Here is a 72,089-nt window from a genome sequence, read left to right on the forward strand (position 1 = left end):
CTTACCCTAGGTAGTCAAATTGTCTCTCAAATGTTTTCCCCCAGATATTGTTCCTCAACCTTATCTCAGTGATAATAACTGTGTCCAAATTCTGCACTCAAATCACTTAACATTTCCAGAGTCTTCTTAAATGAAATGATTAAAACTATGCTGCATACTTCAGCTGAAAGTAGCTATTTTAATTCTGGTTAATTCCACAAATATCACCCCAATACTTTAATACATTTATATATACCAAATGATGATTGTATAGCAGCTCTAATTATTCCTTTATACTCTGTACAATATATTTGTTTATTTAGTTTTCTGCAATGAATTAAATTCTCAAGTCCTAAACAGAGCCTGATTTGAAATTACATTAAGAGCAAAATGATATTCTTAAGTTGGGCGGTGGTGACACATGCCCCTAATCCCAAAACTCGGGAGGAAGACTCAGGTGTATCTCTGTGAGTTCGAGGCAAGGTTGGTCTATGTAGTGAATTTCAGAAGTCAGGTCTGTTACACAGAGAAACCCTGGCTTGGAAAACCAAAAACCAAAAAAAAAAAAAAAAAAAAAAAAACAAAATTCAAACCAAACAAAGCAGAAACAGAAACAAAAACAAAAAAAGTAAAATGATACTCTATTAATATGTGGACAACATATGCACAATTGTATTTTTAATAAAATCAATCATAGAAGCACTATGTGTAGCAGGCATCACTGTTGTCTTTGTCTTTAGAAAAATGCTTCAAGCACCATGCCTTCCCCCCTTGATTTCAAATTTAATTTCTTTTATGCTAACATGTCTTTTGTTTACAAAGATGAAGAAGAAATGCTTTGGTAAAGCCTATTGTTAATACAATGCAGTTGATAATTTGTGAACATATCCTACTAAAGCCAACAATAATTTCCATGTTCTTATTGATATGTTAAAATCTCCGCTATCAATATGTAAAATCTCAGAAATTTTCCTCAAAATATAGAAACATAAAAATTAAGTGGAATTGTGGTAGGGCCAATACTGTGTGCTTCCTCTTTAGGAACTTCAAGACTTCATCCTTAGGTCCCTTGTAATACTACCCTTTACACCTCCATGCAATGACAGGGTCTCAGGATGGTGCTGTCTGAAATAACTGATGTATTACCTGGTGTTTCTTCCATCTAGTGCACACATGCAGTCTTCACTCGGTCACCATGGTCACAGCTTCAAGTTAATGATCAATGGTTGCTGTAGAAGCAGCTTCTTTACCACACAGACTCAGTGATTGATGAACTCAAGTGGAATCATCACAGTCACATTGACCATGTGACATTGTGATAAGTCTTTGGCTGCCATTTCCCAGACTTCATGCCCGAGGGTGTAAATCTATATTTATCTGTGCCCTTTGCTGAAACATTTTTCTTTCCTTCGTGATTTTTGTCAGTGCTAATTTCCCAAAGAAAATAAAAAGCCTATCCTATCATTTATTATCATTCAATCTCCTCAATAACTCTTAATTGTCAAATTTATCTTTAATCCCTACACATTTTATGGTCCATTCACTATCTCCCAAAGAAGTCGCATGAATTACCCTTGCTATTATGATTTTCTACCTTCAACAAATATCCCAAGAAGTCAAACAAGCAATAAATGTACATTAGTAATTATTCTGATATGAATTAATTTATTCATAATAAAAGTTTATTGAATCAGATAATTTTCCAATATTTCATGGATTAAAGTTTCTTTTTCTTGTGAAAATTGCTGCTATGGAGGAAATATTTACTGCACTGAAGTCAAAAGGCATTTTGAAAAAGGTCACGTTATAAATGTGGCCTCTAAATAACTATAAGTTATTTAGTCACAAAATAAATATTAAAGTTATCTGTTTTTGGTGTGGACACGGCTGAGAAATGGTAGAGCTGAGATCATTAAGACAAATCCTATAAAGCAGTAATTCCGTTCTTTATCCTTGTAGATTATTGATATATATAATTAAAAGCACAGAATAATGATTTAAAAATCATGTAATCGATGTTCAGAAATAAATTGGGCCAAAACATGTCTATCTTTTAAATGTAGACATTTTACATTGTAACAACCTTTAGTAATAGAACTTTCATGAAATGATTGACCCCTAATGGATACACTTTTACTTGTAGTCATGGTGACATTCTGCAAACAAACAATTGACTTCCTTCCTTTCTCTCCCTATGCTTGCACTGTATGACACCTCTACCATAAAATGGTGCAGAAAAAGGCCTCTTAAGATATAATCGTGATAACCTTGATATTTAGACTTTCCCATATGTAGAACTGTGAGTCTCAACCAAGATCTCTCTTAATTTTAAGTAGCAAAGTCTAGAAATTTGTTATATTTGGCACATGAGATATAAAACATAATATGGCTGCATAGTAATAAAGCATAAAGCAATATAGTTTGAAAAGGTAAATGAGATGGAACATGGAACATAAAACTAATTAGTGATATATTTCTGGGATTATGTCATATTCAGAGTGAATGGACTGTTTACGTTTACATTTATCCGGTAGCACCAAATTTTCATAAAATACAAATTTAGAAAATAAATGTAAGATTATATATATATATATACATATACATTATATAATTAATCTGTATGTATTGATTGTTGTTATACACATGTATGTATAATTATGTATGTAAAACTCAAAGTATCAGGGACTTTTCTCTGAGACTGCATCTACTAGAAACGTCAGGTGCTACACCAATAAAGAAAATCTCACCAATATGTCTGCCTAAAAATGTGCTGAACAGGACAACAACAATAGAAAAAGAAGAGTGAGGTTGGAAGGTGTGACATAGCCCAAGAGACAGACTTCAACCTTACAAAAGTAACTATAAGTATACACTTTTAATGCTGAACCATCATTGTAGATCCTGTCTCTAAATGTAAGAAACTGTCTGGAGAAGTGATATGCAATGAAGTAAAAAAAAGCATTATGGAATTAAGAGATATGACAGGGGGAACAAAAGAAAAAAGAGGAAGAAGCGATGAGAAAGAAGAAAGAAGAATGTTATGAAAAACAAAGATATATGATCATGTATGCAAATTGTTTTGAACTGGAAGGGGCAAAGTAATTTTTTGATGGCAGTGAGTTAGTTTTTAAAGAAAAGATAGGGTGTTTAAATAGACTTGTCTAATAATACCGCTTTATTGAATCACATGATGCTAGATGTATAGAGGGTTTATTATGCCAGCTGATTTTGGGGCCTTGGTGAATCAAAAATATCTATAGGGATGGGTGTAATACAGAATAGTAAAAAACCTGATGTGTAAGTTGGAAGTCAAGAAAGTTCTATGTTCTTCCCAGATAAGAGATGATAAGCTGTTTCAATATTCTTTCTCTTTGAAATAAATCTCTTCCTAAGAATGAAACATACAAGGATTTCTCTTCATGGTCTGTTATATAGAAACCCATGTGTTAGGTGTGTAAACATACTGGCAGAAAAAGGGAATTATTTTATCCCACTTGATGAAAATGTTGGATTTTGCTGCTCAGTTGGAAAAATCTCCTTGGATTTGCTTCTATAAAAATTCCCACTAGAGAGCCACTGGTACCAGAAACATCTTACGATCTTCAAATATCATTTCGTACAGCGAGGCGAGGACTTCTGCCCTATGTAGTAATAGGAGTGGCGGGGCTGCGTCCCCAGCACCCCGGCCGCCTGGCTAGCTTATGCCCCGAAATAATTACAGGGACACTGCATTCTTTTAAACACTGCTTGGCCCATTTCTATTTAGCCTCTTCTAGGCTAATTCTCACATATTAATTTAGCCCATTTCTAATCATCTGTGTAGCACTGCTAGGTGCGCTTAGCGGGAAGATTCTAGCCTACGTCCATTCTGGGTCTGAGCTTCATCGCATGTGCCTCAGAGAGCAGAGCTATCACGTCTGTCCGGGAGAGGGGAGCATGGCATCTCTGCTCCAGAGAGCAGAGCTATCACGTCTGTCCGGGAGAGGGAAGCATGGCGTCTCTGCTCCAGAGAGCAGAGCTGTCGAGTTGGAGCTCACTTCCTCTTCCTCCCAACATTCTGTTCTGTTTACTCCTCCCACCTATGTTTTAACCTATCAGGGCCAAACAGTTTCTTTATTGCTTAACCAATGAAATCAACAGATTGATATATGACACTACCACATCACACTAGAAGACATACACGTAGTTGATAGTTGTTGAGAGAGGAAGAACCAGTTGTCTCCAGGAGATCGAGCCAACTGATAGATTACTTAGTCATCAGAGGTCAGCTTTAAACATGTATGAAAAAAAAACTAATGATCTCAGCATATATATATATATATATATATATATATATATATATATATCAAGTAAAAATAACAAGAGACCATGGGAAGGGATGGGATAGACATGGGAGGGATTCAGAGAGAGGAGAGTGAGGAGGGGAAATGATATAAATAACTACTTATAGAAACAACATTGAATTTTAATAATAGTATTATGTACACAATATGAAGCCTTTAAATCAACAAGTATAGAATATTTATTTAGATCTTACTTAATTTATATCAACGACATTTTATAGTTTTAGTTTGCAGACTTTCAATGTAATTATTTATTCAAATATAATTTTTTTTTCCCTGGAGACAGTGCAGAGTTGAAATATTTGCTTTTTTCCTTGAAAATCCTATCGGACAATTTCTCCCCTAATTAGATTAATTCATTGATTTTGTGGTTATTATTCAATTATTGAGATTCATATTTCTACTATTTTAATGTTTGTCTTTTCTATTTCTCCAATCATTTCCCCATTTTCTTGTATCTGTCATGAAACTTTGTACTCATTGAGAAGAAACTGTCAACCTTCATTTCACACAAATGCAGCACCTGGGAACTAACATTTCATTTTTCCATTCCTATTAATTTGGGTATTTTGCATACTTCATATAAAATTTCTAAATAGCAGAGATTTTTCTAAACTTTGGGCAGGTGCTTACCAACAATGTATTGTAAACTTAAACACATGCTAAGAAAGCTATCTCTCAAGTTCAATATTCTGACAGTAACTGGGTTTATGAAGAAGACTAGGACCTGAGCTCCGATGGAAAGGCCTTTCCCACCATGCTCAAGGCCCAAGAAACAATTTAAAACCCTCAAATACGAAAATAACAAACACATTTTTGGAATTCCTCTTGCATTATTATGGATAATAATGAAAGACAGAGTAGTCATATCACAGCCATTTCATAAGTAGTGATTCTAATATAAAATATTTTCATTGAGGGGGCTGGAGAGATGGCTCAGCGGTTAAGAGCATTGCCTGCTCTTCCAAAGGTCCTGAGTTCAATTCCCGGCAACCACATGGTGGTTCACAACCATCTGTAATGAGGTCTGGTGCCCTCTTCTGGCCTGCAGGCATACACAGAGACAGAACATTGTATACATAATAAATAAATAAATAAATATTAAAAAAATATTTTCATTGATTACACTCATAAATTATGGAAAAGAACAGAAGGAAACGTAAGTTAGGTTCAACTAGACTTATATGTTCACATACATGTTATAAACTTTTGTGTAGATCTTTTGTAAATAGTATATAGTAATTCACACAATATATAAATAATTTATAAATAGCATAGAGGACCTACTTATATCAGCCATCATCGTAGGTGTTATGAATGAGTTCGATAAGTCTTTTTATTTCACAGAGCACACATTCCATTTTTGGCACAGGCCATAAATAATAAACTTTTTGATGGAGGGTCTGGTCTGGACCCTGTAGACCATCCTGGTCACAAATAAAGATATTTCTGTCTCTGTCTCTGTCTCAATGATTGGATTAAATGTGTGAACTACCACAGTCAGCATAAATGTCAATTTTATGGAAAAATAAAATGTCTTATAAATGGTAAGAGCAGAAATTTACAAAATTTGTAAAATGGCATTCATCCCACATAAAAGGGAAGCATAATGCCTTACAAAATAAAATAAAAACTTTATTTTAAAATATACATACATAAACATACAAATACAGACATATTCACAAGTATTTTCAATTTATATTACAAAGTGCAATATTATAAAAATGTAACTCATTTTAAAATGTAGAGAAGATGGTGCTTGATATTATTTAAAAAGTAACTTATTTTGACCTTTTATTTAGAAATAATTTTTTGCCTTGCTTTAAAAATACCAACATTAATTTGTAGTCTTTGATCTATTTGCCTTCTAGCTCTTTTTTTTCTTACGGGTCTTCTAGGAAGAATGAACTGTTAAGCAGAGGTGGGGTGATTGGTGCAATCCTTTATGGAAGCCATTGAAAAGAAGAGCTATAAGCTTTGAACTTATTACTTAATTATAAGAGAAACATGCTTGAACTCATTCTCTAGTCTAGAAAGAGCCATATTTTATTCATTATTCCAGCTAGAACAGATAGAGTTCATTTTTAAGGATCACAGGCTAGCACCAAAGGGGATGGTCCTCATAAATTTTTTACTCTCCATAAGGAATATTGACTTCAGGTGTGTTATTGTACATTGATTTATTAAAGAAACATATGAATCAGAAAACCTAATCTTTCTGTGTATGAATGTAGATGTATATACACATGTTTATGCTTGTATAAATAGTATTCATGTGCATATAAAATGGATTCTGGGAGAAAAACTGGAGTCAATAAGTGGTTCATAAAAGAGTTATATTACTAAAATTGTTTCTTGTGTAGAAAGCACTTGTCTGATTCCAAACTGACTATAACATCAGCAATCATTTTAGTTACATAATTTGAAAACCAACATCCACATGTGAATTAGCTTACTTTAAAAATTTCTGAAATAATAATTTTTTCTTTCTAATGCTTAGCACTCACTCCCTACCCCAAAACTGGGAAGGAAAATGAAAATTTGAGTAAAAATATGCATTATTTATTGTCTTTCCAAGCAAATGATATGTAATAATTTTGTAAATGTGCACTTTGAGATGACATTTAGAATAGGTTTCCTTTCTGATTTCTCACTAAAGGTGAAACCATTTGTGGGAATATGTGCACTTTAGTTAGCATACTACTTTATAAAATCTTCTTTTCAAATCTTGTCTTCTGTTTCTGTCTGTTGTAAAGTGCTAGATAGAAAAAAATACATGTAAACACAGAACTAAAAAATATAAGTAGGCATCTACTTCATTAACAGAGAGAACATATGAATTTATTATATTTCTGATTTAAAGTGTAAATCTGCATGTTGACTGATATGTTTTATAATGATACTTAATGAAAATGTTTGTGATTGACAAATTTTAACACACAAGTTATTCTTTAAAAATACCTAATTAAAACATAATTCTGTAAAGGACTGCTTATATATCTTTGCAATGTTGTACCTTGAAATTACCATGAAGACTTCTGATTCCTATAAGATTCCTTCAAAACATATTTTATAAGACTATCCTGAGATCTAAGAAGCAATACAATGGCATTAACTAGTACAATATAGATCCTATTATCAAGCTGAAAGATCAGTATTTCAATTCAGAAAGATATAATCAAAGAGTTTGCCCTGTAGTTTTTCCTGACCCTTAGGTGCATATTCTTATTCAGATAGATAGGTGTTCTTCTTCATGTGGTCAGAGATACCATTCCGATGCCAGAAAGGGTGAAAGAGAAAAATCCACACAAGTAGTCTGTGTGTGATGCTGCCCATATTCTGAGTATTCCTTGATGCCAAAATGGGAAGCCTAAATTATTTGTGGTATTGAATCATGAACTGAGAACATTTTTGAGCATAAGATATAATTTCTAGTGAAATTTTTAGCAAAAATTCATTTGATATCCACAGCCCAATTATTATAATACTCATATTATAGATATAAAAGTCAATAAATGTCACATGAGGACCCTCTATTATCATCAAACTTGAAAAAATATGTTATCAAGATAAAAACTGAAGGGAAATAAAAAATATAATATGTCCTTTGCAGATGGAATCTGAGCACTGTCATTTTAACTGATTAGAGCAAGATAAAGAGACAAATTTAAATATATTTTAATAACTGTGCTCATATATATGAAAGACCCAAAATTTGAAATATAACTTATTATACTATAAAATATTTTATATTTGTGAGAGCCACAATCTTAATTGGAATTCTCAAAGAAAAGAGTTGGCTCACTTATTTGCCTCATTTAAGCCATGAAAGACTAGTTTACAATGTAATGCTAAGAGATAGAGATGCGATATCTTTATTCTTGTACTTCCCTTAGGACAAGTCCTTTCCATGACTATTTTAGAGGCTGTCTTTGATTTTAATCTAAGACTGCATATCCACTCTCCTCTTCTGTATCAGTAATAAACGGCTTAAGTCTCCTGATTGGGGCATAGGTCATTTGATGTGTTTTGACTACGCGAGTGGTAAGAGAAGCAAATTAAAAGTGTGGTTTTTTTGGTCTGGCAGGCCCCTCGCTCTCTATATAAGCATGTGCAGGAAGACTACTGTCCTTCCCAACATGACTCCTGGAGGCACATGAAAGACATGTGTTTATTTCTGATTTGCTATCAACTAACAGGTAAAGCACATAAGTAGTAAATGTAATCGTTCAAAAGCAGTCATTGATGAAGATGGACGCCACAGAAAGAACGTGCAGGTGGGCACTACTTTCAATGTTTGTCTCAAAGATATCGCCTGTATCATGCCAGAATAACTACACCTGAAAATATATTCCCTAAAATTGTCTAATATCATATATAATTCATCTGATATACAGCAATATGCCATGTATCATATACTACAATATACTTGAATAATGCATATAATATATGATATAATATACATGATGAGTGTGATAAATAAAATATATACATATGTAATATATATACATAGACATATATTTTATTTTTAGTTTTGGCAACCACAAAAAGATTAAACTTTATGACACTTTCATCCTTATCCAAAAAAGACACATACATGCCAAAAGTCACTACCATTCCTTCCAATTGTGAACTCTGGGCTCTCAGTGGTCTGTTTCCTCTTGAAAGCGTTATCTATTAGGGATGTATTGAACATTGTGTCAAATAACTATTTGTGACAGGACATTTTCACATAGTAAAATGTGTTCAAGGTTCATTCATAAAATGGAATGATGAATGATGGTCTTTATGGAAAACTCATTTTGCTCACTGAACCAAGAATGTGGTTTGCTTTTACATTTGACTGCTGTGATTATTGACAGCATACAAATTTCTGTACAAGTTGTGTTTGTCTATAACATGCTATTTCTTTTAACAATTAGTCTAAGCATACCTCATTTTGCTTCACATGCTTAAATTTAATAATCTAAGTATTTGGGTCACTTTTTTGGTTGGTCTACTGATTTTCCAATCTCAATTTCTTTATCATCTTCCAGTTACTATAGTAACTTCTGACTGCTATAATAATTTTTATTCTGCAAAGAAATTCAAGTTGAAGATTATTTTGTGGTATTTTTTGAACTAGCATAAGCATGTAAATTTTTAACCCCAAGTGAGGGGTGCAGAGTGGACTCAGTGACCTTTATTAGAAAGATATAGAGATTTTCTACAGTTTGGTGATTTTGAGATTGAATAATTTTCTTAGAGCAATTCTTTGCTGTGGTTTGGAGACACTCCAGATATTGAAGGCAAACTCCATTGCTCTGTTGGTATGAGTGAGATCACAGAGGACTAATGCCACCAATTAATTCATCAAGGAAGAATGGCCATCTGAATCAGTTCTTTTTTTTTGTTGTTGTTGTTTTTGTTTTTCGAGACAGGGTTTCTCTGTGGCTTTGGAGCCTGTCCTGGAACTAGCTCTGTAGACCAGGCTGGTCTCGAACTCATAGAGATCCGCCTGCCTCTGCCTCCCGAGTGCTGGGATTAAAGGCGTGCGCCACCATCGCCCATCTGAATCAGTTCTTTGAATGCAAAGGCTAGTTGGAGGAAGTAGCTCATTGGGGGCATATGGTTGAAGGATATAGCTTGCCCTTGCCCCTCCCTGTATCTCTTACTGCTTCCTGGTGTCCTAGAAGTAAAGAGGTGAGCGTATGTATTATAGCATAACATTTGAGGTGATGCTTTGTCAATGCCCATCGTTACTTCATTGAGTTGTTTTCCTTGTGATAAAAGTGCAACTCATAATCACTACTAATACAAACTTTGAAAATGCAAAATTGTAAACACATTAGAACACTTGATGCTCAACATATAAGGTAAAATACAAGAGTTTTGGGGGCTTCAGATGTTGCTATTTTTTTGCTGGACATCTAGGATAATAAATAATTCATTTTACCAGGGTAAACTTGCACCTAAAATGACATTGGTCCTATCATAACCTCAAGGAGAGCTTACGGTCTACCCATTCCTGCCAAAAGGTAGCTGCATGAGAACAGCCAAGAAGTTTTATGTGACTTCCAGAATCCCTTCTTTCCTCATTAAATGTATTTGAACCAGGGATGTTAGGTAGAATAATTGTCTCTAAATAACCATTTATTAATGCTGTCCTCTATTAATACTTACATTACATGGGAGATTACATGGGAGAAGATGAATTAAAATTTCACAGATAATAGTTTTCAATCAGTTTATGTGTATTTGAATCCTGGTCAAAGACTTACAACCATTTTTTTTTCAGACTCAGTTACTGGTAATTGTAAAGACTTTGTCTAGATTCCTTAAAGATGGATGTCTCTCTTTGTACTTGAGACAGTGCAACAGACACAGCGTTGCATATTGTAAAAGTCAGTTCTTATGTCTCTTCCCATCACTGCTTCTTATATATAGCTGTGTTCCTTATCCATGTGACTTCCTGTTTATGTTCTATTGCAGGGATGTGATTCAGAGTCCCTAACAAAGTCAATTTATTCTCGAGGGATCAGGAGCCATTTCATCTTGTTGTAATTCACTACTAAGAGCATTTATATGACTAGTGCTTCTTCTACTTCTTAAAATTCGCCCAAATTTCTAAGCTGCTAGAATATTTTCCAAATACAGGACAAGGAAGTATTCTTTCAGGAGTCTGACAGGCACACTTACACTAGAAACCAATTAGTACTTAAGAGAAAAAATAAGTCACCCAGTTAATAATTTGGATAATGATCTGAAGAGTTAGCTTTCAAAGGAAGAAATAAAGATGGCCAATGAATATGTGAAGAAATGTTCAACATCTTTAGTCATCATAAAAACGCAAATTAAATTGGCATGCACAGACCATCTCACCCTAATAAGAATGATGACCATCTAGAGAACAATTTATATCAAATGCTGAAAAGATTGGAGAGAGAGAGAGAGGAACCCTTACACAATACTGCTAGGAATGTAAATTTATAAAAGCAGTATAGCAATCAGTTTAGAAATTCCTCAAAATATACAGTCATCCAAAAAATAAACACAGCAGAATTATACCATGTTGCAGCTGTTGTCAATTTACACATTTGAATGTGAGAAGGAGTTCATGAGCTGGGAAGTTCAAGCTTAGTTTGTGGAAGGTAGACTAGTAATGAGCTGTTCTCTCCCACAGTCTTAGGAAAGGACTGTGGCCTCGGTGGTGCATTTATTTTAGCCCAGTGACACTTACAAGAGATTTTGGAATGATAGAAAGACAAGATAAACTCACTGAATTGTTTAAGATAATAAAGTAGTGGTAATTTATTAGGAAGCTAAAGGAAAATTTTCTCGGTGTCTTTAAGTCAAGCACTTAGTTCATTTAATTCCAGATGTGCAAAAGCCATCTCTTGATGGCACATCTCTACTTTTCATTGACAGTGCATATGGCTTCTGTGCTCAAGGACTCTGCGGATACAAATGTGTTTCTCTATTAAGAATTGCAGGGATGCAGGAATTCAATGAGGCCTTGAACCTCCCACACACATCTTGGTGTGTGTGTGTATAATATATAATAGTTGGGATATATAGTTATTATATTCATAATTTTCAAAGTAATATGAGGCATTATATTTGAAATTAAAATTTGAATACCTTAAACTAAAATGTGATTTCCAATTGCATTTATATATAGTTCTAAGGACAAATTGTACATGAGAAAGCCTGTAATAGGAATTTTAAGGTGATAAGTCAAAACAGTTTTATGAAAATGTTTGCATCATGACAGCACTCCCTTCTGAAATGGTGTACCTAAAAAATGGGCATGTAAACAAAAACAGATCAACCAACAAAAATAAGACATACAAAGAACTTTCTAGAAGTAAGGACACTCAAGCTTGTGCTGGACCACATAATGTGTTTTGTTAGCCCGCACACACTATTTTTTCTCCAGTCTGAAAGGTGGGGCTTTTGGTTGCAGCTGAGTTCCTTGGGCTAACATGTCTTCGTGTCAGCTCTGTTTGGAAAGTGATGTGATCAGGGATCTGCCTCAAGTCTTAAAGATTTATCCAGAGTATTGGTTTATATTTTTTTAAAAAAAATACATTAATTTAATCTTTAGGCTATATATTTAAACAGAACTTTATCATTGAATTATCCTTTGAAATAACTTGAATTTTATTCCAAATAGAAAATAAAAGAAATTTCTGGTGCAAAGTAATCTTGATTGAGCCTAATAATAAGGTAGGAAAAGATTTTTTTTTAGTATTTTTTATCTGTACCAATAGGCTACACCAAATTAATATTATTTTCTAGTAATAAATGAGAAGGAAAGCACAGTACTAAGCTTTGATTTAATTAAATGGAAGGCTAGAAAGGCTTGATAAGAAATGAAAATTCTCTCCTACTCAGAGAATCTCAGAAACATCAAATACCACTCATTTACTATAATTTCCTCAGAAGAGGTACTATTTGTCATTCAGTAAGCTTGTCAGTTTCTTTTAAAAAAAAATGCACATCTGAAGTGAAGAAGTAAGGATACATAGTTCATGAGCCATCTCTGAGAATTAAGTAGTAAACATGTTACATATTCTGAGAACCATAAAAATGTCATTATCATTAAATATATTTTAATTAAGATGATAAGATGTTTTTCTGAAGAGTCTGTGCCTTGGGAAACAAATGATGCATTATTTTCTAATAAAACACATAGAGTGCTTTATTTGTCCAAGAATAATCAAAATGCAGAAAAAGATAGAAAGGCTACATTCCAAAGAGTGTCCAATTTACTACCGAAGTGGTACTGTGCTGGTATATTACAGCAACCTTTCAAAGGTCTCCCTGTGAAAAATAGCACCTTTACACAGCTATTGCCTTGGCTAGCCATCTTACTCGAACACCAGAGATTCATTCATTGACATACAGTTTCAACTGCAGAGACATTGCCCTTACTCTACTAGTAGGAAAGGTAACTTTTGAGTCATGTTTACTTCCTATAGCAAGTAAAGAAATCCATCAAACTTATTTTGTGATGAGGGTAAGGTGTTCTGCCAGGAACATCCCACTGATAATACATGTGCATATTCTTTCGAAAAGTCTCTGCCTTGTGATGTTCTGAAACAAAATTGGGAACCACACCATATCTTATGTGCTGATTACCATCTGCTTTTATTTCATCTCCTAACACTGGCCAAATCTCGTAAAACCAAATCTTAACTGACACAATGCATTGTGACAGTGGCAAACGCCAGCTTTAAATATTGCGTTTTTTGAAGCACGTCTTGAAAGTATGGCATTTTCCATTGTTGCCTTGAGGCTAAAAAAGCAGACATACTATAAATTAACTGAGCTCTTGTTTCCTTTTGGGGTGATATCATTCCCCATAATCTACATCCTTTCTAAGTTATATTGAGAGAAAATTGATTTTTCATTCACAAAAGCGATTGAGCCCCAGAACAAAACTACAACACTAGCAAATATGATTGTTATAGACAGAAGCTTTGTTATGAGACAGGTCATCCGGTAATGGCAATTGTTTTGCCACAAATCTGAAGGCCTAATTCCAAACTCTGGAACCCACAATAGAAGGAGTAAACCAACTGCCCTCCTTTGACCTCTCTGTGTGTTTAGTGGAACATATACTTAAACACACAGTACTAAGGGTATTTTTCAGTAAAACTTGTCAAAGAAGCCTGTATACAGCAATATTGCATATTAGTACTGGGATGAACATGCGGTACTAATAGGAGGCACAGTGAAATTTTTCATTGGCTTGGATTTCTTGTGTTATCTCAGAATGTTTCAATGTTTAAATTTTGGTTCAAAAGATATTGAAACAACGCTTACACGCTGCATGTGTGGCGACTGTGTGCTGCAATTTGCAGTAGTTTGGTCAATTAGACTTGAACGTGGAGATGACCTGCTTTACCCAAACATCCTTGGAATTTTGAGATGTATGGCCACAAATACCTGCCTTTAAAAGACCTCTTTTCATTGGCTAGATTTCTATTACTATCTCACTAAGCAAGGAACTTGTAAAGGCAGATATGCTATTTTGGTCTACATCCCATGATATTCAGCACATAATTCATGTACCTGTTTCATTTAGGTCTGTGACATGGCAGTATTTTATGAAAGAATCTCATATTAGGCTACTTAAAGAAAATAAATCAAATTAAATGAAATGAATAAAGCCTACAGAACAGGAAGAGAAAGCGAGAGAGATCTTAGCATCCCCTTCCAGTGATCCTCACCAAATGGCAGGTCACTTACAATCAAGCCTAGCAAGCTCCATATGAATTGTAAGCCTGGGTCTGTATTCTAAACACGATGGACCCAATGTGGACTCATCATAAATACAAATTCGCAGAATTCAACTTTCTGTTTCCAGAAATGGTTGCTGTAATATGACCTTACCAATATTTCCACTCCCGAATGTGATCCTTTCTAAGGAAAATCATTGTGCTTATTTCAGGAGGAAAACTGAGGAATACAGAATGAGAACCATTGGTTACCTCAGCTAGTTACCACAGGACTTCAGATCTTAGGGTTGTGCCCTGCAGAGTATAGATAAGGCACCATTACTTGGCTAAAAAGCTGAGTCTCTTTAAATTCCGTTTTCAAAGAAAAATACTATTTTCATAAAGGAATAATTTTATACAATACATGCAACATTGAAAATATTTATCCCTATACTCTCCTGTTTCAATTTGTTTTCTGTAGTTAACTTGTGAGTATACAGTTTCTAGGGTAGAATTTAAGATTATATTATTTCAATTAACATATAGTTATATCATTTCTCCCATTTCCTTTATTTCCTCTAAACCTTCTCATGCCCTACCTACTCCCTCCCAAATTCAAGTTTGAAGTCAGGGAGGGTAATGCCTCCAGAAGTTCCTTTATTGTATAAGATTGTTTTGGCTATCCTGGGTTTTGTGTTTTTCCATATAAAGTTGATTAATGATATGATAGTGTACATGAGCGACCCCAAAAACTCCAGCAAAGAACTCCTACAGCTGATAGATGTAGCTTGGGATCATCGTGTCAGGAAGCATGGCCGCACACAGACTGATGCATTGCTAGAAAAGGAGCAAAGGGGTCTACATCTGGATCCACAGGCAGCTTGAGTTTTGGAAATCCCAAAGCCCATCTCTAGTAATACACTTCCTCCAACAAGTCACACATACTCCAACAATTCTAAAGTTCCTAATTCCTCTTAAGAAGTGCCACTCCCTGATGGTCAAGTAGTTAAAGATATGAGAAAAAGGGGGTCATTCTTACCCCAACCACCACGTCTTTTATACCAGAAATTCTTATATTGGTGTATCATAAAGCACTTAAATGCCATAGTTTAGTTGAAATTGCTTTTCTTATTGATATTAGAATCTAAAAAAATGTACTAAAATTGTCTCTATCCCATGAAATATTGTCGCCTCTGTGATACAGTCTAAGAGCCTTCTCCCTGTTATACTGACTTTTCATTATAAAAGTTGAATCCATCATAAGGCCCAACATACCACTCCAAAAACGTATAGACTATTTTAGGTGTCAAGGTCTTTTAAAGATCAGAATACTTATATCTATAATTTATATGGATACATTTTCAATGTTCATAAGAAGTTTATGTATGTATAGATAATATCATGATAAATATCAATCTTTGATACTTTTAAACATTGAAATATTTTATTTAATATAAGTGTATAAACATTATTATACGTTTATAAAATAGATACATTCTTTCTTTTCCTCTTTAAATTTTATATAGAAAGGGAAAATACAGAGAGTTTATGATTCTTAGCTTTGCTGGTCCATCTGGTTTTAATTGATTTTTTTATTGCAGTTTTAGAAAGCATCCCTTTGCATGTCACGGACTGAAAAATTATTATATCCAGAATCTATTCTTTTCGCTTTTTTCTAACTGACCTAGTTTATACTAAAATTCCATAAAAAGTGTTCTGACTAAAACTTCAATCAATTCTACAGGATGCAGATTGAATTAACTTAACAACATCCTGTATTGATTACATGCAATTAAACAAATTGCTTGAAAGCATATCCTTGCTCCGAAGGACAATATCCTGTACAGCAATATTATTTTATTCAGTATATAAATAACTCAGGATAACAGAAATATACACTTAATTTCCTATTTTGAATTACCACTGCAGGGCATTAAACTGTTACTGCTATAATAAAGTATTCTCATAATGAATAAAGTAGTTTAGGGTTTTCCATAGTGCTTTCAAACTATTTGTTTGGTCCTTGATCTTTAGGAATACTGAAAATGCACAATCACTTCAAAAATGTGAAGTGACCTATTAAAATTTAGTTTGGGGGGTTAATACAATGCTTTGTGTGACTTGAAGAGGTGAGTGGTCATATTTCAACTCCATGTCTAAGATGAAACAACAATATGAAAAGTCTTCTATACTGATATTTATTTATTGACATATTCTAGACAGTTCTAGACAGTATATTTACTGAAGAATTAAATGAGCAGAGTGTCAATTTTACACTGCTTTGTTCCAATACTTGCTATCAAATTTTATTATTAGGTTACAAGAATATATATATATGAAGCCGGGTGGTGGTGGCGCACACCTTTAATCCCAGCACTCGGGAGGCAGAGGCAGGCGGATCTCTGTGAGTTCGAGACCAGCCTGGTCTACAAGAGCTAGTTCCAGGACAGGCTCCAAAACCACAGAGAAACCCTGTCTCCAAAAAAACCAAAAAAAAAGAATATATATATGTAACATATATATGTGTGTGTTTAACAGAGAGAGAAAGCAAATTCAACAAAGAAAAAGATCTAGACAAACTAAATTATATAAATATTCATAAGTTTATGAGTATCTTATAAGTAAAGCATGATTGAACATTCTCGTTAATTAATAGGATAGATTTAGGAATATGAAAGACGTAAGATCAAAAATTTAAACCGTAAAAACAGTAACAAAGTAGTATTCAATCACATGTATTTTCTTCATTTATTTTCTATTCCTAATGCAGTTATGTATTAATTTAAGAGTTTGTCTTCATTTGTTTGCATTTACTAGAGAAAAACTCGATGTGCTTGGGTGGGTTATAAGTCACAGATCTGAATCTTATCAGTCTAACAGGATAAAACATAGTAATCAAGGTACAGAAGTTTTGAGGTCTGGGGAGGGCTGATTTCTGCTTCCAAGAAATACTATCTACCTTACCTTGAAGAGCGATGGATGCTCTCTCCTCTTACAGTGCAAATGTAGTCTTTGTACTCAATGGGAGATAAGAATGAAAATGAACGTTTATCTTTGTGTCAATTATAATTGGTCCCATCCCAGCTTTGAATGTCTATGGAATGATTAGCTCAGATCTCCAACATCCAGTCACTTTTCAATGGTCAACAATGGCAAATAAACCCTTAACACACGACATTTCAGGGAACTTTTCAAACTGAGCCCATGACAATAAGAATCTGTACTTTTAATTTATAGCAATAAAATAAACTATCGTAGAGATCTTATCATTTTCAGACCATGGCTTTGTCACCCTTGTGATTCTTAAACGATTTATAGGAATTTTGCTTGTTTTCTGTCAGTCTCGTCTCAAACCTTGATAATATGTCATCACATCACTCTTACTAATGATCTTCATTCTCCTTGCTGGAATTGATTTCTGCTCTGGAAAAATAAGGGTCCATGAAGGTGATGGCAATAAAACCATAGTGGTACTTATTTTGTCTACCTTCCTTTGGACATAATAGAAAATTAATCTTGGGAAATCTTCAGATTTTTAAAAAGGAAGAGTAACTGACATTTTTTTTATAAAAGGGACATTTATATCTAAGTATTTCCTAGGGAGTTGTCAGTAGTGATTGTGTGAAAGACAAGTTGTAACTAATATGAAAATACATTTCAAGGATTTGTACAAACTTATGTTGTGTATAGCTTAATAATTTAATACATACAAATCTATGAGTTCACTGAAATTATTCTAAAGAAAAACAAAAGGACAGACACATCAATAACCAGCAAATCTATGAGCCAAATTCAAGATTACAAATGTAAATTATTTTTGTGAAAGAGTTTTAGACCAGTGGAACTTACATGTGTGGCCTTTACATATCAGTGGACTCTATAAAAGTTTAAGGGCACAGGTAAACTTTTAAGACTAGAGGCTATATAACTGTCATTTCATTTAAAATTTCATAATGCAATTAGACAAAATCAACTAGAGAACCTATTAGTTTCTATGTGAACGCCATCCACTCACAAAAATGACTTATCTTTCCATTAAAACTGTGAAATTGTTGGGAAACATTAAAATTCATGTATGAGAGATAAAAAATGCAAGCAATGTTGTAAAAATTATTGGAAGCCAGAGGTAGACAGAAACACTACAGAGGGATTTTTAAACATTTAATTTTACTCAAAGACTGCTGTGACATCAGGGCAGCAGATGGCGAAGAGCTAGCGGCACAGGAAGGCATCTAAAACCACTGGAAAGAATATTTCAAGAAGCTATATGAGGCACCAAGGGACACTATAGTTGGTACCAAGTCGAGGAAATCATCTGTGCAGCCAGAAGATAACCTTCACCTTTCCTGGCAGGGAAAGACAGCGCAGTAACCAAGCTCAAACTGGGAAAGGCACGTGGCGCGATGGAACAGATCAGCTCATAAAGAAGGTGGTGGCTGTGCTTAGTGTCCTTCATAAAACCTGTCAGTGAGCAAGTGGGGAGCGAGGGACTGGCTGAGTCCCCGTGAAAATCAATCCGCGGCACACTGCCTCAACAGCCAGACATGAAAGGGCAGGAGCCGGGTCGAGATCTGCATTCTCACAGGTAAATGTCAGGCTAGTGCATGTTGAAAACTACACAGGAAGAAAGACAAACAGATTCAGGGAAGAAACAGTGGAGCAGTCCAGAAAGAAGCGAAGATATTAACTCTGTTTTAATCTGATGAGATAACCCCATTAGATTTTCTACTGAATTTTCATTGACTAACAACAAAGGTCTTTGGACCACTGAGTGAAAATTGAAAGAGTTTATAATGATTTACAATAATAACATATTTGTGACAATACAGGCAATCGAATTTCCAGAAGTAAAATACTCTCAACAAATACCTAGTAAGAATCGAGGATGTGTTAAGATTAAATGCCTTGTAGAATTAGAAAATGGATAAATATCTGAAATTTTGGACACTGCTCTCCTGCCTCAATAAGAGAAACAATAGGGGATTGCAATAAAAGAGGTCCTTGAAAGATTTCTTTAAAGATGCAGCTGTATTTTAAGGTGAATATCACCATATCCCCAGAAATAAAACTGGCGGGAGCAAACTCCACTGTGTTTTTGATAAAGCTGCCCTGTAATACTACATTTCTGCTTTTCTTCACTGTGTTTGCTGGTGGGAGAAATGAAAAGCCAGTGCCGTGGGGGAAATCGCTATTTCCCGTTCCCTGCAGTCAGCCACTGAACAAGTTGGTTTTAAGATTCACTGCACCAAACCCAGAATGTGCACAGCCGGAGTTGTGCAATATCTCAAGTGAAGGGCTTGAGAAGCTCTGTATAGTTGGGGATTATACGGGGTGTTTTGTACGAAGCAAAGGAAGCTAGAAGAGCCAGGAGACTCAGGAAAACTTTGAATAGGAGTCCTCTGAGTGCCCATGAATCATTGAACATATCAGCAGTTACATAACATGCATTCTGATAAATTATACATAGACTCGGTACTTGCAACCTGTATGGTGTATGGATGGCAAGGATAAGGCAAAAAATAGAAAAATATCCTCAAATAAATCAACATACTACCTAGTTTCACACACATTTACAACTTAAAAATCACAACACTATTTATTTTGAGAAAATGTACTCAGTTCCCTGGCCAAGGTTAAATTTTCTACAATAGAAGCTTAAAGGAGAACAGCAAACATCAAATGCAAAGACTATGTAATAAAGAGCAGAATCTTCAAAAGTTCAAGATAATTAAACTATACATGGACCTTAATGCAATTCAACAAAAATAAAGAAAAATCAAAGGTTCATAACAAAAGACATAACTAAGGACTATAAAATAAGTAAGCCAATTTGAACAAAAAAAATCAAGTACAAAATTTAAAAAGACAGTATCAAACACACATTGATTTAAATAAGAATTTTGTGATGGGCAGAATTATAGTAGATATTGCTTTTAGCCTGCAGGAACAGTTAAGCCTCTCTCTCTCTCTCTCTCTCTCTCTCTCTCTCTCTCTCTCTCTCTCTCTCTCTCTCTGCTCTACTATTAGGTAGAAATTCGGACAGATAGCAGAAAGGGATGTTAAGATTTATAGATATAGTTTTGGAAACAGTGTGCAAGAGTTTTTGTGGACAGACAAGAGGAAATATTAAACATGTGTGTGGAAAATTCAGAGAGATACTGGTGAAAAATAAATGACGGTGAAGTGATAACTACTGAGTCCCCACCTGCAAAAACGGGAGAGGAATCAGCATCCATGTGGCACTCGGAGTTCACAGTCAACATTGTCCTGAGTCTGTAGGAGAAAAAAGGAGTTGGTGAGACAGAGGAAACAGTGGACCCCAGCAGCACAAAGTCCGATAAAATAAATGAGTAAAACATATGAACTCAAAGTGACAGAAGAAGTAATCACAGGATTGACATAGGTCTTCACTGGGTCCTGCTTGTGTATGTGTGTTTATACATATGCATGTGTGTGTATAATGACTTTAAAGCTTCATGGTAAAAACATAAGCAAGGCATATTTTGCAAACAGGAGATTTTGGGGCACTATAGAGCTAACAACATTGCGACTCTCATTTCCCCCCAGCCCTAATATTAAAGATGACTGACGTCGATGTGGTGCCAGTGTTTGCTAACAGATGTTTGCAAATAGAATAAAAAGAAGAGAGGAAGGAGCCCATTCAAAGGTAACATTCATAAGATAAATATAACCCACTGTTATACTTTAAATACTAATTGCATGTATTGAATATGTGCAATATCCATTGGCCAGCAAAGGAAGCAGGGAATGTTTTCAAAGGTTCTGCAAGATCAAACTGTGCCAACACTAGAGAGTAAGACATCACTGGTACATTTAACCCAAGATATGAGAAGCAAGATAAGAAAATGCTTATATGCAATCTGTGCATCAAATGGCTTGGAACCCATGATCTTCCCATCGCTCTAGTGTCCCTTTTATATTTATGTTTACCCACATAGTTTTTTTCCCTTTAACTATTCATATGCATACTTGCAAAGGTAAATAAGTTTGCTTTAATTCATTATCTAAAATTTCTGGTTGTTTTTAGTGTAATAATTTTTCAATCAGAAGGTGAAAGTTTTAAATTCCATATATATGATAAGTCTCACTCTCGTCTCTGAATAATCCAAGCTCTTACCCTTCTTGACCTCAAGTATTGTAATGTGATCCAATCATTTTCAATGGCAGGATTATTTTTGTCCAATTTCATTTCTGGTAATTGCCCTCTACTCTACCATAGTTTATCACTCATTGGCCACAATTTAAAATATTGAACATTTTACTGAAATCTGAGTTATTAATTTTAATTGATCTAGTCCCTCTCCTTCTCTAAATGACTTCAAGCCTTTTATCTTGTCATGAAAAACTCCTTAAAATCTAAACTAGAGCTACCTACACAAGAGCTTCTGCAAATGGAGCATCTTCGCTCACCGAAACATTATTTTTAGATTTATTTCTCTGCAGATAAAATATGCAAAATACTTGTTTATAGTAGAAAAGCATCATGAATTTTGTGGGCTTAATGTATAATATGCGAATGTAAAGAGGTCACTGTACTCTCTGGCATTAAAAAAATAAATGTTTTCACCTCGCGTTATAATATATCATTTGTATAACAAAACACATAACTCTAGGCCATTTTCTAGGAAATCAATCTAATGTTAATAATCATTCAAGCGGCTTTTAGCGGACTTTACCTAGCAAGGGTCCACGTGCCCTTTCAGTCTTTCCTCTTGCTTCAGGGAGCTAACATCAAAATCATGCTGCCACTCCCAATTCCTGCTCTTCCTGAAAATCTTTTTTGTCCAAAAAGCTTTAGGACACCTGCCGTGTACCGCGCCCCCGTGTCTGAGCTCTGTGCGCTAGACCCCAGTTCGCTCGATTTGTGCAAGGGGCTGGAGGTTGAGAATACAGACGCAGAGACAGATCCCACACATAGACCTTTTAACACTGATACCAAAAGGCCCAAGAATGCCCCCTTTATTGTGTTCAGGGGCAGATTATATAGAGATAGCCACGCCCCAGCCAAACCCACCAGAAACCACTCTCCTGCCATCAGGAACTCCTGAAGGTCTCGTGCTCAGAGCAGCTGTAGGCACTCAGATCAGGGGATTACAAGAAATTCAGGATCTGGGGACTCACTGCTCCAAACAAACACCCTTTTCTTTTGATAAATATCTCTCTCTCTCTCTCTCTCTCTCTCTCTCTCTCTCTCTCTCTCTCTCTCTCTCTCTCTCTCTCTCTCTCTCTCTCTGTCTCTCTCTCTGTTCATAAAATTACGAGTTGTTTACAGGTACCATACTAGAGTGGGTGGAATGAGAAAGACTTTTGAGTTTCCTGTAGCCTTTATCTGAAAGAGCTTATGTTAATATGATTACATACATGTGGTTCCAGCATTTCTTTTTCTCAAAATTGTAATTGCACCAGGCAGATACTTGTTTATTGTTCTCTGGGTCACCTAGAGTTCCAGGCAAATATAACCTGGTAGTACTGACTAGAATAATGCGTGTGTTTGCTTCACTAAAGGGTCAGCGTTTTTTCTCATCGGATTCGTAAAGAGAATTCAACCAAAACAAGTTAAGGAATATAGACCTAGGTGTTTTTAAGTTTTCCTCAAAATCTGAAACCTCTTTTTTTTTTTTACAGACCATATATTAGTAGAACACAGTCAGTCAATCCATGTACACAATGGTATTACATATTCATATTAGAAAAGAAGAAAATGGCCATGAAGAGCACAGGGTCCATGTTGTCATCCACTAAATTTTTTGAAAGTAGCTCAGGATATTAATAGACACATAATTAGTATCTCAGAACAGCGCTTACACCTTCTAATTAAAATTTTCATTTAAACATAATGTTTTTAGCAGAAAGTAGAAATGGAGTGTCTTAAAGGTGACAGAAAGAAATGTTGAATAATATTAAACCTCTGTAACTCACATCTGTAGTAATAAAATTAGATCAGCCCTGTTCCCTGTGGTACTGCAGATTGGATCCAGGGCCTCATGCATGTTAGACAAGTGTCCTGCTGTTACATTGTGTGCTCAACCCTTAAGTAAGCATAGTTTGGCTTCCTTTATTTCTTTTTTTCCTTTTTATATGTTGCGGCTCCTCGGCTTATGAAAGGGCTAGATTTTAAGATAGAAAGCACATCTAAGATTGGAAACATAACTCATCTTCACTCTATGCTCTAGAGATTGTTGGCTGTCGAGCCTTTCAGTAACACGTGTAAGAGACTGAGACCTGCACTTCACTTTTAACTTCACATATCACAGCAGAATGATAAAACACATCATTATATTGGGGGAGGATTGCCATTACACTTTCAACGCACACTGTTCATTGGCTGAGCCTTGTATTTATGCCACAATAGCTGACTGGTTAGGTTCCTGTGCTGAACCATTACCAATTTGGCACGGACTGTGTAAGGAGTACAGATCAGTGACAGTCTCTGTCATTTTTATGTTAGGATACTGAGCTCCTTTTGAGTGAAAATAGAAACTTGATACTTGGAAGAAATTATACATGAATATGCCCAGAAGAAGCTAAATTTCATTCTCTGTGAAATTTTATGCCTCTTACTGCTTGGCTTGAAAGTTAAGGAAGTAGAACCAAATCCATGAGAAATTAGAAAAATCGTTCCAGTTCTGAAAGTCAAAGTCTTACAATACAAGGAGCCTGTGTGTGGATCACAAGTTTTAAAGGAGTGTTGTAAGACATGTCAGCTAGGTTTCCAACTGTGTTGGATATAGACATTCTGTTTGTCATGGGGGATACAAAGACAAAATCACTTAAGATGATTATTAGAAGGATGCTGTGTTTGGCGTCCAGAAATAACCAAGGAAAACACATAAAAGTAATGAGTAACGTTTCAAAATCTGTTAAAGTCCAGACCATTATCAAGTATGTTGACTACATGAAAGTGTGGACATGCTGACCCTCACTGGGTAGCAATGGCTAAATGCTCCTCCCTACTACACTGGTGTTGATGGATGCTTGTTCAGTAATAGCTAACATTTTGGTACACACACCACTGCTGTTTTAATTGTCCTGGGGAAAACACACACACACACACACACACACACACACACACAGAGAGAGAGAGAGAGAGAGAGAGAGAGAGAGCAAACATTCAAATAAAACCACACTCAGATACCTTGTCAAATGTGAATAAGTTTAATAGGCATATTAATTGTACTTATATTCTTAGGATTTTAAAGAGCAATTTATAATTCAATATTCCTTTCAAATGCTTTACATAAAATTTTCTTTCTAAGAAGCAAAGGTACAAAACTACTACATAGAAATGTATGATCTACTGCATAGTTCAATTAAGCAAGTCAGAGCTATGCGTGTTGATTGTGGAGAGAGTCAGGCTAGGCAAATCATGAGTGCTTCAGGAAGTACCTATTTATCATTGCAGACAGCCAAGCCTAATAATAGACTAATAAGAAATGAGAAAAATAAGTGGAATTCTGTGAATATGTATTATAAACTAAACTTGGGAGTAGCAATAAACCTTTACGTTTACTTTTTCTAAACATTTTAGTTGAGAGTTGAAGCAAGACTTATTTAAATTTACCCATTAATCAAATAAGCTATAACCTTGGCTTTTAAGCAAAATTAATGTTTTTTTCTCTAAAAATGAAAAAGAGGCTTCAGAATAAAAGGAGATACACTTATTCTTTCTATATTAGTGCTATATAATGTTTGCATTTTGTATCTCAGACAGGAATAACAATGAATTGGAATTTCATGGCAGTTTTACAATGCTGAGCAACATTCATGGAAACTTCCTAAGTGAAATGGTATACAGCTTTTCTCATTAGTCTTGTACTCATAGATTTTATAACTTAATTTTTAACATATTGACATTAGTATCTAGGGTCAGAGGCCTTTAAAATGAGAGTGTGTTTAAATACTGCAGGAAGTATTTAAATACTGTTCCTTTTTTTCCTTTAAAGCAACTTACCATCAATTAATTTGTACAATATATTTGAGAGAAGAACTGTTATCTTAAATATTTAAAGCCATTTAAATTGAATTTGAAAAAGCAAACATATACATATTTTCCTTTTATTATGCTATGTTCCTGTTACAAATATATTGAAGAATGACTTCAATTTACATCTCTGTATTATGAAATACACAATATTACTTCCACGATATTTTTGTTATGAATTCCAGAAGAGATTCTCCACTTTGCTTTACAAGATTGATTAACTTCATGCTTTATAATGTTTCTTATATAATCAAGTAATCTCATTAAAATGAGCTTGAGAACTTTTCCAAAGTTTCATGATGAAAATATAATTAATAAACATCTATAAGTTAACATAGCACTAAAGGGAATATATGGTAAAGAATCATAGTGAACTTGTACTTAGTAAACATTTTGTTTGTAATGTGCCCTAGAATATCAACTAATGTGTGGTCTGAGTCATTCTCAAAAGTTTCAATTTAATTGAATTTTATAACTTGTCTTTCAAACAATGTATTTAGATTGAGTAACACTTGCAGATTTAATAATAAAATAAGTATACGAATATTTACATAACTCAACATGCCATATAAGAGTTTGAGAAGGATTTTTGGATTACAGTTAAATATAAGTTTCAATATAACTTCTCAACTATAACAAATTAATGAATAATTTTTGCTTTTGCCCTTAAAACATTTCTTTAAGACATAGGACATTTAATTGAAATATTCTTGGTCATCTATCCCTAGTAAATAATGCATTAACTCTATCAAAAATATTTCTAAGCTGTTGAAGTTAGGCAGGTTCACAAATTTTAAGGTTCTGGGGGCATATTGAACCCATTCTTTTTAAACAGAGCAGATATTATCTTAGTTACACTTAAGAGTGTAATTGTTCAGAGAAAGAAGAGAACTGGATTTTTACATAAAAGGACGTACACCCACTGTGGTTTTCTAAAAGGATATCGGACAAAACCACCAATGAAATGTTAACCTGAAATTTATTCTCTGCAGAATCACTTGGGTGCTCAGTCTTAACATGAATTGAGGAAATCATGAGGAAACATAGAAAACAAAAGTTTGTTCAACAGAGAATCTAATTCATAGTTTTGTCTCATAGTATATAGAATGGTTGATTGAATCTGTTTTAATGGAATATATGTTATTGAATTACACATAAAATATACAGACATGTATATATATATATATATATATATATATGTACATGTATGTGTATATATGTTTGCTTTTATGAGTTGATGAATAAACATACTTTGGCCTATGGCAAGGCAAACTATAGCTAGGCAGAAAATCCAAGCAGAGCCACAGGGGGGGAAATGCAGGGTTGAGGAAGATACCAGTCAACCTCTGAGACAGAAAGACGAGTAGAAAATGGGATAACACCATGACCACGTAGCAATACATAGATTAATAAAAAAATGGGTTAATTTAAATATAAGACCTAGTTAGAAACAGGCCGGGGCCATCAGTCAAATAACTAAAATTAATATTAAGCCTCAGAGTGGCTATTCAGGAACTGACAAGTGGGAATAAAATGTCCGATTATACGTAACAATCTCATTTCCAATCTGTCTACAATCTCACAGAATAATATATTACTTTAACATTAAATTGAAAGATAAAACTCCAAATACATTTAACATAAAGTGTAATTGGAGATAAAGAGAGAAAATAATGTAAGGTACATTAGGAAAAATATATAGGATAATAATAGAAAAGTAGCTATTCAAAGTCCTTTTGGGGCTCTAGTGAGCTCTAAGATTTAGTCCATGTCTCTTGAAGCACTTAATTATGAGCCATTTATCCTGCGATGATAGCAATGATTTAAAAACGTCCACTTATTGAGACTCTGTTAATTTTTCTGCTAATCAAGTCAAATAATCAATATGAGGCACATTAAGAAGAAAAGACCAATTTAATAAAATGGGATATAGTTCCAATTTGGAAACATATATCTAAAGTCACATCATTTTAGAAAAGACCAGACTGCGTCAATTGGATAGCCAATGTCAAAGAAGGAAGTTAAACAAAAATTAACTCAAAATGGAACAAAAGTCTATGCTTAAAAGAGAAAATATAAGACAATTACAAAGTGTAAGAATAATTATGAAAACATAGTTTTGTAAATAAATGACTAGTTATGGTATGGAAAATCATGAATGAGAAAAGAAACCAGAAAAACTGAACACCAAAATTAAACATATTTCAAAGGAAAGCATCAACAAGATCAACACAAGTCACACCAGTGGGATAATAGTGACAATTAAGGCAATATTCTAAGACTGTACTGATGGTAGGTATTAGCTGTGAATATACCAGCTCATACAAATAACTGAGTAACTAGAATTGCCTGTAGATTATATTTTAACAAAGATGTTATGCTGTAAAAGGAAAGAAGATTTATGGCAAATAGAGTTATCTACTCACATTTGGAATATGTCTCTTAGACTGTACTATTTTGAGGAAACGGCCATTCAATAGAATGTCAAAGAGAGAAGTAGAACACACAAGAGATTGTAACAAAGAGCAAAATGTCATAGTTCTCTTCACTTAACAGTGTCTGCAGTCACCGTGAAATAAGTACAACAGAAGCTAGTGAATTCATTGTACCAAGGTGTGTAAAATTTAGTTATAAATAAAGGAAACCACATACTTCAGACAACTTATACTAGTGCCCAATACAATGTAAAACTTGATTGAATGTCATAAAAACCTAGAAGTTTTGGATTACTAAAGGTGTTTCTGAATGGCAATAATGTTAGGAGCAGTACATCAGCTAAACAATAGTATTCTACTTAAGTATTGGTTAAAGGGAAGAAAACGCACACACAAACACACACTACTCTCTAAGTATAAATGCCAAAAAATTCTTATAATTACAGGGGCTAGTCAGTAGGATCATTGCAGTGTCTGTGTTTGTTGCTATAGGTTATATAAAATGAGAAATACAGATCCTCATTCTACAACTCCTGTATAGGTATTAGAAATCATCTATGTCAAGGTCTTAGTTTTTCCTATAAGTTGTACTGTCTATTCAAGGCAGTCAGGTTTAGAAAGCAACATGGACTAGATGCAATATGATTTTTAGGGTGTATAATAACAGTAGTAGTCATTCCAAACACAAGGATCAGAAAGATACCAGTATCCAAATGCAATAAAGAGATATGGTTCATTATTTCTGTCAATTTCCTTCTGATTACCAGGAATCTCATGGTGACTGAATAGAAGTTTCCTAAATACAACTAAATTGTATGGCTATCATAATGTTATTCCTCTAAGATCCAAAATTAGAGGTTATCTTTCTATCACATTAAACAGCAGAGGCTATGATAGCTGCAAGCAAATCTTAACTAATTGGGAAGACTGGGAAATAAAAAAGTAGGAATCTAGGGAAAAGGTATATTCTATAGATATAAAAAAGTAGGTAAAGATTTTTGGGAGAGGCAACTTAGCAGTTCTATAGCTCAGTATTTAACTTTGTTACAACTGACGTACATAAGGAATAGATGTAGTGTTCTCTAAAATCCATTACCCAGTTAGTTAAGGGGCATTTTTTTAAAAGAAAAAACTAAAACTTTGCATTACTTTATTGGGCAAATTTGAAAACAGTGTCTCTTTCAGTGACTAGCTGTTGAGCATTAACAGCACAATTGATGAGTAACAAAGAAATGTTGGTCTCCAAATAAGTTTTATTTAACATATAATACTCTGCCTAGAACATTCTGTATCTAGAACATTCTGGACTATCTAGGTTTATTTCTGCATGAGCCCCAGGACCAGAACACCCATGGAGCAGTGGTGTTGAAATTAGTCTCCAGTGTTCTTCCATTTATATCATTATATCACATAATACTTCATCATTATGGATATTACTATTTTGATAGTATTTGTGTTAGTCTAAGCCTCAGTAACTTTGTCTCTCTTTTTCATTGTTGTGATGAAAACCATGCTAAGGTGGCTTAAAGAGTTTCAGTTGACTAACAGTGTCAGAAGGGTGTCGTCCATTACTGTCTGGGAAAACATGGCAGCTGGTAGGCAATGCCTTTTTTCAGGAACAAGAAGCTGGCTGATGACACTGGATCTGTTCTCAGAAGCAGAGGTGGAATAGGAAATAGGATCCTAATGGGCTCCCAGAGAAGCAAATCCTTGAGCAAGGCTCAGCTTCCTCACCGTTCAGTAACCTGTGGAAATGCGTCACCAGCTGGGATCTAAGTATTCTAACACAAAAGTCTTTAGGGGCATTTAACACTCAAACCGCACCATTCTGTTTTAGGTGATTGAAGCAAAGGCTAAGATAACCCTTCCTATCAAATGGGATATTTCATTTAGACTCTGAGTTTTCCAGGTTTCCTCCATAGCTGCTTTGTGCCATGGTATCACATCATGGCAGAAGCATGTGGTCCAGTCAACTCCCTCCTCTCATGGCCAGGAAGAGAAAGAAAATTAGATATTAACTACAGATTATGGAATCATATTGAAGGGCACATACCTAATAACACCAAAACCTATCACTATGACTGTCTTCTAGTTGGCACCATTTCCAAGGTTAATAAACATGGCAGTAAGCCATTAATGTGTAGACTCCGAGAGACTCAACATTCAGACAGCATCGGGCTTTTCCCTGTTAATTTCTGCATAGTTCTTTAATCACAATAACAAATCAAATGATGTGACTTTTAGACTTTAATATGAGACAGTTAATGACAATTCTGGGTTGTTTGAAATTGTTTAAACAATACCGTTTGCTAAGCTTGAAATTAAAGCTACCTAGTATGGATGTCTTTACAACAGTGGTCTTTGAGACCGGAATACCTCATGGGATATGTGGTCACAATATAACTGTTGGTAAGTTTTCAACAGCCTTGTCTTCCATTCATTCTCAGGACATAAGAATGAAATTATTAGCCACAAAAATATGATACAGTGCTGGTTTCCATGTGCCAAACTTCACAAAGCAAAAGCAATCCAATACTCTCTTCACCTTGAAAATAAAATCAAGAGTTCAGCACTATTGAACTGGCACCTAACCAGCTCCACTAAGGTCCCCTTTGACTGTATAATTTTAAGTACTGACTGGGATTTGTTTGACCAGGGAAGCCTGCTGTCTCCATGTAGGACTGAACAGATATAATCAGTAAATGGAAGAAAAAAAGCAAATACTTTCATTCCTCTTCAGAAAGAAGCAAGAATTTATTGTATGGTTTTCCAAGTTTTATGTCTTATTTATTATAAAATGTTAGATTTTATCATTATTTGGTATTTTTTCTGTCAGCTCTTTAGAAAAAATAAATAGAAAATATTTTGCTACCTGAGAATTCTCTTTTGACTAATTCATATCTTTGAAGATTATAATGATTATAAAGTATCAATTTAAAATACACTTAAAAGTATTTTCCGTGTTCCAAAATTTTCAGTGAAAATGGGAAGCCCAATTTACCCCTTACCGACACTTTAATAAGATTTGCAAAATGCAAATCAAACTCAGAAAAACCAGCTGTGAAAGTGTGCCCTGTTGACAGACACCGTGGTTTTCACAGAGTAATTTAGTGTTGTTCAGCTGTACTGTGACCTTTTAAAGACTAAAATAAAAACATTGTTCTCTGAAGCCTGTATCATTTCAGCAGCCGCTGCTCTTGCATTTAACAACACAAGTGCTTCAAAACAAAGAAAGTCGGTGGTAAAAGAAGGTGAAAGCAAGTTTCAATAATTACAGAGCACCACGACCCAAACCATAATGGAGATGTGACATACAGAAAGGAAGACAAAGATTATGTATAAAAAGATCCAAGGCATTGCTTTCTCCTACACTTCCCATTCTATTCCTTTCGCTTTTGTTTTTCTTGTATTTTGAAAATGGGATGTTGGAACTATTATGAAAGTTGCCCATGCGTTCGTATGACTACAGACTGCAAAAACTAGAATTAATGGCAGCTTCTAAAGAATAGAAGAGTGAGCCTCAAGCTATCAATGTGAATTTCTGTCTTTACTTATGATAAGGCAAATCTATTAGCTTTGGTCAGATTATTAGTTATGTATTGTCTGGCTTTAGTCATCTGTAATATGAAGCTTTCATGATTCTACATCATTTGATTGTTTGGAGAATTAATAAAATGTTCTTAAGTTCTCCACTATTGCATTACCAAAACCCAGTTAAGTAGGTGTGATAGTTTTATTTATGTTTTCCTCATCAATACCCATTTGGGGTGGGATTGGGTCAACATTTAACACATACACTAAAATACCTTTTCATTTTTTTTTAAAAAAAACCTTTTCTATGACTATTTTATCTGCATATTTGTCTGAGAAAAATGTTTGTGCCTGCTGCACTTGTACTTTAGAAGAGAGTATTGTATCTTCTGGAACTGAACCTATAGAAATCTGTGAGCCATTAGGTTGAACCTGGGCATTAAACCCTGGTCCTCTCGAAGAGCAGCCAGTTAGTTCTCTGAAACATGCAGACGCCTCTTCAGCCGTACACTATTCTTAATTACACACTTATTTGAATAATCTACACACATTAGGGGCTAGTAACTTGGATAACTCAAGATTATTATTTAATGATGTAGTCATTTTCAATGTTTTAAAAAATATATTACAAAATTATACTGAGATAGTATTTTTTATCAGTCTGCTACAGGAGCTCCTTCCACTCCTTCAGCCTATAGCCTTTAAGGTAACAGCCCACTTGGGCGTGGTCTATTTAGCTTGAAAAAGCAGAGGTAGCCTTGCCTCCCTCTCTTGCTCCTGACTCTGATTCCGGCTACCAGAATCTTTCCCTGGTCGTGCAGAGGGCTGTTGTCTATGACGGTGATCTGTAAGTTTTGCCCTTTAAATAAATAACTCCTTTATTCATCACAATTCCAAACTGGTGTGGGATTGTTTTGTGACTTACTCCTTTACCAATCAACTTAATATTTTAAATCGCTGGAATGCTTTAGAAATGTGTGCTCTTCCCGCACAAAAACCGCACTGATATCTGCTGTTTATTCCCATCTCCGTCCATGTGCAGTAATAATTGGCCAGTTGTAAGTGTTTGTATGCATATGTTTATGGTAAGAGCCTTGATATATGAAAATTATCTGGAACATCCGAAGGCTAAATCTAAAAGGAGATAATATTTTAGCATTAAATTATAAGGGCAATTTAATTTCATGCCTATCTTGTTATAAGCCCCTGGAGTCCATCTCTCCTGTGACTCCCAGGGTTCTGCCAGGGCTGGATAAAAAAAAAAAATCACAGTTTTGTTTTTTCACCTAAAAAAACAGAGATGAGAAAGAACAGAATCTCATGAGATGATTGTCTTTCACAATATGCTAAGAAGATTAAGGCTTCACATTCATGATAAGCTAACATAGATTGGGGCTGTATTTTTAGAATATGTGTGGCAAAGGAACCAATTAAATATTCTGTAAACCTACATATGTTTGCATAATTTTCCAGAGCGAAAAGCTTTCATATAGGCTGATTTTAAAAACCCACCAGAACATGATCTCTTAATTTCAAAGTGCTCTTTAGATTGGACTTGCTTGCTCATTGAATTAGAAACAGTAATAGAAAATAAAGGAAAACAAGTATTTGCCCTTGTAGTAATAGTGACCAAAATTTACTGAGTCCTGACTGAAGTTTTCCTACTGGTGTTTTAGGCTTATAACTATCTTCCTCTACATGTAGAGTGTCCTCTGTGAGTTCTATATAATCTACTCCCCAGAGAGGGGAAGGTTTATTGCTCTCAGAAAGGACCAAGTACCGTACATCTATAACCAGGCTGAGCAAGGTATCCATCCAAAGAGAATGGGTTCCAAAAATCCAGTACAAGCAGCTGGGAGAAATCCTGGTCCCACTGCCAGTGGCCCCGCAGTCTGCCCCAGCATACAGCTGTCACCCACATTCAGAGCATCTAGTTTGGTCCTGTGTTAGTTCCTTTCCTAAACCGCTGGAGTAGCTTCAGGTAAACTATTTCAGTGGGTGTCTCCATCACGGTCTTTATCTCTTTGCTCATAATTCATGCCTCCCACTCTTCAACGAATCTTTGTGGAGCTCAGCCCAGCGCTCTGCTGCGAGTCTCTGACCCTGTCTCCAACAGTTGCTGGATGAGGGTTCTGTGGTGACATTCAAGATAGTCATCAATCTCCGGCTGTGGTAGCGCACAGCAGCAGGATTTGCTGAAGGAGGCAGAGGCAGGAGGATCACGAGTTTGAGGCCAGTCTGGGCTATACATTATATATATATATGTCATCAATCTGACTACAGGGCAGAACCAGTTCGGGCACTATTAATTCCTGGGAATTTCTTGTTGCCAGGTTTCTTGCTAGCCCCATAATAGCTCCCTCAATCAAAATGTCTCTTTCCTTGCTCTCCATCTTCCTCCTTCCCTCATCTATCCTCTTCCCTCAGGTTCTTCTTCCCCCTCCCCACCTCCTCCCCCTCTTCTGAGTTCCATTCTCCCCACCTCCACCCCCATGATCCCAGTTTTGTAAGGATATCTTGTCTATTTACCCTTCCTGGGGGGATCTACATATCTCTCTCTTAGTGTTCCCTTGAAACTTAGTTTCTCTAGGATTGTGGACCACAGGCTCGTTATCCTTTGCTCTACAGCTAGTATACACTTATGAGTGAGTACATACCATGTTCATTTTCTCAGTCTGGGTTACTTCACTCAGTATGGTTATTTTCTAGTTTTCTAGTTCTATTCATTTGCATGCAAATTTCATGATGTCATTGATTTTACTGTTGAGTAGTGCCTGTCTGTTTTTATGCTTATACCAAGCTGTTTTCATTACTGTAACCCTATAATCAAATTCATTCACAGATGGTGATGCCTTCAGAAGTTGCTTTATTGTACAGGATTGTTTTGGCTATCCTCAAATTTTTTTTTCCATATAAATTTGAGTATTGTTCCTTCAAGGTCTGTGAAGAACTGTGTTGTGATTTTGGTGGGGATTTTGTAGACTGCTTTTGGTATGACTGCCATTTTTATTTTGATGATCCTACCTATCCAAAAGCATGGGAGATCTTCATTTTCTGGTACCTTCTTCAATTTCTTTCTTCAAGGACTTGTTCTTGTTGAACAGGTCTTTCACTTCTATGGTTAGTGTTACCCCAAATGTTATGTTATTTGTAGCAACTATGAAGAATGATGTTTCTCTGATTTTTTTCCTCAGCTTCATCATTTCTATGCAGTAAGGTTACTGATGTTTTCTTAGTTGATCTTGTATCCTGCAACATTACTGAAAGTATTTATCAACTGTAAAAGTTCCCTGGTAGAGTTTTTCGTGTCAGTTATGTATACTATCACATCATCTGCAAATACCAGACGTTTGACTTCTTCCTTTCCAATTTGAATCCCCCCTTTTTTTAAATCTTTTTTTATTGAGAAAATGAGAAAAAAAAAACAAGTTTTCACCTCCTCCCAGCCTCCCATTTCCCTCCCCCTCCTCCCACCCTTCTCCCCTTCCCCCCACTCCTTTCCCCCTCCCTCTCCAGTCCAAAGAGCAGTCAGGGTTCCCTGCCCTGTGGTAAGTCCTAGGTCCTTCCCCTTCCGTCCATATCTAGGAAGGTGAACATTCAAACTGGCTAAGCTCCCACAAAGCCTGCACATTACGTAGGATCAAAACGCCTTGCCATTGTCCTTGGCGTCTCATCAGCTCTCATTGTTCGCCATGTTCAGAGAGTCCAGTTTTATCCCATGCTTTTTCAGTCACAGTCCAGCTGGCCTTGGTGAGCTCCCAATAGATCAGCTCCACTGTCTCAGTGGGTGGGTGCACCCCTCGTGGTCCCGACTTCTTTGCTCTTGTTCTCCCTCCTTCTGCTCCTCATTGGGACCTTGGGAGCTCAGTCCAGTGCTCAAATGTGGGTCTCTGTCTCTATCTCCATCCATCACCAGATGAAGGTTCTATGGTGATATGCAAGATATTCGTCAGTATTGCTATAGGATAGGGTCATTTCAGGTTCCTATCCCCAGCTGCCCAAGGAATTAACTGGGGACCTCGGCTTGGGCACCTGGGAGCCACTCTAGGTTCAAGTCTCTTGCCAACCCTAAGGGGGCTCCCTTAACTAAGAATTGTGCTTCCGTGCTTCCCTATCCAACCTTCCTTTATCCCAATCCTCCTTTTTCCCCAAGTTCCCCCCTTCCTCCCCTTCTCCCTTTTCTCTCCCCATCTCCCCTTACCCCCATCCCACCCCACCCCCAAGATCTCAATTTTCTCCCCGGCAACTTTGTCTACTTCCCATAGCCAAGAGGATAAGTATATGTTTTTCCTTTGGTTCACCTTCTTACTTAGCTTCTTTAGGATCACCAATTGTAGGCTCCATGTCCCTTATTTATGGCTAGAAACCAATTATGAGTGAGTACATCCCATATTCATCTTTTTGGGTCTGGGTTACCTCACTCAGGATAGTGTTTTCTATTTCCATCCATTTGCATGCAAAATTCGAGAAGTCATTGTTTTTTACCGCAGCATAGTGCTCTAAAGTGTAGATATTCCACACTTTCTTCATCCATTCTTCCATTGAAGGGCATCTAGGTTGTTTCCAGGTTCTGGCTATTACAAATAATACTGCTATGAACGTAGTTGAACAAATGCTCTTGTCATATGATAGGGCATCTCTTGGGTATATTCCCAGGAGTGGTATTGCTGGGTCCAGGGGTAGGTTGATCCCGAATTTCCTGAGAAACCGAAACCCTGATTTCCAAAGTGGTTGCACAAGATTGCATTCCCACCACCAATGGATGAGGGTACCCCTTCCTCCACAGCCTCTCCAGCAAAGGCTATATTGGAGTTTTTTATTTTAGCCATTCTGACAGGTGTAAGATGATATCTCAAAGTTGTTTTGATTTGCATTTCCCTGATCGCTAAGAAGGCTGAGCATGACCTTAAGTGTCTTTTGGCCCTTTGAGCTTCCTCTGCTGAGAATTCTCTGGTCAGATCAGTGCCCCATTTTTTAATTGGGTTAATTAGCATTTTAAAGTCTAGTTTCCTGAGTACTCTATATATTTTGGAGATCAGACCTTTGTCTGTTGTGGGGTTGGTGAAGATCTTCTCCCAGTCAGTAGGTTGCCTTTTTGTCTTGGTGACAGTGTCCTTTGCTTTACAGAAGCTTCTCAGTTTTAGTAGGTCCCATTTATTCAATGTTGCCCTTAATGTCTGAGCTGTTGGGGTTGCACATAGGAAGCGATCTCCTGTGCCCATCTGATGTAGGGTACTTCCCACTTTCTCTTCTATCAGGTTCAATGTATTCTGACTGATAGTGAGGTCTTTAATCCATTTGGACTTGAGTTTTGTGCATGGTGATAGATATAGGTCTATTTTCATTCTTCTACAGGTTGACATCCAGTTATGCCAGCACCATTTGTTGAAGATGCTTTCTTTCTTCCATTGTATACTTTTGGCTCCTTTATCAAAAATGAGGTGTTCATAGGTTTGTGGGTTAAAATTCGGGTCTTCTATATGATTCCATTGGTCGACTTCTCTGTTTTTATGCCAGTACCACACTGTTTTCATCACTGTAGCTCTGTAATAGAGTTTGAAGTCAGGGATGGTAATGCCTCCAGACAATCCTTTATTGTATAGGATTGTTTTGGCTATCCTGGGTTTTTTGTTTTTTCATATAAAGTTGATTATTGTCCTCTCAAGATCTGTGAAGAATTTTGATGGGACCTTGATGGGGATTGCATTGAATCTATAAATTGCCTTTGGTAGAATTGCCATTTTTACTATGTTGATCCTCCCAATCCAAGAGCAAGGGAGGTCCTTCCATTTTCTGGTATACTCCTCAGTTTCTTTCTTCAATGCCTTAAAGTTCTTTTCAAATAGATCTTTCACTTCCTTGGTTAGACTTACCCCAAGATATTTTATGCTGTTTGTCAATCTTGTTGATTTTCTCCAGGAACCAGCTTTTTGTTTCATTGATTCTTTGGATTGTTTTCTGTGTTTCTATTTTGTTGATTTCAGCCCTCAGTTTGATTATTTCCAGTCTCCTACTCCTCCTAGGTGAGTCTGCTTCTTTTTTTTCTAGAGCTTTCAGGTGGGCTGTTCAGTCTCCAATATGTGCTTTCTCTGTTTTCTTTAAGTGGGCACTTAGTGCTATGAACTTTCCTCTTAGGACTGATTTCAGAGTGTCCCATAAGTTTGAGTATGTTGTTTCTTTATTTTCATTGAATTCCAGGAAGACTTTAATTTCTTTCTTTATTTCTTCCTTAATCCAGGTATGGTTCAGTAGTTGGCTGTTCAGTTTCCATGACTTTGTAGGCTTTCTGGGGGTAGCATTGTTGTTGAATTCTAACTTTAATCCATGGTGATCTGATAAGACACAGGTGGTTACTAATATTTTTTTGTAACTGTGGATGTTTGCTTTGTTACCGACTATGTGGTCGATTTTCGAGAAGGTTCCATGAGCTGCAGAGAAGAAGGTATATTCTTTCCTGTTTGGGTGGAATGTTCTATAGATGTCTGTTAAGTCCATTTGATTCATTACCTCCATTAATTCTCTTATTTCTCTGTTAGGTTTCTGTCTGATTGACCTGTCCATTGGTGAGAGAGGAGTGTTTAAGTCTCCTACTATTAGTGTGTGCGGTTTGATGGCTGCCTTGAATTTTAGCAATGTTTCTTTTATGTACGTGGGTGCTTTTATATTAGGGGCATAGATGTTCAGGATTGAGACTTCATCCTGATGAACTGTTCCTGTTATGAATATAAAATGCCCCTCTCCATCTCTTCTGATTGATTTAAGATTGAATTCAACTTTGTTAGAGATTAGTATGGCCACACCTGCTTGTTTCTTAGGTCCATTTGCTTGATAAGCCTTTTCCCCAGCCCTTTACTCTGAGTAGGTGGCTGTCTTTGTGGTTGAGGTGTGTTTCTTGTAGACAGCAGAATGTTGGATCCTGTTTTCGTATCCAATCTCTTAGCCTGTGCCTTTTTATAGGTGAGTTGAGTCCATTGACATTAAGTGATATTAATGACCAGTGGTTGTTAACTCCGGTCATTTTTTTTTAGTCGTAGAGTTTGTGTGTTTCCCTTCTTTGATTTGTGTTGGTGAAGGGTCTCTAGATGTCTGAGTTATTGTGGTCATTGTTGGACTCCTTGGTTAGTGATTTTCCTTCAATTACTTTCTGTAAGGCTGGATTTGTGGCTGCGTATTTTTTTCATTTGTTTTTATCCTGGAAAATTTTATTTTCTCCATTTATAGTGAATGAAAGCTTGGCTGGGTATAGTAATCTGGGCTTGCATCCATGGTCTCTCAGTTTCTGCAGTACATCCATCCAGGACCTTCTGGCTTTCATGGTTTCCATTGAGAAGTCAGGTGTAAGTCTGATAGGTTTACCTTTGTAAGTAATTTGGCCTTTTTCCTTTGCAGCTCTTAATATTTTTTCCTTATTCTGTATGCTTTGTGTTTTGATAATTATATGGCGAGGGGATGTTTTTTTTTTGATCCAGCCTATTCGGTGTTCTGTATGCTTCTTGCACCTTCATAGGTATATCTTTCTTTAGGTTGGGAAAGTTTTCTTCTATAATTTTATTAAATATATTTTCTGGACCATTGAGCTGCACTTCTCCTTCTTCTACTCCTATTATTCTTAGGTTTGGTCTTTTTATTGTGTCCCATATTTCCTGAATGTTTTGTGATGAGAGTTTGTTGGACTTGCTGTTTTCTTTGATCAGTGTGTTTATTTTCTCTATGGTATCTTCAGAATCTGAGAGTCTTTCTTCTATCTCTTATATTCTGCTGGTTATGCTTGTTTCTGTAGTCTCTATTCATTTACCTAGATTTTCCATGTCCAGCCGGCCCTCTGTTTGTGTTTTCTTCTTTGCCTCCATTTCAGTTTTCAAGTCTTGAACTGTTTCCATTATCTGTTTGTTTTTCCTTGGTTTCCTAGGGTATCTTTCACTGATTTATTCAATTCTTCAAACTTTCTGTTATATTTCTCATCCATTTCTATAAGGGTGTTTTTTACATGCTGTTTAAGGGCGTCAATCACTTTCATGAAGTCAATCTTTTCTCCTTTTTGATTAAGGTGTTCATGTCCTTCCGTTGTGAGGTCGCTGGTTTCTGGTGGCTTCATGTTGCTTTTCAGCTTGTTGGGCGAATTCTTGCCTTGGTGTCTGCCCATCTCTTCTTCCAAATGCTCCCTTATGGATCTTCTTTTACTGGATCAGGTCTCCTTCCCTACCCAACGCGGCCTCCCCAATGTTGGCTCTTCTGGCACCGAGAGATCAGGTCTCCGTGCCCAACGCTGGTTCTCCTGGCGCCGAGAGATCAGGCCTCCATGCTGGTTGGGCAGCTCGCAAACAAAGTGCCTACCCTGCTTGGTGCAGGCAGGCCACAGAAACAAAGGAACTGCAGCCCGCCCGGGCGCCCCGAGGATTCGGACCCATTGCCCAGATAGACTGGGCTGGGCGATGCCACGTGCCGAAAGAAGGCAGTGGGGCCAAAGTGGGGAGGGCTCTGGACGGAAGCTGGGTGGGCCAGGAAGAAAGAGGCAGCACCCAGGGAGTAGAGGCCCTGCAGAGAGCCCAAGAAGGACAGGGGGTCAAGGAACCCCCGAGTTCCCCGTCCCAGGCTGGCGCCATGGGCCAGAAACTCACCCCAACGCTGGGTCTCCTGGCGCCGAGAGATCAGGCCTTCGTGCTGGTTGGGCAGCTCGCAAACAAAGCGCCTACCCTGCTTGGTGCAGGCAGGCCACAGAAACAAAGGAACTGCAGCCCGCCCGGGCACCCCGAGGACTCGGACCCAATGTCTTGAATCCCCTTGATCTCCTTTTGTTGTCTTATTGCTCTAGCCAGAAATTCAATGTAGTAATTGGAGCGGTGGGGCTGTGTTCCCAGCACCCCGGCCGCCTGGCTACCTTATGCCCCGAAATAATTACACACAAACTGTATTCATTTAAACACTGCTTGGCCCATTTCTATCTAGCCTCTTCTAGGCTAACTCTCACACCTGGACTAGCCCATTTCTAATAATCTTCTGTAGCCCACAAGATGGCTTATCAGGGAGATTCTAGCCTATGTCCATCCTGGGTCGGAGCTTCATTGCGTGTGTCTGCCCGGGAGAGCAGAGCATGGCGTCTCTGAGAGGAGTTGCATGGTTTCTGAGCTCGCTTCCTCTTCCTCTCAGCATTTTGTTCTGTTTACTCCTCCCACCTATGTTCTAACCAATGAGGGCCAAGCAGTTTCTTTATTGCTTAACCAATGAAATCAACAGATTGATATATTACACTCCCACATCACTTCAAGAACTATGGTGTATAGATATGGAGATAGTGGACAGACTTCCCTTGTTCCTAATTTTAGTGGAATAACTTTGAGTTTCTCTTCATTTAATTTGGTATTGACTTTCAGCTTGCTGTGTAATGCTTTTATTATGTTTATATATGTTCCTTGTATCCCTGATCTCCTCAATGTCTTTGTCATGAAGTGGTGTTGCACTTTGTCAAATGCTTTATCACCATTTGATGAGATCCCTGCATCTCTGGGATGAAGCCAACTTGATCATGGTGGATGATTTGTTTGATGTATTCTTGGGTTTTATTTTCTAGTGTTTTATTGAGTATTTTTGCATCGATGCTTCAGGAGGGAGATTGGTCTGTAATTCATTTTCTTGGCTGAGTCATTATGTGGTTTGTGTGTCATGGTAACTGTAGCCTCATAAAAAGGGTTTGGCAATATTCCTTCTGTTTCGATTACGTGAAACACTTGGAAAAGTTAGATATTACCTCCTCTTGGAAGGTGTGGTAGAATTATGCACTGAAATCATCCAGCCCTGGGCTTTTTTTTTTTTTTTTTTGGTTGGGAGGTTTTTGATGACAGCTTCTATTTCCTTGCAGATTATAGGCCTATTTAAATTGTCCACCTGGTTTTGATTTAATTTTGTTATATTGTACCTATCCATAAAATTGTCTATTTCTTTTACATTTTCCAATTTTGGGAAGTATGGATTTTTATGGTATTACCTAATGATTGTCTGGATTCCTTCAGTGTCTGTTGTTATATCCTTCTTTTCATTTCTGATTTTGTTAATTTGGATGATCTGTGTCTGCCTTTTGATTAGTTTGGATAAGGGTTTGTCTATCTTGTTGATATTCTCAAAGAACCAGCTCTTTGTTTCATTGATTCTTTTATACTGTTTTGTTTCTACTTAGTTGACTTCAGGCCTCAATTTGATTATTTCCAGTCGTCTATTCCTCCTAGGTGAGTCTGCTTCTTTTTGTTCTAGAGCTTTCAGGTGTGTTATTAAGTCACTAGTCCCTAGTGTGTTGTTTCTCCACTTTCATTATATAGGCACCTAGTGTTATGAACTTTCTCCTAGCACTGCTTTCATAGTGTCCCATAAGTTTGGGTTTGTTGTGCCTTCATATTCGTGGAATTCTAGGAAGCCTTTACCTTCTTTCGTTATTTCTTCCTTGATTTAAGGGTGGTTCAATTGAGCACTGTTTAATTTCCATGAGTTTGTAAGCTTTCTGCAATTAGTGTTGTTGTTGATCTAACTTTAAACCATTGTGATCTGATAAGACAGAGGGATTTATTCCAGTGTTTTCATTATCTGTTGAGGTTTTCTTTGTTACTGAGCATGTGGTCAGTTTTAGAGAAGGTTTCATGAGGTGCTGAGAATAAGGTATAATTTTTCATGTTTGGGTGATATGTTCTATAGATGTTTGTTAGGTCCATTTGAGTCATGACATCATTAGTTCTCTTATTCCTCTTTTAGGTTTCTGTCTGGTTGACTAGTCCATTGGGAAAAATTGGGTGTTGAAATCCCCTCCTATTAGTGTGTGGGGTTTGATGGGCATTTTAAACTTTAGTAATGTTTTTTACATTCATGGGTGCTCTTGTCTTCGGATTGAGATTTCATCTTGATGTATTGTTCCTGTGATAGTATAACATGTCCTTCTCCTTCTCATTTCAGTTATTTAATATGAAGTCTATTTTTAGTAGGATAGCTACACCCACTTGTTTCTTATGTCCATTTGATAGGAAAATTATTTCCCAACCCTTTACTCTGAGGTAATGTCTGTCTTTGAGGTTGAGGTGTGTTTCTTGTATACAACAGAAGGACGGATTCTGCTTTCATATCCTTTCCCTCATTTTGGACCTTTTTATAGGTTAATTGAATCCATTGATATTAAAGGATATTAATGACCAGTGATTGTTAATTTATGTTATTTTTTTGGTGGTAATGTTTGTGTGTTTTTCTTTTTTTGGGGAGTTTGCTGGTGTATGGATATCTGTTGCCTGTGTTTTTGTGTATGTGGTTAGCTTCTTTGAGTTGGAGTTTCCTTCTAGTACTTTCTGTAGGACTGGATTTGTGGACAGGTATTGTTTAAATATAGTTTTGCATTAAATATCTTGTTTTCTCCATCTGTAGTGATAGAAAGCTTTGCTGGGTATAGTATTCTGGACATGCATTTATGTTCTCTTATTGTCTGCAGTACATCTTTCCAGGATCTTCTGACTTTCTTGGTTTCCATTGAGAAGTTGGGTGTAATTCTGATAGGTCTGTCTTTATGTGTTATTTAGCCTTTTTTCTTTGAGCTTTTAATATTCTTTCCTTATTATATTAGTTTTACATTTTGATTATTATATGGTGAGGGTTTTTTTTTTTGTCTTTTGGTCTAGTCTGTTTGGTGTTCTGTAAGCTTCTTTTACATACAGATATCATACAGATACCCTTCTTCAGGTAGGGAGACTTATCTTGTATGATTTTGTTGAATATATTTTCTGTGCCTTTCAGCTAGATTTCTTCTCCTTCTTCTATCTTTATTATTCTTATGTTTGGTCTTTTTCACGGTGTTCCAGATTTCCTGGATGTTTTGTGTTAAGAATTTTAAGAAATAACATTTTCTTTGACTGATGAATCTATTTCCACTATAATATCTTCAACACCTAAGATATCTCCTCTAGCTCTTTGTATTCTATTGGCTCTGCTTGCCTACGCAGTTTCTGTTTGTTTACCCAGATTTTCCATTTCCAGAATTGCCTCGGTTTGTGTTTTCCTTGTTCCCTCTATTTCAGTCTTCAAGTTTTGAACTGTTTGAATTGTTTGCTCCACCTCTTGGAGGTTTTTTTTTTTTTTGATTGAAGAGATTTATTGATTTTGTCCAATTTTTTGTTTGTCTTTTCCTCCATTTTTAACAGATTTTTTTCATTTCTTTTTTAAAGGTCTCCATCATACTCATAAAGTTACATTTAATATCTTTTTTTGTCTTCTTCTGGCTTAGGATGATCAAGTATTCCTGTTGTATGACTACTGGGTTCTGGTATTACCATATAATTTTTTAGGTTACTGAATGAATTCTTGCATTGGCATCTACGTGTCTCTTCCTCCTATTGATGCTGGCAGTCTGTTTGCCTCTTGGTAAAATTCTTGAAGCTGCTGTCTGTGTCTTTGTCAACTGTTCTTGGTCTGCTCTGTACTGTCACTGTCTGTGTCTCAAGACCAGTTCTGACATGCTTCTAGACAAACCCTCACATTTAAAATAGAAATATAAATATTAAATTACTTTTATAAATGTATATGCATCTTAAATAAAATTCTTATAAGATATCCTGATGAATGAATATATTAGCCTGATTAGCACACAGATGACTTCAGACACAGTTGAAAATCTATATATTTAAGTGCAATTATTCAATATATGTTCATTTTTAATCTTTTAAGAATATTGCAGGAGTTAAGGCAAAAACTTATTTCTGACAAATAAGATAGTTCATATGATATTCGAGCAGATAGAGAAATTCCAATTCTTTCACACAGAATATTTTATCAATAACATTTAGAACAAAAAACAGAAAAGCATTTTTTACTGTCATCAGAACCTCTGGCACTTGAGTTATAGAAGGTTGTGAACCACCATGTAGATGCTGAGTTTAAACAAGGTCCTATGCAAAAGCAGAAAGTATTCTGAACCACTGAGCCATCTCTTTGATCCCTCAGGTAAGAAACTTTTGTAGAAAGTAGGCAAAGATTTTGATTCTTGTATATATATCTTCTGAACTTTTGGTCTAAAATTTTCAGTGATGTGATATTTTGTGGCCATTATGGTTAAATATAAACCTAAATATTTGTTCATATTTTCAATTAATTTTTTATTTCTAAAGTTAAACTGATTAGCTGAGTTGATAAGAGTGGATAATAATTGTAAGAAACATTTATTTCCCATGTATCAATGATATAAACCTACCTAATCCATATTCAAAGCAAGTAATATAATACTTTGAATATAATCAACAATATACGATTGTACATTTACTACATTGATTTTACTAAAAAGTGTAGTAGTTTTGCAATTATGAATTCTAGTGTTTTTCTTGGATTGTAATATTGTGAGGTTATTTATATTCTGTCACAGTTTCAGCTACTTAACATTGGGAATGCATAGATACCATAAAATATATATCTCTATTTCTATACAATATACATCTGAGTGAACATTCTTTCCTTGCCAGTCAGCGGTTCTGTGTTGCATAATTCATTCCTTGCTTCCCATCAATTCCCATATAGATTTGCAGTGACCAGATTTATGATGTGCATTTAATGGCTTCTAGAAGCTAGTTTGCCAAAGCCATGATTATAAGGATGGCTTCATGGGAATTTTATGCTCCCTCAACACCTACCTGTACTTTGGAAAATGCAGTCGGAGCTTAATTTGTTTCTTGACAAACAGGGAGGATACATATTGATTGTTAGAAAAAAATACTTAAAAGTGTATTGTTTGCTCATTCTGGAAAGTGCTCCCAATGTATCCAAAACTAATACTGGGATTATGGAAGACCTCGAGTTCTATGTTAACATGCGGTTCACAAGCAAAATGAAACGGACAACAAAAGGTCTGTTCATTGAGCTTATAAAATTTAATTCTCTCTTAGGATTTTGACCACTGGTATTGCAAGTTGAAAGTAGAAAAGTATCATGAGACCATTTTGACTGTATTTTTTTTTACTTGTGTGTGTGTGTGTGTGTGTGTGTGTGTGTGTGTATGTACGCGCGCGTGCTAAATGAAATGTAAGGACACCATAACCCCAGGAACTTTCAATTATTGCATGAGAAATGGTCACTTCTGAACTCAGACTGTAAATAAGTATAATAACCTGAGCTATCCAAACTCCTTGCTCCCGCTAACTCAATACAGTAAAAGGAGTTTAACTGCTGAAGAGAACATTGCTGAGGAAACACCATAGTGGCATGACCAGAGAGAAGCAGGCTAACTATGCAGAAGACAGAACAATGGATTTAAGATGCAGTTTGTGGGTGCAGTGTCATTCTCCAGGTATTTCGAAGGGGCATTTTTCTGTCCTTACCCCATTCTCGCTAGAGATAATTGAAGGATTTGTAGTTCAGTTTTTTCATGTAGCAGTTACAATGGTTACTGCCATTTACTGTTTCATGTGGGGCAATGGGCATGCCTGCCTGGCCTTAAAGCAAGTGTACTTACCAAGAGTTTTCCATACCCAACAGCTCCAGATGGATTGATTTTTTTTTCTAAATTTTCCTTTAAACTGTCTTTAATGCAATCTTGGGAGTGTTATGTAGAAAGCTTTACAGTTTCAGGCCCTTAAAGTAAACACACATACGTCCCACGAGGCAATGTTAGAAAATTACATATTCTGAGTGTCAATTCCCATGCTGTCAAGTTCAGCCAGTTTTCAAAATATAACATATGTTCTTTTCTAGTTAAAAAAAAATACTGACATTAAAGTCATGTCAGACTTTTCAAAAAGATAACAGGAAAGAGAGCTTAGATAATTCAGTTCTTTGGCAAAAAAAAAATGCTAAATGAGTCTTGCTGAAAAGTGGGCAGTTGTGTCACACAGGAAGATAATGACTAAGAGCTTTCCAAAGAGCCCTCTGACTCGAGCCAAGAAGGTGGTCCACACGCTGGGTTAGCAGAATGCAGGGCTGATGGCCGGGCTCTTTTTGAGCCGAGCAGCTATTCACTTCACCTGCAAAATCAGCAGTTCGCTTTGACATCACACATAATGAGAAACAAGGCTGTGGTTATTTTTAGGGTCAGTTAATAAAGAGGTGAAGTCAAATAGCAGCACCCGTTCTCCATGAAAAACAGGCTCACACATAACACATGAGGTTTCTCCTCTCTCTCTCTCTCTCTCTCTCTCTCTCTCTCTCTCTCTCTCTCTCTCTCTCTCTCTCTCCATCCCTCTTTGTTTATCTGTCTGCCTTTGTGTGTTTGTTTTAGTTTTTTAAAAAAAAATTCAACTTTTTGTTGAAATCACATCAGACGAATAGAATACAGCTTTCATTTATATGATTATACCCATTGAGTGTTGAGTGGGTTCACATGGATATTTTTTTCTAAACACAGTGTATTGTTTGGTAGGCATGGATGCATATCTAAAATCATTTTCACTTTAACCAATCATGCGTGATACATACTGTAAATTTTCTGCAAAACCAAAACACATTAACTGTCAGAATATAGAGCCAGAAAATTTTTAATTCAAGTGAAATATGTTGGATTCTATGTAGGTTTTCTTTGTATAAGACTGTACCACATTCAAACATGTTTGGAGATAGAAAGTCATGAGTAAGAAATTAGAGATAAATGAAGGATTATGTAAAACTAGGCATTTAGGAGAACAATGACACTAATCAATAATACTGAATATATTAGAGTTATAACTACAATTATTTCAAACAGAAGTATTATCAAGTGGAAATAACTTTTACCACTAGAAGGAATTATACAAACATATGTGTATCTTAATGTGACTAGGAAGTATAATTGAAAGTGATATTTTGTAGCTATTAGATAAACACAAATATTAATGTTTTTCACATTTAATCTAAATGTCTAAGTCTACGATACTTGTTTCTAATGCACAAATGCTATAGAACTTCTAATATTTGAATGTTTTTTTAATATTTGAAATATTAAATATTGGGATATTTGAAATGTATTTTTAAAAGCTTTCCTATGAAAGGCAAGATGATTTAACCAAGTCCTTCAGATATTTTAATTGTGTCTAGGCATTTACTTATTTCACCATGTTTTTATCACTACAAAAACTAACATTATGTTATCATAGTTTATTAATATGGGAAATGCATTTATCTGTATCTGTGAAATGAAAAAGGGTAGGTAGATGACAGATGAAAATTGGTTGAATATGCATTTATTTGTTGTAATTAACTATTCTGAATTTTATAGTAGGGATTATTCAATAGGCTGATTTGCTTGCTGTTTCTTTTAAGATGTGAGTATTAGTAAATCAAAAAAAAAGGCTCAAACAGAAAATTTCATCAAGCAGAGTCATATTCCAAAGATATGTCATATCATTCCTTCTGAACTGGAGAAATATCTTCACATAAGCTAAGAAGTAGCTTTTTACAATATTTCTGACTGATACTTGGAAGCGTTAGAATAAAACATGACCCCAGTTTAGTAGTGATGATTGTCAAAGCAGTATTATTGATTCATGTCTCAGTTGAAACAGTGAAATCAATACCAGACAGCTCAGAGGGAAATGTTCCTAATGTTTTCATTGTTTGTAAGTCAATTCGGAAGTGCCTTTGAAGATGATCAACATGGCACAATTAAATCAGTGCGTCAGTATCATGGCCCAAATCCCCTGACCTCAAAATGTAATTCAGTTTCTTTCATTATGACTAGCCACAACAGTACTTTGCGAAGCTTATGTACAGTATCCACTCATCATTCAAATGCTGCTTGTTCTCAGCAGAAAAGTATACAGACAATAGATGTACACATTTTTTAAAATATGATTGTGCCTATAATTTAAAAGAAATTCTTCTTGTAGATGGACTGTAATGATATTGCAGGTAATGAAATATTGTGCTCTTTAGTTATTTCTCAATTTCTAATCTATGCATGTGTGTGTTTGTATATGGGGGTATGTTTATGTGCATATGGACCACCATGTCAGATTTTACCACTAACATATTTTTAAAGTTCTTTCTTACATATTTTGTAAGGCAAAAAGCAATATAGAATATCTGGCAAATTGTGTGGAACAACATTGCATAACTCCAGATAGCTGATAAATATTGCTATCTGTGTGTAGACTTGAGACTAATTGAATGGTGTTTTCAAACACATCAAACATCTGTGTTCTGGTTCCTCCTTTTTTCCATTTTTTCTTCCTTTCTTCCGGCAATGTCTAGCTGGTCTTCTTCATGGAAACAGAATTCTGCTTTCTTCCCACGAATCAAATACTGAAGGCTGATTTCATGCCTACTAAGTAAAACCTTTGATAAAAGGCAAACTACATATCTCATCCTAATGTCCATTTAAGGTTATAAAACATGAAGCACAAGCAAACCAAACTTCAAATTGTTTTTCTTACAGAGAGTCCTATTGCCAAGCTTATGATCGTCAGTGGTGGTGGGAAAAGCTTTTCTGTGTTCTTTACAGCCTTATCATTTAGAAAAAAATAAATAAAAAAAAGGACAATTGTTAGCCGGAACATTCCAATACTATATAACGTAAGGCAGACTGATTCAACTCACTACAAAGTACATTTTATTCTCTCTCTCTCTCTCTCTCTCTCTCTCTCTTTGAGACAGGGTCTCTCTCTCTCTCTCTCTCTCTCTCTCTCTCTCTCTCTCTCTCTCTCTCTCCTTCTCTCTCTCTCTCTCTCTCTCTCTCTCTCTCTGAGACAGGGTGTCCCTGTAGCTTTGGAGACTTGTCTTGAAACTAGCTTTTGTAGACCAGGATCATAGAGATTTGCAACCCAAATGCTGGGATTAAAGGTGTATACCACCACCACCTGGATTATATATTTCTGTAATCATGCAGGTTTTCCCCTGAGTTAAGATACATTGTTTGGCTTTTGGACTTTATACTTTTGGCTAAGATGAAGCATGAAGATGGGGCTTACTCATCAGTTTCAATCATTCTGCCATTGGTAACCGGCTAATCTGCTGTGATTTTTGTTATTAATTTGTTTAATCTTCTCAACTGTACATATTTCATTTATCAAAATACATTCTATTTTTCAATTTTAGTTTTAGATGTTCTTACTCACTAATATCATGATACTTGAAAAACAAATACAAACATCTTTAAAGAAAATAGCAGTTCCTTTTTCAAGTCCTGAGAAAGTCTGCAGGGTCGTTATGTTAGGTAAGTAATAAAATACACAATTTATGTTCCTATTCCCATAATCCAGCTACTGTAATTCAGTTGTTAGACAGATGACAGATATAATGAGGTTTGGGCCTGGATTTTGTTTAAAACCTGGGTTAAATGAAAGGGAAAGAACAAAGGATAAACACATCTCAATGGACTCTTATAGCAGGAAATGGGGAAGAACCGACATCACCACAATGACATAGAAGATATATGACAGTTTACTGCTGCTCGCCAAGACTCCTCTCCATGCGGAGCCACCATCCCCTTACACACAGCCAAAGCAGCAGTAAGCAGTTTTGAATTCATGATCAACTTCTGCTTTCAAAGACACATCACCTCTGTTCCCACAACACTGTACAAAGTGAAGCACAAGAAACAGACACACAATGGAAACTTCCTCCAGCAAAGGGAAGAAAGGAACAGTGGGAAGGAAAATGGAATAATAAATATTTGAGAGGTCCGCTTTGGCTAAAGGTAGCCCTTTTGTGAATTTCTCCTGCCCGTATTGGTATTCCATGCACATTCTCACCTACCTGTTAGAAAAGAAGTTTTCAGCCTTCCTAATGCTGTAACCCTTTAATACATTTCCTAATGCTATGGCAACCACTAACCTTGACATTAATTTTGTGACTGATTCATAAATGAAAATTTGCAACTGTTATGAATTCTAATATTAATAGTTTTGGAGACAGAGTTTTGCCAAAAGGGTATGGTTCTAAATGTCTGGGGTTTAGAACCACTGTATTAGAATACCATGAAGATTTTTCAACAAAACTCTTAAGTATGGAATTAAGACTCCGGCTTGAAGATTGAGACGTGCTGCAGTGTCGATCAAGCTAGGCTTGCAAACAGTGAGAAATAGACACTGAAGAAATCAGCAGAGATGTGCTATTACCCCTCCATACTCACTGTGCTTGATACACAGAGAGAGTGGTAGTGCCACCATGAAATCTTTCAGACAATTCCTAATATGCACACTCACTCTCTGCAGCATCCAACTCATGCATTCCAACGTTAACATAACAGGTGAGGGATAAGATGGACTGAGTCAGATTGTAACACTGTGTTCTACGATGGCTTCCACAGGGAAATAAGCAGTTATAGGAATCACAGTAGCTGATTATGTGGCGTAGCTGTCTTCTTTCTCCAATGGTAATAAATACAATTTTACTTAAATTTTGCATCAACCTCCAGAAAATTTGTTTGTTCCAGTTCATATAATGACATAGATTTTGGAGAAGTTATGATTTTAGAAAGAACAAAGAACAGAAGAACAGTTGTAAAATTATTATTATTTCTAAATACAAATAGCAGTGCTCATAACCAATTGCTTCTGCTACCTTATACAGGACAAATGATTTTGACACAACTTTGTTCATGGAAGAAAGAGCTAGTGAAGGGCACAGTGGTGTTTCAAAAGAGGGATTATTAGTCACATAATTAGGAAACAAAACGATTACAATATGTCATTAGCAATTGAACCATCAAACTTAAGAGATTGTAAGGGTGAATAAACCATTTGGAGATTATCTCCATCATAAAATTTTTAGGATCAATGGCTAAGAGAATTTTATAGATCCTAAATAAAAGATCAGTTAAATAAAATTATGTTATGAATAATAATAGGAAAATGATTGCTTACTTAATTAGACTCTAAAGCCAGAACTGGAGGGACCGCAGGGAAACATGCAAGAAAACTCATTAACGTGGAAGTCCTTGGTCCATTTGGAGTGGAGTTTTGTGCATGGCAGTAGATATGGATCTATTTGCAATCCTCTGCATATTGACATCCTGCTATGCCAGAACTATTTATTAAAGATGCATTTGCTTTTCCACTGTGACATTTGTGATATTCATAGGTGTGTTGATTAATGTCAGGGTCTTTGGTTCTATTCTATTGATCAACCTGTCTGTTTTTATGCCAATACCAAGCTGTTTTTATTTCTCTATAGTAATGTCAGGGATGGTGTTGCCTTGGGAAGTTCCTTTATTGTACAGGGTTGTTTGAGCTATTCTGGATTATTTTTTTTTAGTGTTGTTTGAAATTGAGTATTGTTCTTTCAAGGTCTGTGAAGAATTGTGTTAGGATGGGGATTGCACTGAATCTATATGCTGTGATTACCATTAATGAATAAAGAAACAGCTTTGGACCTATAGCAGAGCAGAATTTAGGTAGGCAGGGAAAACTAAACTGAATGCTGGGAGAAAGAAGTGTGGAGTCAGAGAAAAGCCATGTAGCCCCACCAGAAGCCAGATGCCACAACTTTAGCTGGTAAGCCACAGCCCTGTGGCAATACACAAATTAACAGAAATTAGTAAATTAGTATGTAAGAGTTAGCCAATAACTCTTAGGCCAAGTAATGATTTAATTAATACAGTTTCTGTGTATTATTTTGGGGCTAAGCTGCTGGGAACCAACAAGTGGCCTTCTTACTACAAAGTTCAGGTAGCAGACACTATCAGGATGAATAGGACGCAATGGATTGTCTTCCAAAGTTTTCTTTAATGATGATTATAATCAAAATTGTTCTGATTTTACAGAAATTTTACAGAAAGGTCCGTGGGTACAATTTTACTTGTTGCAGAAATTTGAAACTCTTTTATTCTCTGTATCTGTGAGTTTCACTATTAAGATATTTAAATATCCCAATATCCTTATATTATTAATTGTCCCGTCCTTTATCCTCAAGACTTGGCTATGGTCCAAAGTAAGTCCAGATGTCCACACAGCAGGTAGCCTTCATGACCCAGTTTGGGTCTGGTATGACACCAGCTGTTAAAATATTTTGACAATCACCCTTGTGTATACCTACATTTCCATACAAAATGTCATGTGCATACATCTTAATATAAAAAAAAATAATCCTGACAATTCCCTCCTATTGTCCCTGAAACATTTTCACTCTGACCATTGTTCAATATAGCCAATAATTTGAATTTCCCTATCACTTCCATTTGAGCATCTGTGACCTTCTTCTGTCCTTCATCCCTTCCTTCCTTTCTCTTTACTTGGTGTGGCATGTAACTAAAGCTTTCACATCTCCGACATATTCTGAGCTCCTGCTTTTGCTGCCTTTGTTATTTTTCTTAAACACAGAATGTCAATATTTCCATGGCCAGCTAGCTCGCATGTTGTCGCTCTTAGATTCCTTCTTGCTCACCTGTCCTGTGTTGTGGGAACGCAGGTCCCAGAGCAGGAGCTGTGATGCTGGATAGTACAGGAGACAAGACTCAGCTCGACTGAGGGAATGCTGTCTACCTTGACAATATCTGAACAGTGGTGTCTATGAGTTTTATTTCATGGGGTCCAAACTGCCTTGGATCTTCTCGATATCTTCAAACAAGATATTGATCTTTTAGCCTGTTGGCATCTAGACCAAGAATTTGTGAGTACCTTTAGCCTCATGTCACCTCCTTATTTCTGATTTCACCAAATTTGGGAGTCACTCTTGTGCCCTTAATAGACTTTAATGTTTACACAGGTGACCACCCAGAGCCCACATTAGCCCATTTGTTGTGTTATTTGATCAGCTCTATGCATCTATTTCTCAATCAGTTCCCTCTACAGCCAGCTTTACTCAGAATGTACATGCAAAGTAGTCCTTGGGTGGTTGTTAAAAGTTCACCTTCAAAAGTTCACTAAATGAAATCTCTCTCTCTCTCTCTCTTTTTTTTTGCAATTTTGTTTACTATTTGAATTTCTTTTTTCTTCTCTTAAAATTTCTTCTGCAAGTATAAGTTAACATTATGTATTGAGGCAGAAATTACAGACCAGAATGACTACACAGCCTTTTGACTCTGTCTGTTCTTCTCTTCAATCTTCCTGGATTCCTCACCAATTTTATGTCCTCATTCTCCCGCCTCCTCTTCATCTGCATCCTCTTCCTTCCTCCTTTTAATTCACTGAATTCAGTTAATGCTGCCTAGGTAGGCATGAATATGTTGGCACCCATGGGAGCATGGGGAACCTCACTTAAACGGCACCCCAGATATAAACTGATTTTTCCCATCTCTATTAGCCAATAGCTCTCAGCTATGAGTAAGGCTTCTGACCACCCTTCTGCTTAGTGCTAACTGGATTTTCTTCACAACCACAGCAGCTGTGAGTTTATTCGTTAATGGCTCTGATATATAAGGCAGTATTTTGATATGGACCTCCCCAACTTGTAGCTCTTAAAATCTTTCCATCTTCTCTTCCGTAATGTTTTCTGAAACTTGTGGATAAGGGAAACATTAATCTTTCTTTTCATAAGTTTATCATCATATGGTACTTGTGTACTACTTCAGGTTCCCAGAAATCTAGTTAGTTGCTTCGTGTATGAAAACTCATTTTATGTTATTAGCTTGGAGTCAATTAATAATTAATAATAACTGCATTTGGAAGCATCACTTCTATAAGCTGACATTTCCAAGAGACTGGTGTGAAACTACACAGACCAAACAAGGAAGGTTCAAGAAACATGAGAAGAAGGCAGACGTAGGCAGTCAGGTATGATTCAGGGGACCACTGCCACGTCATTTCCTCCATATCCTTACTCCAATAACTCTTCCTCTCCTCTTTCTCAATGACTTTCCATGTGCATGCCTCTCTATATGCCGGATATTTGAGATGTGCCATCAAGATTCTTATTCGTACCTTCACTTCAATGAGCATACATACTTTGAGTACCTTTAATCGACTGAAAATACTGCTTCCTAGTAGAAATTATATACATATACAATATTCTACCACTGATGCTGTCGCTATAGATTAGGTGTCCATCACTGGTCCAATAGTGACACCAAGGAGCAATATCACCAGATACAAATACACCCATCGTTCAGTTTTAGCTGGCACAGATAACTGACTTAAGGAATATGGATTTAAGTAGAGAGAAAATACAAGAGATGTCTACTCCACATTTCTTTATGTATGCATTTCAGTTCTCACTCCATAGATCTGATATTCAGTGTTAATTCCTGTCAAATCCCGGAATACATTTTATGTATTTTTAAGTTTTCTTTGAAATATTTTATTGATATAACTCATATATCATGCATTTAATGTGTATGGGTCAATGTATTTCATTATGCTTTTAGAGTTATAAAACCATAAATACAATCTAAAGTTGAATATATATGCGCCCACTGAAAGATTTCAAAATCACACACGCTGGCAGTTCATCAGGAAACTTAATCCTATACTTAGCATAAGTTTTCATGTTTCATACCTTCTCCAGAATACATTCCTACTTTATTTATATTTCATTTTTTGTTTTCTCATACTCAGTAATATAAAGAATCTTGACAAATCATTACATATTAATATATTATGAATAACATAAAATAAAATGAATTAAAAGGCCACAGTACGCCTTTACTCCCAGCACTTGGGAGGCAGAGGGAGGCGGATCTCTGGGAGTTCAAGGCCAGCCTGGTCTACAAGAGCTAGTTCCAGGACAGGCTCCAAAACCACAGAGAAACCCTGTCTCGAAAAACCAAATAAATAAATAAATATGAAAGGCCATAGTAACCTATGGACTACATTAGAATCTGAAATTTAATTAAGCAATAAGAAAAAGATATATGAACATTTTTATCAAAATTCTGATTAGTAATAATGCAAATTAAAAAATATGATTTTCTCTATTATTGCTCTGCTAATTTAAAGCATTTTCAGTATCAAATAAGCTTACATATGACTATTTCACACATGTATATAATCCATTACATTTCCTCTTTCCCTCACAGCCTTATTTCTCTTCTGTACTTACAACTTTACTACTTCCCCCCATGAGTCCATGCTTCAGATTCATGTCCTCATAAAATTTATTTACTGACCTGATAATTATAACCAGCCAGGGTTTTCTGTATAACAATTTGTATGGGATTATTAATTGGAGCTGTATAGATCTAAAAGTAGGTATAAAACTGAAGGAATCAACTCCCTGTCTCCCAGAATCTATCTCTAGACAAAGGGGAACTCTCAAACTCTTACAAGTTCAAAAAACAACCAATTCTTATGTAGATCCAGTGCAAACAACTGCATCTTGTGTCTATTCCTGATTGCAGTAGATGGATCTAGCCTTGAAGATAACATTTTCCCATATCTTCTGGCTCTTACATTCTTTTCCTCCCATATCTACACTCTTCCCTAGATATTAAAGGAAATACTATAAATGTCTCATCCAGGAATGAACAGAACTATTACTTATTATGAGAAACGTCAATGCCCATAGTTCTCTGTATTCCCCACCAGTAATGAGAAAGAAGATCTCTGATTAAGGATATGAGTCAGAATGTCTCCATGAGTATAAACATAAATATTTAGAAGACTTTCCTATACTCAATAAATATCGTTAAAAAGCAGAATTAGCTCCCATCTAATCTGTGATTTCTCTAATCATAGGTTTGGGACCAGATTTCCAGTGCCAGCTATGGGTTTCCTCTGGCAAAGCAGTCCTCAAATCCAACCACAGAGTGTCTGGCTATCTCCGTATCCATCTTGCTGCTATTGCTCAAGAATTAATGTTGTCTGGGAAACCCAGAAGCCCTCCAAGTTCAATTCTATTGACAGACCAACTGCTTTGTATAGCCAGTGCAAACGACTGTAGCCCATTTCTGTTCCTGATTGCAATGGATGCATCTCCCATTGAACATGTTATTTTGCACTGTTTTCCCATATTTTCTGGCTCTTGCCTTCTCTTTCTCCATATTATATATTCTTCCCATGAACAAGGTTTCCTGTCAGGCTGGTATTGTTGTTTGCTGTTTTGACAGCTGATTAATAACATGGACAACTTTTTCCCTCAACCATTCAATTAATGCCATGTGGGATTATGAAATCTAACCTCAGTTCAATTCTGTTTTGACTTCCTCATAACTTTCAATCAGTCTGCACACTATTTTCTGCATTGGGTACTCCCTGTTTAGTTATGATAGGAAACTAAGAAGGATGGCAGGAATCCATATTATTTAAGAGACTCCAAGGCTTCCCTGGCCAGCATATCAAAGTGTGTATCCCCTATTTGGTACCTGGATTTTAGTCTGATAGTCCAGCACTACCAGCAGCAGAATAATAGAGGCTTGGTGAGTAGCTGCCTTCAGTTATTAGAAGTTTTTACTCATCCTTTGAAAATTTCATATAGGGATAAAATGTACTTTAATTATATCCATACCCCCTTCCCCTGTACTCTATCTCTCCAGAATATGTCTCCCAACTTCAAATCTTCTCTTTGAGTACAAACTGCATATTTATTATATAATTTTTATTATCTCCTCCCAGTTCCTCCCCATCTTCCCACCATCTCAGCTTCCTTTACTCCTTCTCTCTTTTTAGAAAATAATAATGACAATAAAAAACTAAACAAAACAAATAAAGAAAATAAAAAGAAAACAAAAACTAAGTAAAATATGCAAAATATACACGCACACATATACCTATAAAAAGACAAACTGAAAACCATAATATATAAGCAAAAAAAAGTAAGATAAGAAAACCTTATGGGACAAAAAATATTCAAAAGTACTATTGCGTTTGTTTTTTGTTGCCATTTACTGTTTGGCATGGGGATTCGATACGGGTGGTTTGAAATCGCAGTCAGACTCCGTGGGAAAAAGCAATTTTTTTCCTTTTTGGGAGCTATGTATTGGAGATAGCTTCTGTGTTAGGGATTGGGGCTCATGTACAGTGCCCTCCCATCAGCAGGACCCACCTGCCTTGGGTTTGTGCATGCAGATTCTGTACACACTGCTACAGTCTCTTTGAGTTTATTGTACATCAGTCCTGTGTGTCTGTAACACTGTTAATGTTGTGTAATAATGCCCTTGTACATTGAAAAGATTTGTCACTCATATTGATTTAATGAAATGGTGATTGGCTAGTAGTCAGACAAGAAGTATATGCTGGGCAACCAGACTAAGAGAATTCTGGAAGGAGGAAAGGCAGAGTCAGTCACCAGCCAGATGCAGAGGAAACGATAAGAATACCTCACTGAGAAAAGTTACCAAGCCACATGGTTAAAGAAAAGTATACATGCCAACCAATGTCTGATTGGATTTGAGGCCCCCTCCATGAGCTAGAACATAACCTTTCCCAGTCTTAACACTACTCTGTTTAGTCCAAATCTCTTCTGAAAATTCAAGCAAAGAATTAACACTGACCCTATAACCCAAACCACAATTTTGCTTCCAACATACATTGGTACGGAATATACATCTTCATTATAAAAGGAAGAAACAGTGGGAAGGAGAGGCATAAAGGGGAGAGCCTGGACCACAGCAAGACTGAAGCTCAGCAGGGAAAATAGCAAATACTGTAGATACATGGCCAAGATCAGAAACTTCAGTTTCAAAAGTTTGAATTGCTCTGCCCTTCCAGCACTGCTGCCTGCAGTTACATCTCCCTTAGATTGTTTCTAATCTCTGTATGCAGTTCTGTCTGGGAGATCTCTCACTGCTCTGGCATCTCCAACCCTGTAGGTACCACTATGCAACCAAAACTTCATCTCACACGTTCACACAATGGCTTCTCAGGGCTAGTTCACAGGCGTTCCAGCCCTCGCAACATAATGATCAACTGTAGCCATTATCGAAACTGCATAAAATCCACTGCTTTCCTGGTTTTACATTATCCTTGTCCTTAACTCAGTACCATGTACACTACCAAGTTCACATGCCAGACTGGATTGGAACCCGCCCCTTGGACTACAGTTGCAGCAGCGTTTGATGCTTTCCTAGACAAATTAAGGCTAGGAGCAGGCAAACAGTGGGCTCTATTACACTATATGGAAGCTTAGCTGGGTGTGATCTTGCCCTTGGGACATGTTTTATATTGTCTCATTCTAGACGGTGTGCTTTATAATTAATAGAAAGAATCTCTTTAATAATTACTGCCTCTTTGTAAACACATGGCTTAATCCAAGTTAAGATTCTTGGATTCTTTTACTATGTTTAGCTTTTTTTTTTAAAAAAAAATATTCTCTCTCTCCCATTTCTGCTCCTTTTCATTGTAGACTTTCATAAAAGAATTACCAATAACCATACGACAGACTCACTGTTATACTGCCTTGAAACATAGTCTATCACGAACAAATTAGTTATTTTTTAATTCAGTCTCAAACGAGTTAACAGAACATAGGTTAAACAGGGGCATATTCTTAGGGGAAATTCCATATTGTAGAGTACTCCATACTTGCTAATATTTCCTTGATTCTACCTGAAACCTCATCATGTGAGCCACATTGTTTGTATTATTTTTTTTACTACAGTCTACCAGACTCCCATGGGAAAAACTTACTACCTATCTTAAAGTTCCAATGCTGTTCTCATTTCTCCAAGCAGCAACCTAGTCATGCTCAGCATAAACGCAATCCTCTTCCCCAGTTCTATAGTCTTTATAACTTACTTTCCTGCATCTTCCCTACTAAAAGCAATCTGAATAAGAAAGAACGTGTTTTAACTTTTTGCTGGAAAGAAATAAAGTCCATCATGGGTGGAGAAGACATGTCAGCAGCAAGGGAAACAAAGGCAGCAGGAGCAGATAGCATTTTCATTAGTAGCTTGAAGCAGAAAGAAATATCAAGGAATGCTACAAGGCAGTAAACCAAGTGACACCCTCAGTGATACACCTTCCTCAATAGAGGTTCCTCCCCTTATAGGATCCATATCATCCTCTAAATAATATAATCAACTGGGTACCAAGAGTTTATTTATGAGACTATGGAAGATATTTTCACATCTTCAAAAGACTTTAATTTTCTTCCTGTCTAAGATGTAACATCCAGTGCTTTGCTTAATATTGTTCGATGAACTAGGCATTTAATAAGTGCTACAAGACATTGCCATTTTTTGATTGATAATGGCTTTGCAGTTCTGACTTCTAATCCATCTCCCTTTGACAAACTTGGGCTGTCATCGTTGAGGTGTTGTATGCTCTTCTATTTAGTATCAAATGCAAAGGAAATAAAGAACTTATAGCAAAAAATCAGTCTTAGCTTCAAGGCAGGTTTCTCACCTTTGAAAATGTTATCACATTTAAAGGGAGAAATGAGATTTTGTACTTTGAAGTTGCAGCTTTTCTCCTTAACTCTGAGAATACTGTCTTTAAGAAGATGATCTAGTGCAGACAGATCAAACAACACAACTGAAGCATGACCTTATTCTTTTAGAGATAACTTTCGAAGTACAGAACAAAAGGGAGAGAAGAAAAAGCAGTTCAGAATTTAGAGCTTTGAATTTATAAGAATTTACCCATTATTCTGTTTTCAGAGATGGATGCAAAACTTCCGGGTTTTCATTTTAGGTTTCTTGCATGACAAATGACATTCATAGAAGTAGCTCTGTGTTCTACTAATTTCCATCTGACATTTAATTATTCAAGGTAAGGGCAATTATATAGCATTATGGTATAAGACTAAATCTCACCTCTTCCTCAGGAAGTTGTCACGGTAAGACAAAAGTGTCCATTTCAGCAGGCAATTCACCAGGACTGGACAGACCAGAAATACATTGATCATCAGCATCGGCATTAGAAAACTCTCAATGTTTCTTACTTCCTTTGTTGTGCATTGTGGTTGGTTCAGAACTCACAACACACAGTGATACGCTGAAGAACAGATTACATCGCAGCATGGATGAGAAAAGGTAAAATCCACACTTAGGACTACCCCAGACCTTCTCTGGGTAGTTGTTCGACATAACACAACCATGGGGAAAGACGTAGGAAACCTCTGCTCCTCCTCTTCTTCTACATAGAGAGCAAGAAATCATTTTGCTTGATTTTGCTTTTCTCAAAATTTCATTTTCTTTACAGGCTATGGTCAATGCTTTTAGTTTCTCTTCCCTTAAGTTTATGCTGGCTATGGGCTCATGGTAAACTATCTCAATTAAGTTAAGGTTTGTCCATTGTATCCCTAATTTCTCTAGTACATGAAAGGGTGTGGATTTTGTTGGATTTTTGTCAAAGTCCTTTGCTATTCCTAAGGAAATGATCATATACTTCTTGCCATTTATTCTCGTAATAGATTATGGATTTGATTACATTGAGCCATTAGTTCATCTCTAAAGTGAAGCCTAATTGATAACTGTGGATAGCTTTTGATGTGCTCTGAGATTCAATTTGCTAATTTTGTATTGAGAATTTTTTTCAGACATATCCTTAAGTGAAATTGTATTGGCATTTCATTTGTATTTTAATAAATAAAGTTCACCTGAGGATCAGAGAAGTTAAACAGCCACACAAACTAGGCAGCCATGACACACACTATTAATGCCGGTATGCACAGTGACACACAAGTTTAATCCCAGTCGCCACAGAGCTTGACATAGAAACATCCAGAAAATCTGGGAAACTATAAAAAGACAAAAATCTAAGCATAATGGAAATATAGGAAGGATAATAAACCCAGGACAAACGTACATAAAATATTTTCAATAAAATCATAGAAGAAATTTTTCTCACCTAAAGAAGGAAATATCCATTGAGGTAAAAGAAACACCAAGATATAAAGTACAAAATGCCAGATATATGGATTTGATAAGAAATTATCCATGTAACACAAAAAGTAATTAAAAACACTATACATACAAAACAAAGAATATATAAAAATCCAATTAAAATATACAAAATATGACATGACTTATTAAAGTAACATTTGACATTTCAATGGAAACTCTAAAAGCCAGAAGTTCTGGACAGACATTTTTTGAACTCTGAGTGACAACGATGCCAGCCTAGACTTCTGTACCCCACAAACTCGCCATCATAATAGATGCAGAAAGACATCCTTTGATGAACTCACATCTAAGCAATATCTGTGTACAAATCCAGACATATGGAAGTGTGTGAGATTATCCAGGTGTTGTAGTAGGAGAGAAAATTGGAGAAGAGAAATTTCTCCCTCGCCAAGCTATTGCTCTGTCCAAACCCTCCAAGGTTACATTAACCTACAACTGTCAAAAGTGTTGTTATTAAGGCTTAAACAGGCTTAACTGAGTTCCTTTCTCAGAAAAGACATGCTATTGAAAACCAGAGCATTCAATCAATGCATCTTCTACTTCTTACTTGAAAGGAGTCTGGAAGTAAAGTAAAATACATAAAAAGTCAAAATACTTACTTTCAGTAAAATGTTAATATTTGAATAATTGATTTAACTGTACAATATCAAATAATAGTTACTTAAAATGTTAAAATATACATAATTAAATGTCATGCAATGAAGATCTCCTTTAAGATATTAAGCCAAAACAGTTCATAGTATAAAATAATTATTGATTAATAAATTTGAATTTCTGGATATAATTATACACAATATGATATACCCTAAAAAGGTAAACACTTGTAACCACAAATTTATAAACCCTTCAAATAGGAAAAATTTCAACATAAGAGTTAATTTTACATATGGGTATCTTTAAATATAATTTCATAGAATATTAATTTCCTGTATTACATATAAGAAATAATGTAAGTCTAGAGTAAATTTCATTTGTCTACTATGTGGTGTTACAGACTGTTATAATTTCATTTACCAAGTTTATAAACATATGGATATCATCTTATGTAGGTTCGCTATATTGTGTCTAAATCTTTTAAATGAGCCTAAAATTTACATTTTCTGAAAATACGCATCATGTCAAATCTTACATATATTCATGTTTTATTATTTGGAACATCTTTATGCCATTTCACACTTTCGGTGTCGTTCTTCCTTTTCTCCACTTTGAGATTTTTTAAAATATTTTCAAAGTAAGAACATATTAGCATACACAAAGTTAGCATTAGAACTAAATGTTAAAATCTAGTCTAGTCTCCTACTGTCTCTATTTAATATTTTACACGTAATGTATATTTATGTGGAATTTTCAGACCATGCTATTTTTCATTTTATGTGGACTTCTTTACTGCACATTTACATAATATGCTATAATTTGACATGTCAAAATAATAGCAATTACTTTTTTGTGATTTTGTAAATTTTTTTTATTTTTTATAATATAACATAGTTACTTAGTTTCTGCCTTCCCTTTTCTTCCAGCAAGACCTCCCAGTATACTCTTTCTTCCTCACTTTCAAACTCTTCTTTCTTTATGACATTTTTATTTTCACTTCCTATTCAAAGAATGTACTGCTGGGTAGATAAAATATTCAGGAATTACACAAATAGTATGTGATATAAATTCCTATTCTTTAAGACTCCTATGGTTTTTAGAAATTATGCAGTGAAAGTGAGCTATTGAAGACATAATTTAATCCTTGAGCATGATCTTTCTGAATAAGTTACATGATATGAGAAAAAAATGATTTGAGCCTGTGACTCATTTAGAGAAACATAAAGGAAAAGGCGGAGTGACCATAAACTTCTCAACACAACATGTGTCTTGTGCTGCTCACATGAAGACCTGTTAGCATGACCCTGAAGGTCTGCCAGGTTATCTTTGAAAACCTGAAGAACAAATGTGAGGAACATCAGAAAGCTCAGAGTGTACAAATGACACACAAAATCATTGTCCCCTGAATTCTGAAGTAAAACAAACACAGTGGAAATTGACCACAGGATCATCCTTCATTATTTTGTTTTACTACAATAGACATATATCATTTAACAGTTACTGCTTACTCTACAGGTCAAGTGGTTGATACTGAAGACGTGGCTTCAAACTGATTTCAGCCTCTGAGCCTCTCCGTTCTGAGAGGGGGAGAGCATCTCCTCGCTCTGACCTTCAAAGCACTTGTGACAGAGCCATTAGCGTTTCTCAAAACTCCCATGAGCACTTTTAGGTACTCTCTCTAAGAGCTGGCCCTGTGTATTGCTTTGGTGACTCAGGTCAGATGGATGAGGTGCATACCACTCATGTCATTGATTATACAATGGTCTGGAAGTGTTTGTTGTTTGTTTGTTGAGACAATGGTTCACTAGTACAGGCTGACCTTGAACCCATGCTCTGCCTTAACTAGTGTTGAGTGTTGAAATGAAAAATCTGTTAGCAGATTCCCCTGACTAATAATGGATTGATCTTTGAAAAAATTTTAGCCAGACACAAAAGAGAGAAATGGTATATATGTGTTAAGAATGGCTAAGTCCTGGCTTCTTCCTGGGACAAACTCTCCTCCTCTTTTAAGAACAAGAGGTATAGCAATCAAGAACCTAGGACCATCTTTTGAGTCATCCGGTAATGTTTCAGAGCCTCTTCTTCACCACTGAGTCTATCGGGGACTTGAATGTGTCATTACATCGCACCCAATAGTGATTTTACGTCACAGGAATCCACCCTTCCCCATCAGCCACCATCTTTTCTCCAGTTTAGAGACTGGAGAAAGACATATGCTGGAAATGTGGCAGTAACAATCTAAGGAGGACGTCCATTTGAAGGTGGTTAGCTCATGAAGACATTGCACTTGGGAACAATTCACTCTCATCTGATGGAGTGAATTATTGCTCTTGAGTATGGCTTCTTACAAAGCAAGTTCAACTATTCTCTCTCTATCCCTTGCTCTATTCCATCTCCTACCTTACCACACAACCTTTTCCATTCTTGCTGACAAGAAAGTCATATTCTAACTTGGTATATAGGTACTATATCCTTACTAGAGAAGAGAACTTGCCATCTCCAGAACTGTAAGAAAATTAACTTGGAAAGTACTTACTTTCAGAACCTATGATATAACAATATGGAAATAATCTAAGGCATTTGTGAGAGAGACAGTTCTGGTCTTGTAATGGTGTCCTTTAAAATATGACTATTATTCAACAAGCCAGAATTATGGAGTATGTCGAAACTTCATATCTTTATACTTTTCCAGAGTAAAAGAACTTCCTCCTTTAGAATCTAACCTCACTTTAAAAATACAATCCCTTAGGTCCAGATGTTGCTTTGTAGATTTATTCATCACATCCCGGCTCGAGAACTCTATATTTAGATTCTCTGTGATTGTCTGTGAAGGTCTCCATCTGTTACAAAAATAAATTTCCTTGAGAGGTGAAGCCTACTGTGAGTATAAGGACAAATATTTAGAATGCAGTCATGCTTAATATGGATGTAGAATAAAATGGCAGTTGGAAGTTGCGCTTCCAAGATTTGGGAGTGTACTTCTTTTGGTAGTTGGTAGGTTCTCAGTACCAGACAAGGTTTCTTTCTGGTTTAAGAGGTTCTAAGTCCAATTTGAGCGCACTGAACAGTGGCAAGAAGAGTGTACCATGACTGCACTCTTGTGTTTACGATGCTGTTCTAGTAGTTGCTACAGTTCCTAAGTGGCATAGCTGAGGACCGCTGGATTTTTCCTCCCTTAGGAGAATCCTATGATGCCTTCCGGTACTATGAAAACTTCAAAACATCTCCCACAGATAAGGCTCAGGGAACACTGGGGAAGAGGTGGCAGAAAGATTGTAAGAGCCAAAAGTTCAAGGAGCATGTTATAAGATTGTGGTCTCTGAATAATGCAAGATGTTACACCATATAGTCTCAAATGCATGACTGATTAGTAAGACAGGCATGAGTTACATATGTATAATAACGAAAGACATGCAAAAGTGGATCAAGAAAAGCCCATGAATGCTTAGGCCTGACAAAGAACTAAACTTAGCTATGAAACTCTGACGACAGGAGATAGTCTTAAACAGGAAAGAGCATACAAATCGATTACTCAAGTTATCACACTCAACACACACACACACACACACACACACACACACACACACACACACGAGTAGTATTATACAGCAAAGGTAGTATTTGTATTACATATGTATTATATACATATATGTAGTATTATGCAAACGGAGCATTATATATTTAGGAATGTGTTCCACATACATATGTGTATGTAATAAAAATTAATAAAAAAGTGGCCATGTATTTTCAAAAGAGCAAAAAAGTGCATGGCAGGGTTTTCAGGGAGGAAATAGAAAGTTTAAATGTTATGATTATGTAGTAAGCTCAAAAATATAAGAAATGATTTTTAAAAGATTTTGTAAACTGAAATGAGTTAATTTATTAATTAGTCACTGTATTCACTAATCACAAACCCTTCCTAGTATTTTAGTTAAGATCAACTGTGCATTTTTTGTTACAAGCTTTAAAAGCAGCCATTGGGCTGCAGAGATGGGCCATAAATTACTGATATTGTAGATAACCCAACTTCAGTTCTTTTCACCCATGTATTGCCTTACAACAACATATAATGTCAGTTCCAGGGTATCCAAGGGTCATTTTTCATCTTTACAGCAAACACAAATATAGTACACAATAATGCATGCAGGTAAACATTTATACACAGAAAAAATCTCAAAATCCTATAAATATATAAAAATATAGTCACCAATATGATATCTTATAAATGTAGCTATTTTGTGTTGTTGGTCTTGAACATTTTAAATACTGCAAATTTCTCTCTGGTACTCATTACTCATTCTGTGTGCTAGGATGAAAACATCGTTTTAGATGGGCAACAGAAAGGCATTACATTTTGACTTACAGATATGACTGATAGATTTTTTTTTCTTTCTTGTTTGTGTGTTGGTGTGTTTTCCTGGAGACAGTTTCATTTTGTGTACCATACTGGAATAAAACTTACAATGTAACACCCTCCGCATACTTGCCTGCATATCCCAAGTGGTAGAATTACGAGTTTGAGTCACCATTCCCAGCTGAGATTATATCAATCACTTTTTACCTATTTCAAAACCTTATGAGTAGTAGGTGAGCTTTTATACTTACAGTCCCCAGAAAAAGCTATAATGTGCACTGTGTGTGTGTGTGTGTGTGTGTGTGTGTGTGTGTGTGTGTGTGTGTTTGGGAGAAGGTCTCAGACTCACTGAAGAAGGGATGTTTTGGGAGTGGCTTCCCAGCTGCATCGCATCAAATAGTTAAATTGACTAAGCTCATCTGTAAGGACTTTTTAAAACTCTTCTCTCATACATTACATCTTGACCACAGTTTCCCCCTCTGTCAGTTCCTTCCACTCCACCCCCATATCCTCTCTCCCAAAGATCCATTACTCTGTTTCCTTTCAGAAAAGAGCAGACCTACCAGGGACACGAATTAAACAGAATACAAGATACATTTTTACTAGGCACCCACTCACTCCCTTATAAGGGTTCAGCAAGGTGACCCAGTAAAAGGAAAAGGGTAACTCCCTGTTACTTTTTTGATATTTGATACCCAGCCTGTTCTACAGCAGAGCTATGTTTCATTCTCAAATGGATCTTGGCTGCATTTCGTTGGTGTAGACCCAGCCCATGAGGAGCAGTTAGTGGATAGTCATAGCCAGCATTAACTTTAGTCTACTTCAACAAAAAAGAGCTGGCAAGGCTGTGTTATTGGTGTGATTTGAATATGTAACTCCAAGAACCCAGACTAAAACTTTCAAATGAAAAGGCTCCTTGTGGCACATTAAAACCTCCAAGATGTTTCCTAATCACATCTAATATTACTTTTTGTTGTGTATGTGGTCCTTACCACAGGTTTTAAGATCTAGCAAAACATCCCACAGTATTTAATGTCAAAAATACACAGATAATATTTGGAATACTTCTGATGTTACATTCTATACTTTGTAAATATATATATTGTGCTTAAAAGGTAAAATAAATTATTCACAGATAGCATTTTATTCAATATATATTATAGAAGTCACTAAATTCTCACCAAAATGAGGAGCCTCAAGAAATTTATAATGTCATTCTTAATTTTTAAAATAACAAGTATTATTAGTCACATTCATACTTGGGTGTTTACTTGTATTCACTTAGTCAATTCATATTTAATTTTAAAAGTCGATATGTCTATAACCCCAGAAAAAAAGTGATGCATGGCAGTAAATGATAGGCATGTGTTTATTACTAACAAAACTATTTTATGTAACAAAACTATTTTATGTAACAAAAGTCTTTATAGTCCCAGTCTGCATCTGATATAAATCGATCTTCTCAGAAGGCATGCAACAATGCTAATTAACAAGGTAGATAGGTCCACTATTTGTTTTCAAACAGTGTTCTCAGCCTGACATTTAGTGTCTGATCTCCTTGCAGGAAGGATTTGGTTTCTTCTGATCTTGTTTGCTCTCTATTGATTAGCAAGTTAGAGAAGCGTCACTTCTCTGGAAAACGTCCGGATGGCAACGGAGCATATCATAAATCAATTCTACCAGGAGAGACGCTCACAAGTGAAGTCAATATCAGGACAGAATGTGCCCAGAGCAGGAACCCAATGACCTAATCCTTTGTTTGTTGTATGTCAGAATCTCAGGCCTTCCAAACTGTGTTTAATAATATGAAAGAGTGAAAAGTTTGTTGTCTTCAGTGCACATATATAATTATATTTGGTATATAAAAGATACATGGATAAAAAAGATGTTTTCTAAGGAAAAAATTGTCCTAAAATTTTAGTTACAATTCAAAATCAATAGTATTCTTGGACAGAAGTTCCATTAAATCAAATCTGGTTATTAAATACCCTGTGGCTTACTAAGATACAGAGTATGGAATTTTTTAACCTGGCAACTATTCGGAATCTTCTCTCATTTGGCATGTAGAAGTTCCCATTTGTTATTATTACTATCACTTATTAATTGATGAGAGAATTTTCAGTGTATCATGGAAAAAAACGTTACAGATCAGCCTCTCCGAGGAAATTTTGATCATAATCACTGTAATGATTAAACCAAACGTTGGTCTAATTCTCAAGCTACACAAAGATCTAACCTGAAATCTACAAGATATTTAATAACAACAGAAAAATATTGTGCCCATTTTAATAAGACTTCTATAGAAAATGGTTATTCATTGATATAATTAAATAGATGATCAAAAATCCATGATCATCCTCAATAATTCATAATGTAAGGACATGACGTTTTAGCTGATTAAAAAGAATTACATTTAAACATAGAATGATTGACTTGAGCCTAAAAGAGCTAATGATGACATTTAAAAATAGGAAGGTTTATTATATTCCTAGAGTGGTTCTTTCTGTGCGGCTCCTAATGCTTTATTTCTAAACTCCAGTTAGTTCTCAATTTGGATAATATTGTTTGAATAATTATTGTATCTATTTTCACAATATGTGTGAATCCCTGAGTGTTTACTGGAGAAAAGGCAAATTTTACAATATTTATGACCAAAAGAGAATATAAACTATATTTAAAGTTAAATTGAAAGAAGAAAATACTGTAAAACTCACAGTGGTCTTCAAATGTCATTCTCTTTTAAGAATTTTAAGCAGAATTTATATAAAATGAATTGTCTTAATATTGGCAGACTATAAGTAATTTTGTAAATAAGTTTTATAAACTTGAAAGTGCACGTATATTTCCCAAACTTTTTTCTCCTATTATGTATTGTACATAATAAAAGTAAATATAGAAGCAGGATATATGTATAACGCTGCTCACTGCAAATCTCCAGTTCAAAGTACCAATGTGAAACTCCTTTTGTAATGAGGCTGGAGAGATGGCTCAGTGGATAAGAACATTGCCTGCTCTTCCAAAGGTCCTGAGTTCAATTCCCAGCAACCACAAAGTGGCTCACAACCATCTGTAAAGAGGTCTGGTGCCCTCTTCTGGCCTGCAGGTATACACACAGACAGAATATTGTATACATAATAAATAAATATATAAAAGATAAAGCTTAAAAAAGAAAGAAAAATCAATAAAATATCCTAGAACAGTTCAATGTGATCTAGGTATTGAAATTATGCATATATTTGTTGCATTTAAAAAACAATAAATAATAATGAGTAAAAATGTTTTTTTTATTAACAATACCCAGAAATTGGAATTAATCTAGAATGTTTATCAGTTGATTAATGAATAGTGAAAATGTGGTACATTTAGACAATGGAATATTTTTCTGCTATAGTGAAAAGTTATATTATGAAATTTAAAGGTAAAACAATTAATTGGAAAGAATAATTCTGAATGATGTAACTCATGCTGAGAAAAATAATTGCTGCATACTCTTAGTTAAATATTGACTGTAGTTCCGAACCTTTAGTTATGTGTGTTTAAATTGGAGCACTGCATTTACATAATAGAATAACACTCAACTGTGAAAGATGTTGAATTATAACATTTTTTTTTATTTTATTGAGAAAAAGAAAAAAAATGTTTCAGCCTCCTCCCAGCCTCCCATTTCCCTCTCCCACCTCCCACCCTTCTTCCCCTCCCCCCACTCCTCTCCCCCTCCCTCTCCAGTCTGAAGAGCAGTCAGGGTTCCCTACCCTGTGGTAAGTCCAAGGTCCTCCCCCCTCCGTCCATATCTAGGAAGGTGAACATCCAGACTGGCTAGGCTCCCACAAAGCCAGAACATGAAGTAGGATCAAAACCCCGTGCCATTGTCCTTGGCTTCTCATCAATCCTCATTGCTCGCCATGTTCAGAGAGTCCGGTTTTATCCCATGCTTTTTCAGTCATAGTCAACCTAGATGTCCTTCAATGGAAGAATGGATGAAGAAAGTGTGGAATATATACACATTAGAGTACTATGTTGCGGTAAAAAACAATGACTTCTCTAATTTTGCATGTAAATGGATGGAAATAGAAAACACTATCATGAGTGAGGTAACCCAGACCCAAAAAGATGAACAGGAGATGTACTCACTCATAATTGGTTTCTAGCAATGAGTAAGGGTCATGGAGTCTACAATTGGTGAACCTAAAGAAGCTAAAGAAGAAGGTGAACCCAAGGAAAAAACTTATAGTTATCCTCTTGGCTATGGGAAGTGGACAAAATTGCCGGGGAGAAAATTGGGATCTTGGGGATGGGGTGCAATGGGGGTAAAGGGAGATGGGGAGAGAAAAGTGAGAAGGGGAGGAATGGGGGAACTTGGGGAAACAGGATGATTGGGATAAAGGAAGGTTGGATAGGGGAGCATGGAAGCACAATTCTTAGTTAAGGGAGCCACCTTAGGGTTGGCAAGAGACTTGAACCTAGAGTGGCTCCCAGGAGCCCAAGGTGATGTCCCCAGTTAGTTCCTTGGGCAGCTGAGGATAGGGAACCTGAAATGACCCTATCCTATAGCAATACTGACGAATATCTTGCATATCACCATAGAACCTTCATCTGGTGATGGATGGAGATAGAGACAGAAGCCCACACTGGAGCACCGGACTGAGCTCCCAAGGTCCCAATGAGAAATTATAACATTTTTAGGTAAATAGATGGAGATAAAACCAATCATTATGAGTAAGACAACCAAATGTTACATGTCTGTTTTTACATGTGGGCATTTCCAGGTTTCAATATGGGAAGTACTCTCCTAATAACCACAGGCATTAGATACACGGAATGGAACCATGGCGAGAAACTACCCAGGGAAGAGAAATAACAGAATACATTGTTATGGAGAGATAAAGGGAAAAGGAGAATAGTAGGACTAAACATGACGGGGAAATAGATGAGAAGGGTAAACAGGGAATCTAGGGAGTGAAAATAAACAATGGTCTTTTGAAGAATAAACCTCACAGAATCTACTACTCTTGAATCTTCTTAAATATATGCACATAAATATATTCACATAAATGATGTCACATATTACGGGAAACAGAGCCACAATTAGACATGTTTTGTCACCAGGCCATACTTGCAATACCAGGAATGGATTGCCTCTTCTTGAATTGCTGGGCACAGTGGTCCCATGGAGGTTACTCCAAAACTGTTGCGGGATTTGGGAGAACTGTTGGAACCTGATGGGAATCTCTGTTGTTGAGAACAGTACTAACGCCATCGAATATGGAGAAACTTACCTCGTGCGCATCTAGAAGACTCACTCCTCCTGACTAGTGCCCATGGTGCTGGAGCTTACTCTACACACTACTAAAGGTGCAAGGCAATTTTTCATATCGCCTAGCTACAAATTCAGCTACCTACAACGGAAATCTTCCTGTAAGACACTCTGCTGCAATAGTGGCAAAGATGTTATGGGAGTAACCAACACGTTTTAAAAAAATGAAATTAAGGCCCACTTTGTGGAATAGAAAGTATACAGGACATTACTAAAGTGGCCAAACATTGGACTCTAGATGGGTCATGAGCCGAGGGAAAACCTACTACCTCTGTGGATTATTGCAATAAAATAAATCATAATGGCATGCCGCTATGCCTTTACCTAAGCGCGTTGCTTCAAATCTCATAAAAGAAGCTTCTTCTTGCACTAGTTGGGAATTGATACAGAAACCCACAACTACACATTATGCACCAAGTGAGAGGCTTTGGAAAACTAGTCATATGTGGGATGGTTTCATAAACGTACAGACAACACCTCAAGGAGAAGGTAGAGTCAATCTTAAAGGAGTTGAGAAATGACAAAATCATGATTAAAACATATTACATACAATTACAGGTGAATGAGGTGAAAAAAAGAATAAGAAATAATAAATATTAAATATGATGGAAGATTGTATAGCAAATTAGAGGAGGGTATAAGAGGTGAAATAACTAATACCTAAGATATCTGAAAAAGCTATATGAAAACATTATTG

This window comes from Microtus pennsylvanicus, chromosome 22 (assembly GCF_037038515.1).
Source record: "Microtus pennsylvanicus isolate mMicPen1 chromosome 22, mMicPen1.hap1, whole genome shotgun sequence".
Lineage (NCBI taxonomy): Eukaryota > Metazoa > Chordata > Mammalia > Rodentia > Cricetidae > Microtus > Microtus pennsylvanicus.